Source organism: Pinus tabuliformis, chromosome 7 (genome assembly GCF_031772625.1).
Source record: "Pinus tabuliformis cultivar Carrire ecotype Pingquan chromosome 7, CPIR1, whole genome shotgun sequence".
NCBI lineage: Eukaryota > Viridiplantae > Streptophyta > Pinopsida > Pinales > Pinaceae > Pinus > Pinus tabuliformis.
The window spans coordinates 231928783-232000871 of NC_142293.1; the positions used below are offsets into that span (position 1 = coordinate 231928783).

General features: G+C 34.3%; 2 long non-coding RNA genes across 4 annotated transcripts; both read left to right on the forward strand.

Annotated features, from left to right (window-relative positions):
- Positions 1-8163: 8163 nt before the first annotated feature.
- Positions 8164-22022, forward strand: LOC149246695 (uncharacterized). Of its 2 annotated transcripts, none has more exons than XR_016266544.1 (7): positions 8164-8995; positions 9220-9312; positions 9704-9777; positions 10017-10105; positions 21409-21485; positions 21592-21640; positions 21791-22022. It is a non-coding gene; the product is annotated as an uncharacterized LOC149246695 (long non-coding RNA). The 2 variants fall into 2 exon arrangements; XR_016266545.1 differs by having other exon boundaries at positions 21604-21640.
- Positions 22023-28000: 5978 nt separating this feature from the next.
- Positions 28001-45165, forward strand: LOC149246696 (uncharacterized). 2 transcript variants are annotated; one of them, XR_016265583.1, is made up of 5 exons: positions 28001-28407; positions 28612-28704; positions 29101-29174; positions 29471-29564; positions 45107-45165. It is a non-coding gene; the product is annotated as an uncharacterized LOC149246696 (long non-coding RNA). The 2 variants fall into 2 exon arrangements; XR_016265582.1 differs by having other exon boundaries at positions 29476-29564.
- Positions 45166-72089: the final 26924 nt, after the last annotated feature.

Genomic DNA, 72089 nt, shown 5'->3' on the forward strand with positions numbered 1-72089 from the left:
CTAATGTGCTCTCCAACAAGTTGTTAGCCCAACACTCCCTCTTCCATAATTTTTCGCTATCCAAGTGTCCTCAGGTAAGGCACTCCTTTAACAATGTGCCAAATTTCTTCCCATGCACAATTCTCCTCAACATGTGTGCCAATGTGGCCACTAAGATCCAATGCTCACCCTTGACATATGTGCTTAAGTCCATCACCAACCTCCATTAGTATGATTTTCAACCCAACCATGTTTGAGGTGTACACCAAATGACCCTAAGATCCAAGGGCTAAGTGCCCTCCTCCAAGTACCCAATAGTCCTCCCCCTAGGTGGGTACCTATCTTAATCAATGTATCTACTCCTCCATTGTTTGAATTCAATGAGTTAGTCATCATACCAATTAGAGTAACAACCTCCTAGATAAGGGTGTCATCTCAACACTCTAACCAAGGTCCATCATCCACCCGAACTAAGACATCCATGACTCCATGAAGAATCACCAAGGGACTAGGAGTTATTATATTCAATTATGGCACGATGTTCTCTTGTAATGTTCTTATAAGCCTATTGTGTTTTTCTAATTTGAAACAAGGTTTGCTGAAGTATTCGCCACATATCTTCTATCTCCTAGTGATATAAAAAAGTAACCATAGAAACAACTTGTTATGTCACTCCTTCCACATATGAGCAATTAAATGATAATGATGCAAATTTTTTAAGCAATCCATCTCCTCGAACTACTCTTACATTGTTCAAGGACTATGCTCAAGTGGGCCATTTCCACACTTTTATATGCTACCAATTTTCTTGCAAGCCCCTTAGGTATCTCCTCCACCATAGGCCCTCATTTCCATGGTCCATGACATGCCCACCAACTTTTGTATTCGTTCACCTTTGTCACTATGGAGCACATTATCTACTACCAATGATCATGTTGGGTTACTAAGGTTGAGATATGGTGTTCAACAAGGGATGATATGCAATGCCATATTTATTGCAACCCTTGATCAACATTATGGAGGGGTATGCTCTTAAGATGTATTGTCTTCTCTTCGTGGACCCTAATTCAAATTAAGGGGAGACATTGAAACTAAGGTTGTATGTCACTCTTATGATGTAATCTCTTCTCTCCATGTTCCCCAATTCAAATTAAGAGAAGATGATGAAATTAAGGTAGTAATATTTGTTGAAATGGTAATAATCTTCAATTGTGATTACTTGTTATTATGACTAATTGCCTTCATTATTGTATTACCAAGATAAGGTTTAATAACTGACCTAGTCAACTTTATTTTATATTACTCTAGGTGGCTAAGGCTGGCCTAAGCATTTATGTGGGCCTATAACCCCCTCGTGGGGGAAGGGAACCACCACGTAAGTTATGCATAAATGAACACCTCATGAGTCATTTGCAACACCATATTCATTCATTTAGTGATTGATTATTTATCTTATAGTCACTTACACTTTGTGTTTCATCTTGTTTAAGGGCCACCTTGTCTTCTCTTTTCAAGCTTAACATTTCACTTGTGCTTGTAATATCTCACACTACAACCATAATGCTTTAGTTTAATGTTTTAATCAATGTTTCTCTCTCTATGTATCTCTCTCTCTATATTACTGTAGGTTGCAGGGTTTGTTAGTGGTTCCATTTGTTACAAAACCAGAAAGGCAAAAAGATTCTCTTGTTTTGACAATTACTTGTAATATTCTTATATTCTTTCTTTACTTTCTTCTTTTATCTTATTCTCATCAAGCAATCATCAAAAAAAAAACATGAAGATCAATGACACAAGATATAGGCACTCAAGCAAGGCTAAAACCCCTCTGAAGGGGATAACCCAGTCAAACTCTTCCATTAGTAGATTCAAATTAAACTTGAGACAGTCCAAGACCTTAGACCAGACCAAATGACTCTCCTTCCTCCACCAAGTCATCCTTTCAAGATGATTATACAATATTCAATAGTTGACCTTAGTCAAACAACTTCAACTCAGAATTTCGTCCCTCCAGCTTCCATAATTTCGGCCCTATTGCAGATTTGAAATTTCAGCCATCCCACAACAACCAAAAAACTCACACGTGTGGTAGAAAAGAGAGAAATTCAACTTCTTTTTCTTGACAAGTGTCTCCTTTTCCTTCACTAGGGTTTTCTCCTTCTCCATAAGTATTTCACTCTTATTTTTCTTCTCCAGCAACTACATATCAAACTTGATTTTCTTGTGCTCCAAATGAGGTCGAGTTGCTACCTATATATAGTGGTTTATGGCTCCCAATTAGGCCGACTTGTCTTCTTGGAGGTCGACTTGGTGGAAGAGGCCTAATTGACTCATTTTACATCAAAATATTTTTCTTTCTTGATAGATAAAGCCCACTAAGGGTCTATTACATGATGATAAGAACTATGACTCATGAAATAAGCCCTATAAGCCTACAATGGAGGCTTTGACCTAAAAATAAATAAATAAAGCATGAAACCCATGTTAATAAATGATTTTTATTTTACAAATACATTTCCTTTTTCTTTCTTTTGAAAAATATATTACATCATGACTCAAGTGCAATTATGAAGATTGACACTAGTTACATTCTTCAACACTTCCTCTTAATTAGGGAGGTGTTTATAATTACATATATACAAAGGTATATGGAGGATCTCAAAATTATATGCTCTACGAAGAGTCACAACACACACAGTGCTTTGAATTATATACTTGACAAAGGTATCTAATCATTTGGGACTAAGGTGTGTTACAAGCTTCAACTACTCAAGGTACCATCAAGTTTTAGCTCCAACACAACCCTAACAATACAAGTATCGTATATAAGGTCAGAGCTCCACAATACCAATGATACCCTCCCTACTTCGGGATGTAGACATCATCACATGGTGACCATATGTCCTCCCAAGCATCTTGTTGCCCCAAGATGCTTCATCTCTCCTTATTAACTAAATTAGATATATCCACTAGTCCAAGCATTATTCAAAATGTTCAACCTACTTATGGAGAGATCTTGCACAATCACAACCCCAATTAGTAATAAAATTTCAAATATATACGAGTAAGCACAAACCTTTGAGGTCTTCAATCACTATGATGCTACTTAGATTATTATCAAAGTATCCAAATACATCTCGCCAGAAAATTTATTCTTTAACTTCTTCAACAACGCCAAACACAACCTCAACATTTTTTCAACATGATTTTGTCTTTGTTAGCATCTTTATCCATATGTAGTACTTTCATTCATTCTTTGATCTTATACTTTATTCAAGGTATTCACTATATTTGTCATTATATGCCCTCCCTCTTAACTGGGGAGATATACTCATTCTTTATATCCAAGCTCCCCCTCAACTTAGGGAGATCAATAACTTCATAACATTGGAGAAACTTCAATCTTTCAATTTCTTCACAAACATTATTCTTTCTTATGGTAACAAGGTCATCTATACATCATTCTTTTAGCTTCCGTTATATATCATCATCATCATTATTATCAAGTCATCTTCAATATCTTGAAGATTATGTACTTGCAAATCTTCAGCAACAAGTACAACTAGGTAGAAGTATGAAGTCAACTTTATCAAAATTATTGGAATAATCAATTTTAGACATAAAAAACCTAAACCTAGTTAGGTTCATAGTCAACAAGGGTTACATCTTTTATATAGTCGACTTTAACAACTTTCTAGGGTTTAGTAACAAACCCTAGATTCCATCACCAAGACTAATGTCTTAGATATCATTGACAGAAACAAGCTAATAATCCAACCATATTATACATCTAGGGTTTCAACAATATGCTCTTAGAATTTCATGTCAAACTTTACTAGGGTTCTGTTACAAACCCTAAATTTATTTAAACTAAAACATCAATAATAATCAAGTTATCATTCTATTATTTCGTATCAAACTTCAAAATTAGATATACAACAAATTTGACCACGCTAGGGTTTTGATTATACAAAAGTACATACACCTAAGGATTTTATTCCTAGAATCTCACATTGACTATACCAAGGGTTTTTTCATAAACACTAATTTATCAAAACATAAAGATCTAGGGTTTCATTATATAACCTAGACATCAACAACAAACTTTAAAAAGGGTAGGGTTTTACCAAAAACATGATCAAAATCCTAAACATTAAAAGAATAGGATTTCATCATATGTTATTGATTTTATCAACAAACCCTAAGAAGACTAGGATTTCATTATTAACATTGACATACCATTAACATCAAAAGTTTAACGTTTTACGGTTAACCCTAAAGGTTAGGGGTTCAATAAAATGAACAAATGGTAAAAGATAATATAACAATGGTAGATTCAATCTAGTGATTAATCACCCTAACACGAATCTTTATGATTCAAAACCCTAAACATAAGAGAGTTAGTAATATAAAATAAATTTCAAATGAAAAAATATCATACCTCCTTATGTGAAGAAGATCTGCAACGAGTTAAATCAAATCAAACATACCTTGGGTTGTTCTTTAACAAAACTTGTAAATTTTCTTTAATAACAAGCTTACTTTCATGATACACATCTTTCTTTGAAGTTTCCTTCACAGCCTTTGTGTATTTTGTAAGCTTTCCTACCAAGGAAAAGTGTAAAGAAAAGTTATGAATAAGTAATACACGTCGATCTAGATGTATGGAGGAAAACAAACATGAAAGAGGAAACAAAGAACAAGATACTTATCTTTTGGTAAAATGGTGAAGGCTCCCTCTTAATTCAATCTTTCTGAGGGATACCTACAACTTATAAAATACAATTCAATAATTTATATCATGATATATTAGATCTATGAACTATACAAATCAAAACATAAAGCATTACAAAACCTAAAGTAGAAGGATATTAGTATCCCTAAAAGACTTAAGAAAATAAATCTTTGACTTTAAACTTTTCAAATTTATTATTCTTGGGTAGATCTTCATTGACAACTATTGAATGTTCTTTTTCTCTCTTCTTATTCCTAGGATTTTCTGCACATTGATTCTTGTAGTGTCCCATCTTATGACAATTGTAACATTCAATTTTTGATAGACCAACCTTCTTCTTTGGTCCTTTAAATTTCTTTTATCCTCCCTTGTTCTTGTGTTGAGTAGAATATGCATTTGGATGTGTTGTTCTCTTCATCTTCATTCTTGTCAACTACTAATGAGATGCATGCTTCTTCTTGACTGCATACATTCCACATTTGTTCAAAGGATGGCATGTATTTTCCACTGCTAATACCTGATGCAAAAGAGCTCCATGATTTTGGTAAACCTAATAGTGCAATAATCACAAGTTCTTTCTTTGGTACAACTTCATCAATGGCTTGGAGTTCATCTCTTATTCGAGAGATCCTCAAAAAATAGGAAGATATAGTGTCATCTTTCGTCGTCTTTATTCTTCTTAGTTCATTCTTGAGACTAGTTATTTGACCAATGTTCTTGATGGTAAATAGTTTGGAGAGAGTTCCATACATCCTTTATGCGGTATTTATGTTGTATATGTAGGGGATTATATTGTCCTTCACTCCATTTACAATTTAGGTTCATGGACAAGATGTTAGTTTCCCTGCGCTTTTCCTTTCCTGCATTATCTGCCGGTTTCTCAACTTTTCCATTAACAAAATCCAATACTTTGTGCTAAGTAAGGATGAGATCTAACCTCCTCTTCCATGCTCTATAGTTGGAGTCTCCTTCTAGCTTATTTTCTGTCTTCATTGAGGTTGCCATAAACTTTATAATGTCTTCCTTAATTTGAAATACTTTCTTCCTTGAAAGCCTTTTTCTTAATCCTTCCTTCAATAGATTTTCAAGCTGCCTTTTTCCTTCTCTTATTTCACTGTAGCTCTCATACCATGTTATAAAATCAAAAAGGCAGAAACATTCTCTTGTTTTGACAATTACTTGTGATATTCTTGTATTCTTATTAACTTTCTTTATGCTCTTCTTTTATCCTCTTCTCATCAAGCAATCATTAAATAAAAACATGAAGATCAACGACACAAGATATAAGCACTCAACCAGGGCTAAAACCCCTTATGAAGGGGAAAACCAAGTCAAAATCTTCCACTAGTAGATTTAAATGAAACTTGAGACAATCCATGACCTTAGACCAGACCAAAAGACTCTCCTCACTCCACCAAGTCAGCCTTTAAAGATGATTAGGCAATATTCAATAGTTAACCTTAGTCAAACAACTTCAACTTAGAATTTTGTCCCTCCAACTTCCAGAATTTCGACCCTACTGCAGATTGAAATTTCGTCCCTCTTGCATCAACCTAGAAACTTGCACGTGTGGCAGAAAAGAGAGAAATTTGGCTTCTTCTTGCTTGACAAACGTCTCCTTCTCCTTCTCTAGGGTTTTCTACTTCTCCTTAGGCATTTCACTCTTCTTTTTCTTCTCCAACAACCGTAGATTGAACTTGTTTATTTGTGTGCTCCAAATGAGGTCGAGTTGCTACGTATATATAGTGGTTGTTGGTTCCCAATTAGGCCGACTTTGTGGAGGAGGCCTAATTGACTCATTTTACATCAAAATATTTTTCTTTCTTGATAGATAAAGCCTAAGAAGGGTCTATTACATGATGACAAGAACTACGACCCTTGACATAAACCCTAGAAGCCTACAATTGAGGCTTTGACCTAAAAATAAATAAATAAAGCATGAAACCAATGTTAATAAATGATTTTTATTTTACAAACAAATTTCCTTTTTCTTTCTTTTGACAAATATATTACATCATGACTCAAGTACAATTATGAAGACCAACACTAGTTACATTCTTCAACACCATTCAATCCTCACCTATCTCTCATGATCTCAACATGACATGAGAACCAATGTGATCCTCCTTGACCTTCTTCACTGTTGGTTAGGAATGTTTCTACGAATTTCATGTTGGTTTTGTAGAATTTGCAAACCTCACATGTGAAATGAAACCCCAACTTGAAGAATTTTTAGGCTAATTTCTCTCTCCAATGCACTTATTCTAGCACATTGTTTCCATTTAAGGAGAGCAGTGCCCCAAAGATGTTATCTTTCTCCTTGGTGCAAGTTTTATTATTTCCACTTGGTTGTTCTTTCAGGTATCAAAATTTACAACTGAGGATTGTCCTTAACCTATTGAGTGTTGGGGCATTTTTATCCTATAATGTTTGTTGGACAAGGGCACCGTATTTAGGGCAGTTTTAGCCCCCTTTTATGCATAAAAATGGAGAATTTATACACAATTTCGAATGCCTAGCTTTTAGGATTTTTTGTTGATTTATTTCACACCTATTTTTTGGATCTCGAAGACTTTTTGGCTGGTAGGACACACCTATGCATTGTTTCTACTAGGTGGTTTTTAATAATAAGTATGTGCACAAGGGTCTTGGAAATATTTCATGGAAGAAGATCATGCCTTAGGTACTAAAGAAAGATTTGAGGCATTCAAAACACTCAAACAATCCTACAATACCTTGTGGAATCACTTTAAACAACTTACAAAATGTGTCAAGTGATTAGGTAAAATGGAATTGGCCATGAGCTATTTTCCAAATAAACTACAAATGAGCACACAAACTTACAAGTATGTAGATACTTAAAAATGCACATGTATTTAGGAGCATGCATGTGCATAGAAGTTTTAATCACTAATAATTCTTCATACAAATTTTCTTCCTCAATTCTCTATTTTAAAATAATTCTCTCATCTTAAAATATAATTTATTTATATCTATAATATATTTTCATATCAATCTAATTTATTTATATTTTATTTCGATAATGACAGTGTTTTTTTAATTAATATTATAAAATATAATATTTTAACTATTTTTCTTTTAAAATTGATATCACATTTTTACAATTATAAAAAATATATATTTTAATTAGTGATTCATCGTTACGGTTTCTCGTAATAAAACTGTGTTATCATTTTTTTAAAATACGTAACGGGTTATTTTTTTAATTTTAAATACGGGGCATTTTAATTTTTTTTTAAAGAGGTGACGTCATTTTTAAAGACCCAACTTGAAATCCACGTCTTTCAAATCCACGTCACTTTCAAATCAAAATAAAACTGTCTTTCCAAATCCACGTCACTTGCTGGCATACAATTCGATGCAGGAAGCAACTCGTAACTTACTTGATCACATTGCTTGTATGCCGATTTCAAAATTTATTACTCTACGGCTACATTGGGCTCCGTGCGCAGCGGTTAATAATCTCTACGGCTACATTGGGCTCTGTGCGCAGCTGGCGGATTTGAAAGGGAAAAACAAGAATGCATTTCAAATCCGATATATCATTATTACATTTAGACGGCAAAAGAAAGGGAAATCGCACTAGCAAGCTTGGCCGACAGATACAGGAAGAAGAGCAGATACAGGAAGAAGAGTGCCAGTATCGGCTTTCATGGCTGGCAGTTGGTGGGCAAGCTACGTTTCATGGCTGGGAGATGGTGTGGAGTATCTGCGTTTCGATTGGCTGCTAAGTGGAGAAGGAGATTGGAGAAGGGCTGAGGAAATTAGGTCGTAGATAGAGTAGAACATATTTTGGGTTTGTTGGAGAAGGGTTGAAGAAATTAGCTAGCAGAGTGGAACAGATTTTGGGTTTGTTGGAGAAAGGTTGAAGAAATTAGCTAGCAGAGTGGAACAGATTTTGGGTTTGTTGGAGAAAGGTTGAAGAAATTAGGTAGTAGAGAAGAATTTTGTGTTTTAGAATTTGGATTTTTATACTGTGTTTTCTTTTCTTTTTGAGCATGGCCATGCTTATTTGTTTATACTTTGAATTTTGCCAATGCATTTTAGTTTTTTATTTATTTATTTTGTTTTTGTTTTGAAAATCTTTTGTTCCTCTAGATTGGGTAGTTTGCTGTTTATTTGGTTGTTTGCTGGTTATTTGGTTCTGAGTTCTGGCTTGAGAGGTGAATTGGTTGGTTGGGGATTAAGAGGGTTGATTGGAGAGTGAGGCTGCCAAGAATATAAGAGGGGATGACTGATTTAATGGTGAAGATTGAGAAGGTATATATTATTTTATTTGTTATTTAATATTTTGATGGTAATAGGTTATTATCTGAATTTTTAAATCACTATGTATTGAATTTTTAAATCACTATCTATTGTATGTCATTGTCTACTGAATATATATAGATATTTTGCAGAACATTTTATCCTGTTTGTTTGTTTTTTTTTTAAATAATTTTTGTTTGGTGGATTTAATTGTCCCATTCGCTTTTCAAGTGCAGAGGAAGGAAGAACTATACTACCAGGGAGGAACAATTATACCACTAGTTAATAGTGGTGGAAAATACAGATGCTGTGTATTTTCTAGATTGCAGGTGAGCATTAACTTTTGGTTTCTCTCTTATCTAATTAATTTTTAATTAAATTTTAATGAGGAAAGTTAGGTGTACTTAATACTATTAGGGTTTACTTGCATATGCACCATGCATGCAAGGGTTGAGAAAATTTTCATAATCTTTCATGGGTTATTCAATGTCTCTGAATTTTATTTTTTGTACTGGTTATAGTAGGGTTTCATTATTGAGTATTATTTGTCAAAGTTCAATATATTGATGCTGAGTAGTGCAGCATAAAACCCTCTGATGCTTAAATCTAGAGAAGAATTTGGGGTTTCTAGAATTCTTCTTTTAGAAACTGTTTGTAGAACATTTTATCTTGTTGCTTTTTTTTTTTCATTAACTTGTTCTGTTTCCTCTTCAAGTGCAGAGGAAGGTAGAATTATATGATCAAGAAGGAAGAATTATACCACCACCACATGCTGTGTATTTTTTAGATTGCAGGTAGGCATTAGCTTTTGTTCTCTCATATCTAATTGATTTTTAATGAGGGTAGGGTAGGCTTACTTAGCAAGCTTAGGGTTTAGATACAAACACACTGTGCATGTAAGGGTTCTTCCTTCAGGTAATAGTTCATTATCTGAATTTTTAAATCACAATGTAGCTCATGGATAGATTACTTTGTAGAACATTTTATCCTGTTTTTTTTGGGTTAACTTGTGGAGTTTCCTCTTACTGTGCAGAGTATGGAAAAACTATACCATGAAGGGAGAATTAGAGCAAGAGTTAATAGTGGTGGAAAACACACATGCTGTGCATTTTTAGATTGAAGGTGAGCATTAACTTTTGGTTTCTGTTAATATCTAAACAATTTTTAATGAGGGAAAGATTTAATTATTCAGTTTACTGTTTAGATACATACTAGTGTGGAGAAATTTTGTAGTCTTCGATTTTTTTTTGGGTTATTCAATGTCTTTAGATTTTATTTTCTGTAATGGTTATCATAGGGTTTTATTCTTGAGTATTGTTTATCAAATTTCAATATAAAACCCTCTGGTGCTTAAATCTGAAGAAGAATTTGGGATTTCTAGAATTTTTCTTTTAGGAATTGTTAACATATGTTTAATATGTGAGTAAAATTTAATTTCAATTTTATTATAATTATTTTCCTCCCTGCATGTTGCAAATAAATTTTGGTCAGTGAAAGTTTTTTTATCCACAGATTTTATGTTTTGTACTAGTTGTCATAGGGTTTTATTCTTGAGTATTGTTTGTCAAAGTTCAATATATTGATGTTGAGTAGTGCTATCAGAAGGCCCTCTGATCTAAGTTACCAGGATTCGGATACGGATACGGATCCGCTAGTTTTTTGAAAATCTAAGATCCGGATACGGCAAGGATACGTCACGTACAATCAATATATATATATATATATATATTTAAACTTTTAAAAAACACCTTAAAGCTAAAAAATCAAATACTCCATGAAAAAATCAAAGAGGAGATTTTGGATCTGTTTTGATGATTTCCCCTTCACCATGCTCATGTTGTGAATCTTGTGATGGTTCCATTATGATAATGGTATAGAGTTACTTGCAACTGCATTTAAAAATCAAATTATAATATATTAATATTATCTATAAACAATTAAAAATTAAATTATAAATACATTAAAAAAAATTAAATAACATATATTAAATATTAATATAACTGTTATTATTATCATTTATGTTATATTAATATAACATATAAATATAAATATTAAATAAATTAACAAATCAAATAACTGTTATATTAATATATATTATAACTGTTATTAAAGTTTAATTATTTAATATATTAAACATTAAAGTTTAAACAGCATTGAACAATAAACATACGGTAAATTAAATATAACATATATATATATATATATATATAAATATTAAATAATAAACATAACAACTATTCGAACGTATAAACATAAATAAATATAACATATATATAACATATATATATATAAATATTAAATAACATAAAACATTAATATAAAACATATATTAAATAACATAAAACATTAATATAATAACATAAAACATTAATATTAAATAACATAAAACATTAATATAATACATATATTACGGTTTTAGTTCTGAAATATAACATATATATAACATATATATATATAAATATTAAATAACATAAAACATTAATATAAAACATATATTAAATAACATAAAACATTAATATAATAACATAAAACATTAATATTAAATAACATAAAACATTAATATAATACATATATTACGGTTTTAGTTCTGAAATAAATATATATTATTTGTTTTGAAATAAATAATACAGCACACGCTTAATACCTGTTCACGCACAGTCATAAATAATACAGCATAAATAATACAGCACTGATACATATATTATTAACGCTTAATAGTAAATACCTGTTAACGCTTAAACTTTTGCCGTGAACAGTCTGCCCGACAGTGCGTGCAGGGGAACCGGCGCCTGACCAGGTGCTGCGTGCAGTGGGGCCGGAGTTAAGCCCGCAAACAAATGGCAAATGGCAAATATTACTGTGCCGGCGGTCGGAACGAATGAATGGCGACAGAAGAAAACAGTAGAGCGGACAAAAGAAATGATATAATATATGCCCGTGCGGGACCACAAAAACGTAAAACCTAAAAAAATATCTGTTTTTTTAACTTTTTCGGCCCGCTTCCGGCGGCCACCGGCGGGATCCGTATCCGGTAAAGGTGAGCCGTTTCAAAAATCTGCGATTTCAAAAATACGTATTTTTTGCCGTTTTTTGGAGTATCCGGATCCGGATCCGGTTCAGATCCGTGGATCCGGCAATACTCCACCTGCCGTGGCCGGATCCGGTAACTTAGCCTCTGATGCATAAATTTGTAGAAGAATTTGGGGTTTCTAGAAATTTTCTTTTAGGAACTGTTTGCAATGTTTAATATGTGGGTAAAATTTTATTTCAATTTTATTATAATTTTCCTCACTGCATGTTGCAAACAGATTTTGGTTATTGGATGTTTTTTATTTAAGCTAGTGAACCACAGTCCAAGCCATGTTTGTCTTATAAACTAACATGGTTTGGGGTGAGATCATTGACCATTCAGTGACCTATAACAGTCAATTCGTGCTAGGATAAACCTTCTAATGCTGAAACCTAAAGAAAATTTTGGGTTTCCAGAATTTTCTTTTTAGTTACTATTTTCAGATCCGTGGATCCGGCAATACTCCACCTGCCGTGGCCGGATCCGGTAACTTAGCCTCTGATGCATAAATTTGTAGAAGAATTTGGGGTTTCTAGAAATTTTCTTTTAGGAACTGTTTGCAATGTTTAATATGTGGGTAAAATTTTATTTCAATTTTATTATAATTTTCCTCACTGCATGTTGCAAACAGATTTTGGTTATTGGATGTTTTTTATTTAAGCTAGTGAACCACAGTCCAAACCATGTTTGTCTTATAAACTAACATGGTTTGGGGTGAGATCATTGACCATTCAGTGACCTATAACAGTCAATTCGTGCTAGGATAAACCTTCTAATGCTGAAACCTAAAGAAAATTTTGGGTTTCCAGAATTTTCTTTTTAGTTACTATTTGTAGAAGTTCAATACTTGAGTTAAATTTTATTCGGGTTCTATTATAATTCTTTTATCTCCGACATTTTGCATATAGAATTTGGTCATTGGAGGTTCCCTATTTAGCCGAGGAACCCACAATCCATGCCATCTTGAAATTATAAAGTAACACACATTTGGGGCGAGATTATTAACCAATCAATGACCCACAACAATCATATTCATCAATCTCCATTTGTTATTTTTCTTAACCAGCTTGAACAAAGTGGCTTTAGGGATCATGGATAGACTTACTAGGGAGAAAAAGTGCTGGTATGCCATCTAAGATGGATGGAATGAGACCTGCCAGGTCACACTTGCATTAGATGGAAACACACCACCTATGCAAAAGCACATTGAAGCAAGACTTGTAGGAAGACATTTGGATTCAGCGAGACCCCATTATGTAAGCAAACACTTTGAATCAAGACCTATTTAGAAAATTATGGTTTCTCAAATGTGTCCTTACCTATCTAAGTGTAAGCAAGTAGCATGGGATGAACTAACAATAGGTGTGCTAGGGGGTGACCTAACCTAGATAAGGAAAGAAGGTTCAAATACTTGGCAGGGGTTAGCACCTCTGTTTAGTCTTACTCTTACTCGAAGCAAATCCTAAGTAAATCTTAAGTATGAGATTTTTTCTAATGAGGAGTTCAGGGTAAACTCATTCCTTTTATTTTACAGAACATTAACGAAGCAGATTCAGCTATCTTTGTCCAAAATCAATACCTACAGTTATGGTTTGGAAAAAGAAATATAGTTCCTACATTTTCCTTCATATTAAGTATGCTGTGAACATTTTTGTAGCCAAGGCCCATAAAAATGCCTTTTATATTTTTCAATTTAAGAGAGTACTACCCTAGTCTTTAAGCATTGCATTCCTTTGCATATTGATCTTATATGGACGGAACCCAATTCCTTGTGTTTCTAGTGTGTTTATTTATGTCAGTGATTGCTAAAATTGGAGAGTAAGAATGGAGTATCTTTTATCTATTGATAATCTTCCTTTAGGGACAGACAGTCGAGCCAAAGCAATTACTTATCTCCCAAACATAAGAAAATATTTGTAAAATTAAACAACTCCCAAACAACAATCCATTTCTCTCCATTCAACAATATTATAAGATTTACCAGTTTATTTTTAATTATCCAATTCCATTCATATATCTTATACCCATAACAAATTCCATCAATCTATTTTTGCTTAGAGCAATGTGAGGGTTTACCCATAAGGAAGTGTGTGGTTATCCATTAATGAGTTTGCTGAGAATGGGTAACTTAAGGACTTAACACTCCTAAAAGGTAAAAGGCTAGTGCATGAAAGAGTTTACCAAAAAGAATCCCCCTACATAGTCTTTTTACCTCCTCCTATAATATCCAACCATGGTAGATACCTCTCAGTCCATCTCTTGCTAAAGTGGAGAGAATGTAAAAAGGTTTGCACTCTTTGAACATTTTAATTCCACTATTTAAAATTTTGTGACCATAAAGTGACATAGGAGTCTTTAACATATAACATATGTATATAGGTAAGACAAAGAGTCCCTTCAATCTGTTCACAGTTATAATATAGGAGCCTAATGTATATAGGGTGCATTCAGTTAGATACCGTTAGTCTTTTAACTTTTTTTAATTGTTTTAAAATGTATCCTTAAACTTGCTTCAGGAATGAGCCAGTAAGGGACCTTAAAGGTGTCAGAAATCAATGGGTAAGGTAGAAATTTAATTCATCTAAAATGTATCTTTAAGGCTACTTCATGAATGAACCAGTAAGGGATCTTAAAGGTGTCAAAAGTCAACCAGAGCCAGAAATGAGCATGGATTTAGGTGGATGATGCAACCAAGTAATTAGTTGTAACTCACCATTTTGAACCTTTTTTTCCTTTAGCCTATCTTATGAGGTATCGTGAGTTAGTATTATGAGCCATCAAACCAAGCTGTTGGGGTTAGTTTTCTACTTTTTGTCCCTTCTGTTGGAGTTCTCCCTTCAACTAAGAGAAATAAGTGTAGAAAGTAGAATGGCAATGAAAATCATCAACCCATGAAGCTATGATCAAGAGGGGTATTCTGGATTGGGGAGGAAAGGGTGCAAGAGCATCAGGCACATTCAGATGAACCTGGCATTCTTGTTAGTTGGATGCCAATGGTGAGAAGATTTTTATTGAGATGATCACCTACCATGCACCCAATAATTAGGAATGGTGGGTTGACACATAGCTGTTAACCCATAACAGACCCAATTCACTGCCTTCTTAAAAATATAGATTTCGGTATTAGATATGTGCAATTCTTATTAAAAAATCAGATTGCCTGAAAATGTTTACCCATCCCCTAGTCTTGGTTCCTTTTCTAGTTTTGTAGCAAATACACAGCCCTCTCATCTTTTGCATATTCAGCTAATAATTTTTTTTGCGGCCCAGTTCTACCTTAGATATGGCACATAGCTCAGATAACATAGCTAAGAAATCAGCTGAAGCATTATTTATGCACTTATATTGAATTTCAAAGTAAAAACCTTGTAGTTGACTTTCCAACTTCACCAAAATTCCACTAGGAAAATGAATACTCCAAAGTTTCATGCTCCATTTGGATTTTGAGGCGTTGTCGCAATAAATATGGCTTGAATTTTACTATAACATTCATAAGGGTCAACATTTCCTTATCATAGATGCATAACAATGGCTCCTTGTCAGTCAATTTCTACTTTGAAAATCTATAGGCTGCTGATTTGCATGACCATAGTGTTCATGTCAGCGCTCAAAGCATCATATTTCACTTAAAAAGTCTGAGAAATTTGGAAGTGCAAATACAGGGCTGGGCCTTTTTCATGCGTCAGTAGCCCCCTCTACAGTCCCCATCCATTTAAATTGATTCTTATTGGTAAGATCACTTATTGGTAAGATCAGTGAGGTTTGTCATGATGCTTCCAAAGCCCTTGACAGAACTTCCTATATAAATTGCATATTCTATCAAGTTCTCTCAACTGAGCCACATTCTTGGGAGTTGGCCACTCAAGAAACAAAGAGTGAAATTCAAAAAATAAAGAGTGAAACAGAGCCAGCCCTGGATGATTGAGAAAATTGTCAGGCCTCAGCTTCTTTGATCACCATTTGATACGAAGCAAAACTAAATGATTTTCATTCTAAATATTTTGTGTTCTTTGCCACAATGATGCTGGGATAAATGGAAATACACTGAGAATTAATTTAGAAAAAAATAAGTTAGCAATGAAGCTATATAGTTTCACCTTGTGTACAAGTATTTAACAGATGCCAGCTTGAGTGTTACAGTTTGCATAGATAAGAAGGGACCCCTTCTGCAGCCTCCATCCATTTGAATCCATCCTTATTGGTAAGATTGGTTAGGTGTGCCATGATGCTTCCAAAACCCTTGACAAGACTCCCTACATAAATCACATATTCCGTTAATTTCTCTCAACTGAGTCACATTCCTGGGAGTTGGCTAGTCAAGGATTAAGGAGTGAAATTTAAGAAATAAAGAGTGAAACAAAAAATTGTTAGGCTTCAGGTTCATTGGTCACAATTTTATAGGAAGCAAAACTAACTGTTTTTCATTTTAAGTATCTTGTGTCCTTCGCCACAATAATGTTGTGTTAAGTGGAAATATACTGAGAAAATCAATTGTAGACAAACTTAAGTTACTAATGAAGTCATTCAGTTTTGTTTTCTGTTACACGTATTAGATAGATGCCTGAATGAGTGTTATAGTTTGCATAGATAAGAAGGGAGACCTTCTGCAGCCTCCATCTATTTGAATCGATCCTTCTTGGTAAGATTGGTTAGGTGTGCCCATGATGCTTCCAAAACCCTTGACAGACTCCCTATATAAATTGCATATTCTGTTAAGTTCTCTCAACCTAGTCACATTCCTGGGAGTTGGCTAGTCAAGGATTAAGGAGTGAAATTAAGAAATAAAGAGTGAAACAAAGCCAGCCCTGGATGATTGAAAAACTTGTAAGGCTTCAGATTCATAGGTCACAATTTTATAGGAAGCAAAACCAACAGGTTTTTCATTTTAAGTATCTTGTGTCCTTTGCCACAATAATGTTGTGTTAAGTGGAAACACACTGAGAAAATCAATTGTAGAAAAACCTAAGTTACTAATGAAGTCATTCAGTTTCATTTCCTGTTACAAGTATTTGGTAGATGACTGCTTGAGTGTTATAGTTTGCGTAGACAAGAAGGTAGCCCCTTTGCAGCCTGCATACATTTAAATCTATTCTTATTGGTAAGATCAGTGAGGTGGGCCATGATGCTTCTAAAACCCTTGACAAACTTCCTATATAGATTGCATATTCTATTAAGTTCTCTCAACTGAGTCACATTCTTTGAAATAAAGAGTGAATCAGAGCAAGCCTTGGATAATTGAGAAAATTGTCAGGCTTCAGATTCCTTGATCACAATTTGATAGGAAGCATAACTAGCTATTTTCACAAGTATCGTGTGTCCATTGCCACAATAATGTTGGGATAAATGGAAAGATACTGAGAGAATCAATTGTAGACGAACTTAAGTTACTAATGAAGTCATTCAGTTTCACTTTCTGTTACAAGTATTTGGTAGATGCCTGCTTGAGTGTTGCATTTTGCATAGATAAGAAGGTAGCCCCTTTGAAGGGTCCACCCATTTAAGTTGATCCTTGTTGGTAAAATCAGTGAGGTGTGCCATGATGCTTCCAAAACCCTCGACAAAATCAGTGACCATTTTGGCATCCACAAAAATGAAATTTTAAAGGCAGGACAATTATTCCAATTAAATGGACATTGGTTAAAACTTAAACCACATTAACACAAGATGTCAAGTAAATTCAGAACTTTGAAGCCAAAACACAATCACTGAGAATGAAGACCTAACTTGCCACTTTCTATTACTTCAATAATTTCGCCTTACATAAACTAGATCTAGAGAAGAAATCTGTAACTGTGAACCTCGATGAACTGTAATTCAAATTTGAGTACTAAAACCTAGATGAAAAAACTGAGAGCTGTGAACTAGACAGAGATAGAATTAAGTAACATAACATCATATGTACTATGTCTTCTATATATATAGCCCCTCTTTCTTCTTGGACACATACTAGCCTTAACAAAATAAACCAGATTTGGAGAAGAAATCTGTAACTGTGAACCTCACTAAACTGTAATTCAAATTTGAGTGCTAAAACCTAGATGAAACTGAGAGCTATGAACTAGACAGAGATAGAATTAAGTAACACACATGATATGTACTAGGGCAGGGGTACTCCACCGACCGGATTGGAGTTCTTATACATGTGAACAGGTTTGTCTCCATCTGGATTAAAGACCCGCGTCAAATCAACAGTCTCATCTCCGTGGGTGTAGCCAAAAAGCTCAATGCTATATAAATTGCATATTTTGTAAAGTTCTCTCAACTGAGTCACATTCTTGGAAGTTGGCCAGTCAAGGAAGGAGTGAAATTCAAGAAATAAGGAGTGAAACAGAGCCAGCTCTGGATGGTTGAGAAAATTGTCAGGCTTCAGGTTCCTTAATCATAATTTGATAGGAAGCAAAGCTAATGGTTTTCTTTTCTAAGTATCTTGCGTCTCTTGCCACAATAATGTTGGGATAAATGGAAATATTTTGGGAGAATCAATTTTAGACGAACTTAAGTTACTGATGAAGTCATTCGTTTTCACCTTTTGTTACAAGTATTTGAAAGATGCTTGCTTGAGTGTTACAGTTGAGTGTTACAGTTTGCATTGATAAAACGGTAGTCCCTTTGCAGCGGCCATCCATTAATTGAGATCCTTATTGGTCAGTGAGGTGTGCTATGATGCTTCCAAAACCCTTGACAAACTTCCTATATAAATTGCATATTCTATTAAGTTCTCTCAAGTGAGTCACATTCTTGGGAGTTGGCCAGTCAAGTAAGGAGTAAAATTCAGGAAATAAAGAGTGAAACCGAACCAGCCCTGGATGACAGAAAATTATCAGGCTTCAGGGACCTTCATCACAATTTAATAGGAAGCAAAACTAACAGTTTTTCATTCTAAATATCTTGTGTCCTTTGTCACAATGATGTTGGGATAAGTGGAAATCCACACAGAGAATCAATTGTAGATAAACTTGAGTTACTAATGAAGTCATTTAGCTTCACCTTCTGTTAATGCCTGCTTGAGTGTTAGAGTTTGCCGTGTAGAATGGGCCTTTTTTTTGGTCATAGTAATTCCTTTGATTATTCAGATCTTCAGTCTGATGCTCTCCAAACTGAGCTATCACACTAAGGGGGGATTTTACTAGGCACTATATGGTGCATGTCCAATAATTCTTTTACTGCTCTTTCTCTGTCATCTTTAACTTAAGATACATGTAGGGTGAACATTCTACTGTTCCAGGAACCCAAAAATATATTTCTACTGTTCTTCATGGTAAATAGCACATCTCCTCTGATGCATATTCACTTTAGTCATCCTGTATAGTTCAACAATGAGTATATCTTTGAATGTGGTTGGTAATACCAATTGCACGTCTTCTGATGCATATTCATCGTATTCATCCTTTATAAATGAACAATGAGTATATATTTGAATGTGTTTGCTTTTCATATAAGCAAATTCATCAACTCCTTTGGACTTTGATAGCTTGTGGGATGGTCACGGAGGAAAGAAATTGAGACCCATCATCACAGTTGTTGAAACCCGTCATGGCCAGTATCGGTTAGTTTAGAAAAAGTATTGGATCCTGATCAAATAAAAATAGGTCAATTGTTGCACCATATGTAAAGAGTTACTTCACTGAGTGAGTTCTGTGAGTGATGAAACGGAACCAGCCCTGGATGACAGAAAATTGTCAGGCTTCAGGTTCTTTTATCACAATTGGATAGGAAGCAAAACTAACAGTTTTTCATTCTAAATATCTTGTGTCCTTTGCCACAACGATGATGGGATAAATGGAAATACACAGAATCAATTGTAAAGAAACGTTAGTTACTAATGAAGTCTTTCCACTTCACCTTCTGTTAAAAGTATTTGACAGATGCCTGCTTGAGTGTTAAAGTTTGCCGTGTAAAATGAACTCTTTTTTTTGTCATAGTAATTCCTTGGATTCTTCAGATCTTCAGTCTGATGCTCTCCAAACTGAGCTGTCACACTACTGGATAGGCAAATGGGCTTTTTACTAGGCACTATATGATATATGTCCATGTCAAGTAATTTTTTTACTGCCCTTTCTCTGTCATCTATAACTTAAAGATACATGTAAGGCGAACATTCTACTGTTCCAGGGACCCAAAAATATACTTCACCTGTTCTTCATGGTAAAAATTGCACATGTCTTCTGACGCATATTCACTATATTCATCCTATATAAATCAACAATCAGTATTCATCCTATATAAATCAACAATCAGTATATCTGCATATTTACTCTATTCATCCTGTATAAATCAACAATGAGTATATCTTTGAATGTGGTTGGTAAATTGCACATATCTTCTGATGCATATTCACTATATTCATCCTTTATAAATCAAACGAGTATATATTTGAATGCGGTTGCTTTTCATGTAAGCAAATTCAGCATGCATAAAGCAACTCCTCTGGACATTGATAGCTTGTGGGATGGTCATGGAGGAAAGCGATTGAAACCCTTCATGACCTGTATCAGTTGGTTTAGAAACAGTATTGGACCCTGATGTACCAGATGTACATCGCTATTCAATTGTTGTCAATTGAATGGATGTACATCGCTATTAATTAAAAAGAGACTGATTTCAGCATGTCTTGCGATGTGGGGCCTCGATCACTGTCCCATCAGTTTATGTGTTACTACCCTAATGATTCGAAGAGTTACTTCCCTGAGTGACTTCTGTGAGAGCGATGACCTCTCATCGGAGAGTCTGGAATACCTTTTTGATAGTTTATGTTTTTAAAACCAATTCATTATGCCTATCCAGATCGATATATATACCCAGTCGGAAAGTCTGGAATACCTTTTTGATAGTTTATGTTTTTAAAACCAATTCATTGTGCGTATCTAGATCGTTTTATATATATTAGTGAATCTTTATCCAGATACAGAGGTGTGTAAACCGCTTAAATGGCCACATTAACCCCCGAATAGGGATTCGTTTCGGTCTTCATTAAGAACTCTCAGCCAATTGGATTTTCCCGTAGACAGGAATTCTGGTCATGATTTCTTAAGATAGTAATATTATTAGGCAAGGATTTTCATTTGATAGCACTTTCAATACCTCGATACAAAATAACATTTACAACATTTACATTTACAGGTCTTTCTTGAAACTTGAAATGCTTTAAGAAGAAGAGATGGGATGGGTTGCTTAGGTTTTCTATTTAGTTTACCTTAGGGTAGCCTACTTACTTGAAATTTACAATGAATTAATTTTTATTATATATAATAGTTATTTGACTGGGAATGATAGTTAATTATTGTTTTTTGTTTTTATTATTATTTTTAGTAAATTTGTAATCAAAAATTTGTTTTACCATCTTCTTATGAAACAGGTGTTAAACAATTGGATGGGGTGAGGGCTTTTGACCAAAAGTCATAGAAGATGATGGAATTGTCTTCCCAATTTCATGTGAGATTATTATAATATTTATAATAGATTAATTTTTATTATTTATAATATTTATTTATTTTGAAATAGATGTTGAAAAATATTTAACTAATTGTTTTTCTTCAAGTTTGTTAAACAGATGCAGACTGTTGTGACAGAAAGCAATACATGGGAAGGTAGATTAAATTTTCTCCCAATTTTGTGAGATTTTTTTTCCTTGCAATTTTAGGAGAGTGGAAAACTATTTTTTTTTTATTGTTTTTGTTATTTATTATTTTAAAATAGAAATATTATTAAAACTTTAATTTTCTGATGGTATGAAACAGAGATCAATACAAGAAGAGCGGGCACAGCAGCAAGATAGGAAGTGCTTCACAAAGGCTTAAACTCTGTCAAATAATCACATATTAGCTGTAATTGTAAATTGTATTATGATTTTTGATGTACTCTCACAAACTATACTTTAATATATAATCAGATTTTTTTTTGAGAGGGGCTAGACCCTTCTCACAACCTCCAAGATAGCTTTGGCCAAAGCTATCTTGGAGGAGTCTCTTTCTGGAGTTTTGTTTTGTTTATTTTATTTTTTCCAATTTTTATTTATTTATTTATAATTATAACTATTTTTTTCTTTGTAATAAAATATGTGTTTGATTTTATAATTTATTCCAGTGATATAATGATGTTTTGTTTATAATTGTTTAATTAATTAATATTTTTAAAATGAAAAAAAAATAGAACTTCATATTTTAAATTTTATTGAGCATATTCACATTTTTTTTCACATTCACATTGCTTTCGCATGACACTTACATATAATAACCTCAAATGATTTAATAAAAACTGAACTCATAAAATTATATTATTTCTAATTTTGTTTCACATTTACAATTCTTTCACTTTCACTTGATACCTCTATATAAGAAAACATATAATTTAGTAGAAATGAACTCAAAATTATATTGCACAATTCTTTCACTTGATATCCTTATATGACAACCATAAATGATTTAGTAAAATTGAACTCGTAAAATTACATTCTCACATTCACAATTCTTTCAGAAAAATAAACTACATTTAAAAATGTTGATTCAAGATAAACTGTTATATTTAAAATTTTGTTATCTAATAAAAAATAATATTTAAAATTTATACTAAATAAGAGACTAAATTTTTATATTTATTTATTTGTGTTGTGTTGTGTTGTGTTGTATAACACTAAACTATATTTAAAAATGTTGATTCAAGATAAACTGTTATATTTAAAATTTTATTATCTAATAAAAAATAATATTTAAAATTTATACTAAATAAGAGACTAAATTTTTATATTTATTTATTTGTGTTGTGTTGTGTTGTGTTGTGTTGTATTGTGTTATGTGTTGTGTTGTGTTGTGTTGTGTTGTGTTGTGTTGTATTGTATTGTGTTATGTGTTGTGTTGTGTTTTGTGTATATATGATTATACACACATGACATTACTTAATATGATGTATTTTGTATTTTAAAGATTTGAAGATTTAATAAATATTAGTTTCAAAAGTATTTGTACAATTGTATTATCTTGTGTTATCTCATATGCATAAATTTGTATTTTTTTATAAGCACATATATGGTTTTCAACTTTACATTTTAAAATTGTACATTGAAATTGTGTGATCTCATATAATTACAAATAATTAATTCTTCATAAATTTGTATTTTTATAAACACATATAGTTTTCAACTTTACATTTTAAAATTGTACATTTAAATTTGTGTGATCCTTGATTAGTTACAAATACTTATTTCTTCATAAATGTGTATGATTTAGTAAAATTGAACTCATAAAATTACTCTCACATTTTTCACATTCACAATTCTTTCATAAAAATAAACTATACATTTAAAAATTGGGATTCAAAATCAACTTCCATATTTAAATTTTGTTATCAAATAAAAAATAATATTTAAAATTTATACAAATAAGATACTAAATTTTTATATTTGTTTATGTTGTGTTGTATTGTATTGTAATGTGATGTGTTGTGTTATGTATTGTTTGTCTATATTTGATTATACACACTACATTGTGTTTAATATGATGTATTTTGTATTTTAAAGTTATGAATATTTAATAACATTAGTTCCAAAAATATTTGTACAATTGTATTATCTTGTGTTAACTCATATGCATAAATTTGTATTTTTTATGAACACATTTATGGTTTTCAACTTTACATTTTAAAATTGTACATTGAAATTTGTGTGATCTCATATAGTTACAAATAATTAATTCTTCATAAATTTGTATTTTTATAAACACATATATAGTTTTCAACTTTACATTTTAAAATGTACATTTAAATTTGTTTAAAAATTCTGATTCAAGATCAACTTCCATATTAAAATTTTGTTATCTAATAAAAAATAATATTTAAAATTTATACAAATAAGAGACTAAATTTTTATATTATTTATGTTGTGTTATATGATGTGATGTGTTGTGTTGTGTTGTGTTGTGTTGTGTTATGTGTTGTTTGTGTATATATGATTATACACACATGACATTATGCTTAATATGTGTATTTTGTATTTTAAAGTTATGAATATTTAATAAATTTAGTTCCAAAAATATTTGTACAATTGTATTATCTTGTGTTATCTCATATGCATAAATTTGTATTTTTTATAAACACATGTATGGGTTTCAATTTTACATTTTAAAATTGTACATTGAAATTTGAGTGATCTCATATACTTACAAATAATTAATTCTTTATAAATTTGTATTTTTATAAACACATATATAGTTTTCAACTTTACATTTTCAAATTGTACATTTAAATTTGTGTGATTTAGTTAAATTGAACTCATAAAATTACATTCTCACATTTTTTTCATATTCACAATTCTTTCAAATACTTAATTCTTCATAAATTTGTATGATTTAGTAAAATTGAACTCATAAAATTACATTCTCACATTTTTTCACATTCACAATTTTTTCATAAAAATAAACCACATTTAAAAGTTTTGGTTTAAGAGAAACTTACATACTTAGAATCTTGTTGTCTAATAAAAAATAATATTTAAAATTTATACAAATAAAAGAATAAATTTGTATATTTATTTATATTATATTGTATTGTAATTGTGTTGTGTTTTGTATGTGTTGTTTGTGTATTAATATGATGTATTTTGTATTTTAAAGTTATGAAGATTTAATAAATATTAGTTTCAAAAATATTTGTACAATTGTATTATCTTGTCCATAAATTTGTGTGATCTCATATAGTTACAAATGATTAATTCTTCATATATTTGTATTTTTATAAACTCATATGAAGTTTCAACTTTACATTTTAAAATTGTACATTTGAATTTGTGTGATCTCATAGTTCATAAATTTGTATTTTTATAAACACATAGTTTTTAACTTTATATTTTAAAATTTAAAGTTATGAAGATTTAATAAATATTAGTTTCAAAAATATTTGTACAATTGTATTATCTTGTCCATAAATTTGTGTGATCTCATATAGTTACAAATGATTAATTCTTCATATATTTGTATTTTTATAAACTCATATGAAGTTTCAACTTTACATTTTAAAATTGTACATTTGAATTTGTGTGATCTCATAGTTCATAAATTTGTATTTTTATAAACACATAGTTTTTAACTTTATATTTTAAAATTGTACGTTTAAGTCTCCTAGTATTTTTTATAGCAATAATTGAAATATAAAAAATTTTAATATGTATATCATCACACTATTGCCAAAATGTGGGAGGTGGGAAGTGAGCGTCTTTAAGCATTTTTTTTAGTGTTTTAATTTTATTTATTTTAATTTTCTAAATAATATTTTAATAATAGAAGTTGGATGTAAGTGACATAGTAATGATATTTGATTTTCTATTTGTTTAAAATATAAAACTAGTTTTATTTTAAATTTGTGATTTAGAAACTAAAGATTTCAACTCACATTTTGTATTCAAAACTTTGATTCATTACATCTCATTGCAAAACTTTGATTCATAACATCTCATTGTTTTTATATTCATATGATATTATATATATCCACAAACCACACTTTACAAAATAATGTTGATTTATAAAAAATATAATTAAAAATTTAAAAATTAAAGAAACTTAATACTGCTTTATATTTACAGAGTTATTTAAAAATTAACAAGGCTTCAAAATTTATATATTTATTTATGTTGTGTTGTGATCTATTATATGTTTGTGTGTATATGACAAAAAGCATACAAGGTTAGGTTTTGTTTTGTTTTTTCTTTTTCCTCCCTCCAATAAACTACATTTAAAATTCAAGATTAACTTACATATTTAAAATTTTGTTATCTAACAAAAAAATAATATTTAAAATTTATACAAATAAGAGACCAAATTTTTATATTTATTTATGTTGTGTTGTATTATGTGATGTGATGTGATATGTTTTATTGTATTGTAATGTGTCATGTTATGTGCTGTGTTGTGTTATGTGTTGTTTGTGTATATATGATTATACACACATGACATTTTGCTTAATATGATGTATTTTGTATTTTAAAGTTATGAAGATTTAATAAATCTTAGTTTCTAAATTATTTGTACAATTGTATTATCTTGTGTTATCTCATATGCATAAATTTGTATGTTTTATAAACACATATATGGTTTTCAACTTTACATTTTAAAATTGTACATTGAAATTTGTGTGATCTCATATAGTTACAAATAATTAATTCTTCATAAATTTGTATTTTATAAACATAGTTTTCAATTTTACATTTTAAAATTGTACATTTAAATTTGTGTGATTTCATATAGTTACAAATACTTAATTCTTCATAAATTTGTATGATTTAGTAAAATTGAACTCATAAAATTACATTTTCACATTTTTTCACATTCACAATTCTTTCATAAAAATAAACTACATTTAAAAATTATGATTCAAGATTAACTTACATATTTAAAATCATGTTATCTAATAAAAAATAATATTTAAAATTTATACAAATAAGTGACTAGATTTTTATATTTATTTATTTATGTTGTGTTGTATTGTATTGTAATCTGTTATGCTATGTGTTGTTTGTGTATATATGATTATACACACATGACATTGTGCTTAATATGATGTATTTTGTATTTTAAAGTAATGAGGATTTAATAAATATTAGTTTCAAAAATATTTGTACAATTGTATTATCTTGTGTTATCTCATGTGCATAAATTTGTATTTTTTTATAAACACATATATGGTTTTCAACTTTACATTTTAAAATTGTACATTGAAATTTGTGTGATCTCATGTAGTTACAAATAATTAATTCTTCATAAATTTGTATTTTTATAAACACACATATAATTCTCAACTTTACATTTTAAAATTGTACATTTAAATTTGTGTGATCTCATATATAGTTGCAAATACTTAATTCTTCATAAATTTGTATTTTTATAAACACATAGTTTTTAACTTTATACTTTAAAATTGTACATATAAATCTCCTAATATTTTTTATAGCAATAATTGAAATATTAAAAATTTTAATATGTATATCATCACACCATTGCCAAAATGTGGGAGGTGGGAAGTGAGTGTCTTTGAGCATTTTTCTTTTTAGTGTTTTAATTTTATTTATTTTAATTTTCCAAATAATATTTTAATAATAAAGTTGGATTTATGTAAGTGACATGGTAATGATATTTGATTTTCTATTTGTTTAAAATATAAAACTAGTTTTATTTTAAATTTGTGATTTAAAAACTAAAGATTTCAACTCACATTTTGTATTCAAAACTTTGATTCATCACATCTCATTGTTTTTATATTCATATGATATTGTATATATCCACAAACCACACTTTACAAAATAATGTTATTTTATAAAAAATATTGAAAATTTGAAAATTAAAGAGACTTAATACAGCGTTAAATTTATAGATTATTTAAAAATTAACAAGGCTTCAAAATTTATACATTTATTTATGTTGTGTTGTGATGTATTATATGTTTGTGTGTATATAACAAAAAGCATACAAGGTTATTTTTTTCCTTTGAAAAAACGTAATTTTCATTGATATATAAAAATTACATGCTCCCTGTATATGCATAAGCATATGCTGTTAAAGGCAGTCAGTGGTGTCAAAAAGAAATCCAAAAATTTGATGCCTTTTATCCACACATGGAGGCATCCCTTTCTGATATGATAATCATATTGTTTTTACCAAAAAAAGAGTAGCATAAAAAGGCTCATGGTTATATAACTTGTCCATAGTTCTTGGTGGAAATTTCCCTCTTTATGTTCTTGGATCATCCAAGTGCAAGATGGCCTATGCGTAGCTTCTTTGGATAATCTGTCAACATCTGTATTTCACTCCATGAAAATGTGATGACATGTAAATGAGTCAAAAGCAATAATAAGACGGTGGGCCTCTTCGAGAATGTGTAACAAAGTGTATGCTCATGGTGTAGAGTATCTGCGTTTCGATTGGCTGCTAAGTGGAGAAGGAGATTGGAGAAGGGCTGAGTAGAACATATTTTGGGTTTGTTGGAGAAGGGTTGAAGAAATTAGCTAGCAGAGTGGAACAGATTTTGGGTTTGTTCGAGAAAGGTTGAAGAAATTAGGTAGTAGAGTAGAATTTTATGTTTTAGAATTTGGATTTTAATACTGTGTTTTCTTTTCTTTTCTTTTTGAGCATGGCCATGCTTATTTGTTTATACTTTGAATTTTGCCTGTGAATTTTAGTTATTTATTTATTTATTTTGTTTTTGTTTTGAAAATGGTTTGTTCCTCTAGATTGGGTTGTTTGCTGCTTATTTGGTTCTGGGTTCTGGTTTGAGAGGTGAACACTGGTTGGTTGGGGGGTTAAGAGGGTTGATTGGGAGAGTGAGGCTGCCAAGAATATAAGATGGGATGACTGATTTAATGGTGAAAATTGAGAAGGTATATATTATTTTATTTGTTATTTAAAATTTTTGATGGTAATAGGTTATTATCTGAATTTTTAAATCACTATGTATTGAATTTTTAAATCACTATCTATTGTATTGCATTGTCTACAGAATATATATGAGTATTTTGTAGAACATTTTATCTTGTTTTTTTAATCTTTGTGGGTTAATTGTCCTGTTCCCTTTTCAAGTGCAGAGGAAGGAAGAACTATACTACCAGGAAGGAAGAATTATACCACCAGTTAATAGTGGTGGAAAACACAGATGCTGTGTATTTTCTAGATTGCAGGTGAGCATTAACTTTTGGTTTCTGTCTTATCTAATTAATTTCTAATTAAATTTTAATGAGGAAAGTTAGGTGTACTTAATATGATTAGGGTTTAGATGCATACACACCATGCATGCAAGGGTGGGGAAAATTTTCATAATCTTTCATGGGTTATTCAATGTCTTTGAATTTTATTTTTTGTACTGGTTATAATAGGGTTTCATTATTGAGTATTGTTTGTCAAAGTTCAATATATTGATGCTGAGTAGTGCAGCATAAAACCCTCTGATGCTTAAATCTAAAGAAGAATTTCGGGTTCTAGAATTCTTCTTTTAGAAACTGTTTGTAGAACATTTTATCTTGTTGTTTTTTTCTTTGGATTAACTTGTCCTGTTTCCTCTTCCTCTTCAAGTGCAGAGGGAGGAAGAATTATATGATCAAGAAGGAAGAATTATACCACCACCACATGCTGTGTATTTTTTAGATTGCAGGTGGGCATTAACTTTTGTTCTCTCATATCTAATTAATTTTTAATGAGGGTAGGGTAGGCTTACTTAGCAAGGTAGGCATTAACTTTTGTTCTCTCATATCTAATTAATTTTTAATGAGGGTAGGGTAGGCTTACTTAGCAAGCTTAGGGTTTAGATACAAACACACTATGCATGTAAGGGTTAATAGTTCATTATCTGAATTTTTAAATCACAATGTAGCTCATGGATAGATTACTTTGTAGAGCATTTTATCCTGTTTTTTTTTTTGGGTTAACTTGTGGAGTTTCCTCTTCAAGTGCAGAGTATGGAAATACTATACCATGAAGGGAGAATTAGAGCACGAGTTAATAGTGGTGGAAAACACACATGCTGTGTATTTTTAGATTGAAGGTGAGCATTAACTTTTGGTTTCTGTCAATATCTAAATAATTTTTAATGAGGGAAAGATGTAATTATTCAGTTTACTGTTTAGATACATATTGGTGTGGAAAAATTTCGTAGTCTTTGATCTTTTTTGGGTTATTCAATGTCTTTAGATTTTATTTTTTATAATGGTTATCATAGGGTTTTATTCTGGAGTATTGTTTATCAAATTTCAATATATTGATACTCAGTAGTGCCTGCATAAAACCCTCTGGTGCTTAAATCTGAAGAAGAATTTGGGATTTCTAGATTTTTTCTTTTAGGAATTATTAACATATGTTTAATATGTGAGTAAAATTTAATTTCAATTTTATTATAATTATTTTCCTCCCTGCATGTTGCAAATAAATTTTGGTCATTGAATGTTATTTTATCCACAGATTTTATTTTTTGTACTGGCTGTCATAGGGTTTTATTCTTGGGTATTGTTTGTCAAAGTTCAATATATTGATGTTGAGTAGTGCCATCAGAAGGCCCTCTGATGCATAAATTTGAAGAAGAATTTGGGGTTTCTAGAAATTTTCTTTTAGGAACTGTTTGCAAATGTTTAATATGTGGGTAAAATTTTATTTCAATTTTATTATAATTTTCTTCACTGCATGTTGCAAACAGATTTTGGTTATTGGAGGTTTTTTATTTAGGCTAGTGACCCACAGTCCAAGCCATGTTTGGCTTATAAACTAACATATTATGGGGTGAGATCATTAACCATTCAGTGACCTGTAACAGTCAATTTGTGCTAGGATAAACCTTCTAATGCTGAAACCTAAAGAAAATTTTGGGTTTCCAGAATTTTCTTTTTAGTTACTATTTGTAGAAGTTCAATACTCGAGTTAAATTTTATTCCAGTTCTATTATAATTCTTTTATCTCCTCAATACTCGAGTTAAATTTTATTCCAGTTCTATTATAATTCTTTTATCTCCAACATTTTGCATATAGAATTTGGTCATTGGAGGGTTCCCTATTTAGCTGAGCAACCCACAATCCATGCCATCTTGAACTTATAAAGTAACACACATTTGGGGTGAGATTATTAACCAATCAATGACCCGCAACAATCATATTCATCAATCTCCATTTGTTATTTTTCTTAACCAGCTTGAACAAAGTGGCTTTAGGGATCATGGATAGACTTACTAGTCCGGGAGAAAAAGTGCTAGTATGCCATCTAAGATGGATGGAATGAGACCTGCCAGGTCACACTTGCATTAGATGGAAACACACCACCTATGCAAAAGCACATTGAAGCAAGACTTGTAGGAAGACATTTAGATTCAGCAAGACCCCATCATGTAAGCAAACACTTTGAATCAAGAGTCCTTATCTATCTAAGTGTAAGCAAGTAGCATGGGATGAACTAACAATAGGTGTGCTAGGGGGTGATCTAACCTATATAAGGAAAGAAGGTTCAAATACTTGGCAGGGGTTAGCACCTCTGTTTATTCTTACTCGAAGTAAATCCTAAGTATGTGATTTTTTCTAATGAGGAGTTCAGGGTAGGCTCATTCCTTTTATTTTACAAAACATTTGTCAGGCCAGGGTAACTCCAGACTTGGCAGAAAAGACTGATTCGATATTTCATTATGTAACTATTGTTTATATACAGATTTTTGAATGATGAGTTCATCTTCTTGATGACTGTTCACATTCCAGTTTACCCAACCGCCGAGGATTAGGTGTCAACATTCCCCCCCTTAATCTGAAGGGATGTTGGTGAGTCCAAGCATCGTTCTGAATCTTTCAAGCTTTTCTCTTCCAAGCGCTTTGGTGAAGATGTCTGCAATTTGTTCATTTGTGGATCAATGACGGAGATGGATTGTTTTGGCCTCAACATGATGTTGGATCAGATGATATTACTATTGATGTGCTTAGTACGATCATGGAACTTTGGGTTCTTGGCCAACTTTATTGCAAAGGTGTTATCAATCATGAGTGGAGTTGATTGTACTTGTTTTACCTGCAAATCTTCAAGAATTTTCCTGAGCCACACAATTTCTTTCGTTGCTTCAGCTGCTGCCACGTATTCTGCTTCTGTTGTGGAATCTGTTGGAACTGATTGTTTGCGTGATCTCCAGGAGACAGCTCCTGATCCAAGACTCATAGCATATCCTGAAGTAGATACCCCAGTTTCTTTGTCTCCATCGAAGTCTGAATGAGAGTATCCAATCAAGCTGAAGTCGTCCACCTGTGTACACTTGATTCCAAGGTCTTGAGTTCCCTTCAAGTACCTTAGAACTCTTTTTGCAGCAGACCAATGTCCCTCACAAGGCTTTTGCATAAACTTGGAGAGGATTCCAACAGCAAATGAAATGTCTGGTCTGGTAGTAGTGAGGTAGATGAGACTTCCTACAAGCTGTCTATACTTTGTTGCATCCTCAAATTCCTTTCCTTTAGTTGATGTGAGCTTCAAGTTTTGTTCCATTGGAGTAGAAATAGGATTGCACTCTGTCATGCCAAATCTGTTTAACAAATCTCCAATGTATTTCTTTTGAGAAAGAAATATGGATTTTGGATGTTGGGTTACTTCAATGCCAAGATAGTAATGAACATAGCCCAAATGAGTCATTTCAAAACTTTTTCCTAATTCTTTCTTTATGGATGCAATATAGCTTTCATTGTTCCCTGTCATTAAAAGATCATCTACATATACCACAAGATATACAACTGTTTTGCCAACTCTCTTGACAAATAAAGTTGCATCATCAAGATCAAAATGATTGAAGTTGAGTTTGAGAAGATGCTCATTTAGTTTTTCATACCAGGCTCGTGGTGCTTGTTTGAGGCCATACAAGGACTTCACAAGTTTGCATACTTTATGTTCATGTCCTTTCACAGCAAATCCTTCAGGCTCGGACATAAAAACATTCTCTTTTAGATCTCCATTCAAGAATGCAGTTTTTACATCCATTTGATGGACTTTCCAGCCGTTCTGAGCAGCTAGTGCAAAGAGTGTCCGGATGGTGGCCCATTTTGCTGTGGGGGCAAAAGTTTCCTCATAATTGACCCCTTCCTTCTGTGCAAAACCTTTTGCCACAAGCATAGCTTTGTGCTTGTCAAGTGAGCCATCAGCTTTGTACTTGTTCTTGTAGACCCACTTGCAGCCAATTGGTTTGGTTCCAAATGGAGGATCAACCAGCTTCCAAGTGCCATTCTTTATGAGAGCATGATACTCCTTTTGCATCGCTTCTTTCCATTCATCATGAGAAGCAGCTTCTTTGAAGGAAGTTGGTTCAAAATCTGTAGACAAGTTCAATTCACAATCATAAGTAACATCCATATCAACAGGTGAATTAGAGTCATCTACATCACCTCCATTTTGTCGGTTTGAATTTTTGGTTCCTGTTTTTCCAATTTCATCAGGATGAACACTTTCAAGTGTCTTTGTCAGCCACTTTGGGGGACCTTTCTGAGATGGTCCAGGCTGATCTGTTGATTGAGTTGGGATTGAATCAAGATTGAGTCTCCCAATTCTATCAATTACATCACTTAAAGCATCATCCGTTGTTGGAGTGTCATGCAGGGGAGATTGTTCTTCAGAAGAAGATTCCACATGTTGATCTAGTATAGGAATCCCCCCTTCAAGATGTGGAATCTGATTATCAAACTCTTGAAATGATTTCGTTTTTGTGAATCTATCCAAGCGATCAAGTTGCTGCTCAACAACACTGTCAGATTTGGATGATTCAAGAAAAATGACATCTCTAGATACAACAAACTTTTTATTTACTTCATCATAGAGACGGTATGCTTTAGAGGTGTTTGAATACCCTAGGAAGATACACTTACGACTTCTAGCACCAAGTTTGTTTCTATGTACCTTTGGTATTAAAGCATAACAGGTGGAACCAAAAATCCTGAGATGTTTTACCGAAGGAACATGTCCATACCACAATTCATAAGGAGTCTTGTTTCTTATAGCACTAGATGGACATCTATTCTTTATATATGCAGCACATAGAACATCATCAGTGCAAAACATTATCTTTACATTTTTGAAGAAAAGCATGGATCATACCATATTCAAGATTGTTCTATTCATTCTTTCAGCTACACCATTCTGTTGGGGATTATAAGGCACAGTTGTTTGATGTTTGATCCCATGTTGGTGAAGATAGTTTTCAAATTCATTTGATGTATATTCTTTTCCATTATCAGTGCGAATAGACCCAATATGAGATTGTGCATCATTTTCAATCCACTTATGAAAATTCTTGAATGTTTGAAAAGCATCAGATTTGTTCTTCAATAAATAAACCCAACACATTCTGGTGTAATCATCAATAAATGTCATGATATATTTATTTCCATTTGCAGAAGGAACAGGCATTGGACCACATAAATCTCAATGAATGAGTTCAAGCTTCCTATGTGCTCTTGAATGTGAATCATGAAAAGACTGTTTGTTATGCTTTCCTAGAATGCAAGCATCACATTGCTTATGTTTTCTAGGAATTGTAGGCAAACCAGCAACACCATTTTTCTTCAATAAGCGAAGACTGTCATAGTTTAAATGTCCAAATCTAGCATGCCATAAAAAACTTGATGGAAGTGTACCTTCTTCATGATGAGAAATATATGAGAAATGTTGTGCATGAGCAGAGCTTCCTTGCAGTTTAAGAAGTCTTTCTTCTTCTATTCCCCTCATGACAAGTGAGTGGTCAGATGCCTTTCTTACCTCAAGTTTTCCATCAAACATATGAATGGAGTGACCTTGCTGGCGGATGTGGACCAAGGACAGCAAGTTTCTCTTGAGCTGTGGGAGATATAGAACATGATCCAGAAGAAAGTCTGGAAGACCAGGCAGTTTAAGCCTGATTGTGCCAAGCCCTGATGGCTTGATTTTTGACTGATCTGCAAAGTATACTGCTCCATCAACATTGTCAGTGAAATCTTCAAAAAAATCTTTCCTATGAGTCATATGAAAGGTTGCTCCTGAATCAAGCAGCCAATCATTTTTCGAAGAAGCAAGTGAAGCATTAAACAAATCTTCATTTACTCCAATGTTACATTGTGCCTCAATATAGTGAGCGGATTCAGGTGCTTTACCTTTGTCTGTATCATCAGTTTTACCTTTCTGCTGGTTTCTTCTCTGCTCAATTTTGTCCCATGGTAGCTTGCATGTAGAAGCATCATGTGATCCATTTCGTTTGCAGCGAATGCAATGCAGATCTGCCTTTTCTCCTTGAGAATGTCTGCCCCCCCTGCCTCTGAAGTATCTTCCTCTTCGTCCACCTCTTCCTCTTGTAGAATCTTGAGCAGGATGCTTTTCTTTATGAGCAAGGCAAAATAGTCTCTTCAGAGGATTCAGGGACTGTCTTCTTTCCAAAGGCTTTCTCTCTTTCAACAAAATTTTTCACAAGAGAGTCAAAGGTTATATCTTTAAGATTTCCATTTGCTTGTAATGACTCAAGATAATTGGAGTAGGTAGGATAGAGTGCCTTGAGAAAAGCAATAAGAGGGATATCCAGCTCAACCTTAGTGGATTTAATATCATGCATTATAGACTTTACTTCAGATGCAAGAGCAAGAGGATCATTATTTTTCAGTTCAAGAGTGAAGAGTTTAATCATGATCTGAACAACTTCAAGTGCAAAATGTGAGTCATAGAGTTCTTTTAGCTTTTGTAAAGCTTCAAAGGCAGTGGAATAAGATGAAATATGACGACTTACTTCTTCATTTACAGATGCTGCGATCAATGCATAGGCTTTGCTGTTCTTGTTTTCCCAAATGACAAGTTCTTTATCTGATGTAGGCTGCACAGGGTCTTTGTCTTCTTCTCCGACACACACTCCTTTCCACAACTCATTGTAGATGAGGGTGTGTTTTACCATCCGAGACCATTAAGGATAGTTCTCCTTGCCAGTGAGAACTATTCCTACCATAGAGACGATTGAATGCATTCTGTAAAAAATTACTTTTGCTGATAAAAAAAAATCCTTACGTTATAGGCTTCAAATCCCTCTAATATTTGCTAAAAGCATCAGCATTTCATTGTACATATCACTGCAATACTACTATTTTTTGAAAAAATGCGCAAGGGATCACTTCAATATATCAATATATCATGCAATACTACAAATGCTTTGGTATATAAAACACTCTGAAAACACCACAATACTTTGAATGATATATAAACGCTTTGAATCATATAAACTGCGGAATACCATGAATTCAACAAACGTTTATACTTTGACTCAACTGCTCAACACTATACCAAAACCGCCATCATAAATATACACAGGAGTTAAAATCAACTGCGCAACACATTACCAGAACCGCCATCATAAATACACACAGGAGTTAAAATCAACTGCGCAACACATTACCAGAACCGCCATCATAAATACACACAGGAGTTAAAATCAACTGCGCAACACGTTACCTCCCTTGCTTAAATCACCGAAGGATTCTGGCAGGCCCCTCAAACCGTGGCAATCTGATAGATTGATGCATTTGAGTTTCTTTAGTTTACCAAAGGAATCAGATCATAGCAATTTGAGAGATCGATCTGTTGGACGTTCATTAAACTACCAAAAGAATCTGGTAGCCTCTCCAAATTGCGGCAGAAGGAAAGATCAATATGTTCGAGCCTTGTTAACTTACCAAAAGAATCTGGCAGTGACTTCAACCTTGAGCACTCTTTTAACACCAAGGCCCTTAAAGATTTCAGCTCACAAAATTTGTCAGTATTCACGGCAGTCCCTGCTACTGCAGCCGCGGACGGGTACACCACACAACCGTCTCACAAGCCAACGCTCAGCGTAGCAAGCACCGAGCCGAAGGGAGGAGTCCACCATACTTCGATATTGTCAAAGACTTGAAAATGATGAGAACCCATACCTGAATTGAGAGGACAACGCAGTAATGGAAGGCTGATCTTCACGCCTATTCACTAAAGAGGGCACGCTTTTCATTAAAGAGAGGGCACTGCACCATGCAATGCAAGGGACACTTCTTCAGAAAACACTGGCAATGGCAGGTTCATTGGACAGTCATACAAGTTGCGTTTCCACAAATGGAAATGAAAATGCGGCTCAAAAAAATGTAATTACAGTTCAAGCAACACGGCAGTGAGCGGCATTGTTCAAGGATAGATTCAGCTTGGTGCATCGACGGTGGGAGGACGTTACATTGTGCCTCAATGAGCGTTGGGTCCAACGCATCTCTGGGCAGCGACAGAGGTAGTGCAGTGCACCATCATTTCTGGGCAGCGAGCATGGAGTCTAACGTTCAGGCCAGACAAACGTTCAGGCCAGACAGACACGTTCAGGCCAGACAGAGTTTCAGGCAGATGCGTTATGGCCAGACAAACGCTCAGGCAGATGCATTATGGACAGAGGAGTTACAAGGAATCTGGGACCTTCGCTCTGATACCATGTCAGGCCAGGGTAACTCCAGACTTGGCAGAAATGACTGATTCGATATTTCATTATGTAACTATTGTTTATATATAGATTTTTGACTGATCAGTTCATCTTCTTGATGAATGTTCACATTCCAGTTTACCCAACCACTGAGGATTAGGTGTCAACAACATTAACTAGAATCCCATTCAGCTATCTTTGTCCAAAATCAATACCTACTTTGTGGTTTGGAAGAAGAAATATAGTTCCTACATTTTCCTTCATATTAAGTATGTTGCCACCATTTTTGTAGCCAAGGCCCATAAAAATGCCTTTTATATTTTTCAATTTAAGAGAGTACTACCCTAGTCTTTAAGCATTGCATTCCTTTGCATATTGATCTTATATGGAAGGAACCCAACTCCTTGTGTTTCTAGTGTGTTTATTTATGTCAGTGACTGCTAAAATTGGAGAGTAAGAATGGAGTATCTTTTATCGATTGATAATCTTCCTTTAGGGACAGAAACAGTCTAGCCAAAGCAATTAACTTATCTCCCAAACATAAGAAAATATTTGGTAAAATTAAACAACTCCTAAATAACAATCCATTTCTCTCCATTCAACAATATTATAAGATTTACGAGTTCATTTTTAATTATCCAATTCCATTCATATATCTTATACCCATAACAAATTCCATCTATCTATTTTTGCTTAAAGCAATGTGAGGGTTTACCCATAAGGAAGTGTCTGGTTATCCATTAATGAGTTTGCTGAGAATGGGTAACTTAAGGACTTAACCCTCCTAAAAGGTAAAAGGTTAGTGCATGAAAGAGTTTACCAAAAAGAATCCACCTACATAGTCTTTTTACCTCCTCCTATAATATCCAACCATGGTAGATACCTCTTAGTCCATCTCTTGCTAAAGTGGACAAAGAGAATGTAAAAAGGTTTGCACTCTTTGAACATTTTAATTCCACTATTTAAAATTTTGTGACCATAAAGTAACATAGGAGTCTTTAACATATAACATACGTATATAGGTAAGACAAAGGGTCCCTTCAATGTGTTCACAGTTATAATATAGGAGCCTAATGTATATAGGGTGCATTCAGTTAGATTCCGTTAGTCTTTTAACTTTTTTTAATTGTTTTAAAATGTATCCTTAAACTTGCTTCAGGAATGAGCCAGTAAGGGACCTTAAAGGTGTCAGAAATCAATGAGTAAGGTAGAAATATAATTGATCTAAAATGTATCTTTAAGGCTACTTCATGAATGAACCAGTAAGGGATCTTAAAGGTGTCAAAAGTCGACCAGTAAGGTAGAGCCAGAAATGAGCATGGATTTAGGTGGATGATGCGACCCAGTAATTCGTTGTAACTCACCATTTTGAACCTTTTTTCCTTTAGCCTATCTTATGAGGTATGGTGAGTTAGTTTTATGAGCCATCAAACCAAGCTGTTGGGGTTAGTTTTCTACTTTTTGTCCCTTCTGTTGGGGTTCTCCCTTCAACTAAGAGAAATAAGTGTAGAAAGTAGAATGTCAATGAAAATGATCAACCCATGAAGCTATGATCAAGAGGGGTATTCTGGATGGGGAGGAAAGGGCGCAAGAGCATCAGGCACATTTAGATGAACCTGGCATTCTTGTTAGTTGGATGCCAATGGTGAGAAGATTTTTATTGAGATGATCACCTACCATGCACCCAATAATTAGGAATGGTGGGTTGACACATCGCTATTAACCCATAACATGCCAAATTACCTTCTTACAAATATAGATTTCGGTACTAGATATGTGCAATTCTTATTAAAAAATCAGATTCCCTGAAAATGTTTACCCATCACCCTAGTCTTGGTTCCTTTTCTAGTTTTGTAGCAAATAAACAACCCTCTCATCTTTTTCATATTCAGCTAATAATTTTTTCTGCGTCCCAGTTCTACCTTAGATATGGCACATAGCTCAGATAGCATAGCTAAGAAATCAGCTGAAGCATTATTTATGCACTTATATTGAATTTCAAAGTAAAAACCTTGTAGTTGACTTTCCAACTTCACCAAAATTCCACTAGGAAAATGAATACTCCAAAGTTTCATGCTCCATTTGGATTTTGAGGTGTTGTCCCAATAAATATGGCTTGAATTTTACTATAACATTCATAAGGGTCAACATTTCCTTATCATAGGATGTTACTGCACGTCAATTTCTACTTTGAAAAGCTATAGGCTGCTGATTTGCATGACCATAGTGTTCATGTCAGTGCTCAAAGCATCATATTTCACTTAAAAAGTCTGAGAAATTTGGAAGTGCAAATACAGGGCTGGGCCTTTTTCATGCGTCAGTAGTCCCCCTCTACAGTCCCCATCCATTTAAATTGATTCTTATTGGTAAGATCAGTGAGGTTTGTCATGATGCTTCCAAAGCCCTTGACAGAACTTCCTATATAAATTGCATATTCTATCAAGTTCTCTCAACTGAGCCACATTCTTGGGAGTTGGCCACTCAAGAAACAAAGAGTGAAATCCAAAAAATAAAGAGTGAAACAGAGCCAGCACTGGATGATTGAGAAAATTGTCAGGTCTCAGCTTCTTTGATCACCATTTGATAGGAAGCAAAACTAAACGATTTTCATTCTAAATATTTTGTGTTCTTTGCCACAATAATGCTGGGATAAATGGAAATACACTGAGAATTAATTTAGAAAAAAATAAGTTAGCAATGAAGTTATATAGTTTCACCTTGTGTACAAGTATTTAACAGATGCCCGCTTGAGTGTTACAGTTTGCATAGATAAGAAGGGACCCCTTCTGCAGCCTCCATCCATTTGAATCCATCCTTTATTGGTAAGGTTGGTTAGGTGTGCCATGATGCTTCCAAACTTGACAAGACTCCCTACATAAATCACATATTCTGTTAATTTCTCTCAACCGAGTCACATTCCTGGGAGTTGGCTAGTCAAGGATTAAGGAGTGAAATTTAAGAAATAAAGAGTGAAACAAAGCCAGCTGGATGATTGAAAAAATTGTTAGGCTTCAGGTTCATTGGTCACAATTTTATAGGAAGCAAAACTAACTGTTTTTCATTTTAAGTATCTTGTGTCCTTTGCCACAATAATGTTGTGTTAAGTGGAAATATACTGAGAAAATCAATTGTAGACAAACTTAAGTTACTAATGAAGTCATTCAGTTTTGTCTTCTGTTACATGTATTTGATAGATACCTGAATGAGTGTTATAGTTTGCATAGATAAGAAGGGAGACCTTCTGCAGCCTCCATCTATTTGAATTGATCCTTATTGGTAAGATTGGTTAGGTGTGCCCATGATGCTTCCAAAACCTACAGACTCCCTATATAAATTGCATATTCTGTTAAGTTCTCTCAACCTAGTCACATTCCTGGGAGTTGGCTAGTCAAGGATTAAGGAGTGAAATTTAAGAAATAAAGAGTGAAACAAAGCCAGCCCTGGATGATTGAAAAACTTGTTAGGCTTCAGATTCATTGGTCACAATTTTATAGGAAGCAAAACTAACAGGTTTTTCATTTTAAGTATCTTGTGTCCTTTGCCACAATAATGTTGTGTTAAGTGGAAACATACTGAGAAAATCAATTGTAGACAAACCTAAGTTACTAATGAAGTCATTCAGTTTCATTTTCTGTTACAAGTATTTGATAGATGACTGCTTGAGTGTTATAGTTTGCATAGACAAGAAGGTAGCCCCTTTGCAGCCTGCATACATTTAAATCTATCCTTATTGGTAAGATCAGTGAGGTGGGCCATGATGCTTCTAAAACCCTTGACAAACTTCTATATAGATTGCATATTCTATTAAGTTCTCTCAACTGAGTCACATTCTTTGAAATAAAGAGTGAATCAGAGCAAGCCCTGGATGATTGAGAAAATTGTCAGGCTTCAGATTCCTTGATCACAATTTGATAGGAAGCATAACTAGCTATTTTTCACAAGTATCGTGTGTCCGCTGCCACAATAATGTTGGGATAAATGGAAAGATACTGAGAGAATCAATTGTAGACGAACTTAAGTTACTAATGAAGTCATTCAGTTTCACTTTCTGTTACAAGTATTTGATAGATGCCTGCTTGAGTGTTGCAGTTTGCATAGATAAGAAGGTAGCCCCTTTGAAGGGTCCACCTATTTAAGTTGATCCTTGTTGGTAAAATCAGTGAGGTGTGCCATGATGCTTCCAAAACCCTTGACAAAATCAGTGACCATTTTGGCATCCACAAAAATGAAATTTTAAAGGCAGGACAATTATTCCAATTAAATGGACATTGGTTAAAACTTAAACCACATTAACACAAGATGTCAAGTAAATTCAGAACTTTGAAGCCAAAACACAATCACTGAAAATGAAGACCTAACTTGCCACTTTCTATTACTTAAATAATTTCGCCTTACATAAACTAGATCTGGAGAAGAAATCTGTAACTGTGAACCTTGATGAACTGTAATTCAAATTTGAGTACTAAAACCTTGATGAAAAAACTGAGAGCTGTGAACTAGACAGAGATAGAATTAAGTAACATAACATCATAGCCCCTCTTTCTTCTTGGACACATACTAGCCTTAACGAAATAAACCAGATTTGGAGAAGAAATCTATAACTGTGAACCTCAATGAACTGTAATTCAAATTTGAGTGCTAAAACCTAGTAGATGAAACTGAGAGCTGTGAACTAGATCTGGAGAAGAAATCTGTAACTGTGAACCTCACTAAACTGTAATTCAAATTTGAGTGCTAAAACCTAGATGAAACTGAGAGCTATGAACTAGACAGAGATAGAATTAAGTAACACACATGATATGTACTATGTCTTCGACATATATAGTCCCTCTTTCTTCTTGGCCACATACTAACCTTAACGGTAAAGAAAGGTCATCAACTCCTGCATTCATAAAAAGTAGCAAGGGCAGGGGTACTCCACCGACCGGATTGGAGTTCTTATACATGTGAACAGGTTTGTCTCCATCTGGATTAAAGACCCGCGTCAAATCAACAGTCTCATCTGCGTGGGTGTAGCCAAAAAGCTCAATGCTATATAAATTGCATACTCTGTAAAGTTCTCTCAACTGAGTCACATTCTTGGAAGTTGGCCAGTCAAGGAAGGAGTGAAATTCAAGAAATAAGGAGTGAAACAGAGCCCGCTCTGGATGGTTGAGAAAATTGTCAGGCTTCAGGTTCCTTAATCATAATTTGATAGGAAGCAAAGCTAATGGTTCTCTTTTCTAAGTATTTTGCGTCTCTTGCCACAATAATGTTGGGATAAATGGAAATATTTTGGGAGAATCAATTTTAGACGAACTTAAGTTACTAATGAAGTCATTCTTTTCCACCTTTTGTTACAAGTATTTGAAAGATGCTTGCTTGAGTGTTACAGTTTGCATTGATAAAACGGTAGTCCCTTTGCAGCTGCCATCCATTAATTGAGATCCTTATTGGTCAGTGAGGTGTGCTATGATGCTTCCAAAACCCTTGACAGTATAAATTGCATATTCTATTAAGTTCTCTCAAGTGAGTCACATTCTTGGGAGTTGGCCAGTCAAGTAAGGAGTAAAATTCAGGAAATAAGGAGTGAAACCGAACCAGCCCTGGATGACAGAAAATTGTCAGGCTTCAGGGACCTTCATCACAATTTAATAGGAAGCAAAACTAACAGTTTTTCATTCTAAATATCTTGTGTCCTTTGTCACAATGATGTTGGGATAAGTGGAAATCCACACAGAGAATCAATTGTAGATAAACTTGAGTTACTAATGAAGTCATTTAGCTTCACCTTCTGTTAATGCCTGCTTGAGTGTTAGAGTTTGCCGTGTAGAATGGGCCTTTTTTTGGTCATAGTAATTCCTTTGATTATTCAGATCTTCAGTCTGATGCTCTCCAAACTGAGCTATCACACTAAGGGGGGATTTTACTAGGCACTATATGGTGCATGTCCAATAATTCTTTTACTGCTCTTTCTCTGTCATCTTTAACTTAAGATACATGTAGGGTGAACATTCTACTGTTCCAGGGACCCAAAAATATATTTCTACTGTTCTTCATGGTAAATAGCACATCTCCTCTGATGCATATTCACTTTATTCATCCTGTATAGTTCAACAATGAGTATATCTTTGAATGTGGTTGGTAATACCAATTGCACATGTCTTCTGCTGCATATTCACCGTATTCATCCTTTATAATCTGCTGCATATTCACCGTATTCATCCTTTATAAATGAACAATGAGTATATATTTGAATGTGTTTGCTTTTCATATAAGCAAATTCATCATGCATAATCAACTCCTTTGGACTTTGATAGCTTGTGGGATGGTCACGGAGGAAAGCAATTGAGACCCATCATCACAGTTGTTGAAACCCGTCATGGCCAGTATCGGTTAGTTTAGAAAAAGTATTGGATCCTGATCAAATAAAAATAGGTCAATTGTTGCACCATATGTAAAGAGTTACTTCACTGAGTGAGTTCTGTGAGAGTGATGAAACGGAACCAGCCCTGGATGACAGAAAATTGTCAGGCTTCAGGTTCTTTTATCACAATTGGATAGGAAGCAAAACTAACAGTTTTTCATTCTAAATATCTTGTGTCCTTTGCCACAACGATGATGGGATAAATGGAAATACACAGAATCAATTGTAAAGAAACGTTAGTTACTAATGAAGTCATTCCACTTCACCTTCTGTTAAAAGTATTTGACAGATGCCTGCTTGAGTGTTACAGTTTGCCATGTAAAATGAACTTTTTTTGTTTGTCATAGTAATTCCTTGGATTCTTCAGATCTTCAGTCTGATGCTCTCCAAACTGAGCTGTCACACTACTGGATAGGCAAATGGGCTTTTTACTAGGCACTATATGATATATGTCCATGTCAAGTAATTTTTTTACTGCCCTTTCTCTGTCATCTATAACTTAAAGATACATGTAAGGCGAACATTCTACTGTTCCAGGGACCCAAAAATATACTTCACCTGTTCTTCATGGTAAAAATTGCACATGTCTTCTGACGCATATTCACTATATTCATCCTATATAAATCAACAATCAGTATATCTGCATATTCACTCTATTCATCCTGTATAAATCAACAATGAGTATATCTTTGAATGTGGTTGGTAAATTGCACATATCTTCTGATGCATATTCACTATATTCATCCTGTATAAATCAAACGAGTATATATTTGAATGTGGTTGCTTTTCATGTAAGCAAATTCATCATGCATAAAGCAACTCCTCTGGACATTGATAGCTTGTGGGATGGTCATGGAGGAAAGCGATTGAAACACATCACAGATGTTGAAACAGTATCAGTTGGTTTAGAAACAGTATTGGACCCTGATGTACCAGATGTACATCGCTATTCAATTGTTGTCAATTGAATGGATGTACATCGCTATTAATTAAAAAGAGACTGATTTCAGCATGTCTTGCGATGTGGGGCCTCGATCACTGTCCCATCAGTTTATGTGTTACTACCCTAATGATTCGAAGAGTTACTTCCCTGCGTGACTTCTGTGAGAGCGATGACCTCTCATCGGAGAGTCTGGAATACTTTTTGATAGTTTATGTTTTTAAAACCAATTCATTGTGCGTATCTAGATCGTTTTATATATACCCAGATGCTCTTCGCGTGGATTCTGTTGTTTACCTTGGTTGTGTAAACCGCTTAAATGGCCACATTAACCCCCGAATAGGGTTTTAGGCGGTGGCTTCCTCCATTGATGTCGACGGGATTCGTTTCGGTCTTCATTAAGAACTCTCAGCCAATTGGATTTTCCCGTAGACAGGAATTCTGGTCATGATTTCTTAAGATAGTAATATCATTAGGCAAGGATTTTCATTTGATAGCACTTTCAATACCTCGATACAAAATAAAATGATAATAACATTTACAACATTTACATTTACAGGTCTTTCTTTAACATTTACATTTACATTTTCTATTTAGTTTACTTTAGGGTAGTCTAGATATCGTTTCTGTAATTTATGACTATTTACTTCATATCTGAAATTTACAATGAATTAATTTTTATTATATATAATAGTTATTTGACTGGGAATGATAGTTAATTATTGTTTTTTGTTATTATTATTATTTTTAGTAAATTTGTAATCAAAAATTTGTTTTACCATCTTCTTATGAAACAGGTGTTAAACAATTGGATGGGGTGAGGGCTTTTGACCAAAAGTCATAGAAGATGATGGAATTGTCTTCCCAATTTCATGTGAGATTATTATAATATTTATAATAGATTAATTTTTATTATTTATAATATTTATTTATTTTGAAATAGATGTTGAAAAATATTTAACTAATTGTTTTTTTCAAATTTGTTAAACAGATGCAGATTGTTGTGACAGAAAGTAATATATGAGAAGGTAGATTAAATTTTCTCCCAATTTTGTGAGATTTTTTTTCCTGCAATTTTAAAGGGGAGTGGAAAACTATTTTTTTATTGTTTTTGTTATTTATTATTTTAAAATAGAAATATTATTAAAACTTTAATTTTCTGATGGTATGAAACAGAGATCAATACAAGAAGAGGGGGCACAGCAGCAAGATGGGAAGTGCTTCACAAAGGCTCAAACTCTGTCAAATAATCACATATTAGGTGTAATTGTAAATTGTATTATGATTTTTGATGTACTCTCACAAACTATACTTTAATATATAATCAGATTTTTTTTTGAGAGGGGCTAGACCCTTCTCACAACCTCCAAGATAGCTTTGGCCAAAGCTATCTTGGAGGAGTCTCTTTCTGGAGTTTTGTTTTGTTTTTTTTTTCCAATTTTCTTTTTTTTGTTCAATTTTTTTTTTTGTTTTATTTATAATTATAACTTTTTTTTTTCTTTGTAATAAAATATGTGTTTGATTTTATAATTTATTCCAGTGATATAATGATGTTTTGTTTATAATTGTTTAATTAATTAATATTTTTAGAATGAAAAAAAAATAGAACTTCATATTTTAAATTTTATTGAGCATATTCACATTTTTTTTCACATTCACATTCACATTGCTTTCGCATGACACTTACATATAATAACCTCAAATGATTTAATAAAAAATGAACTCATAAAATTATATTATTTCTAATTTTGTTTCAAGTTTACAATTCTTTCACTTTCACTTGATATCTCTATATAAGAAAACATATAATTTAGTAGAAATGAACTCAAAACTATATTGCACAATTTTTTCACTTGATATCCTTATATGACAACCATAAATGATTTAGTAAAATTGAATTCGTAAAATTACATTCTCACATTCACAATTCTTTCAGAAAAATAAACTACATTTAAAAATGTTGATTCAAGATAAACTGCTATATTTAAAATTTTGTTATCTAATAAAAAATAATATTTAAAATTTATATTAAATAAGAGACTAAATTTTTATATTTATTTGTGTTGTGTTGTGTTATGTGTTGTGTTGTATTGTATTGTGTTATGTGTTGTGTTGTGTTTGTGTATATATGATTATACACACATGACATTGCTTAATATGATGTATTTTGTATTTTAAAGTTATGAAGATTTAATAAATATTAGTTTCAAAAGTATTTGTACAGCTGTATTATCTTGTGTTATTTCATATCAATAATTTGTATTTTTTATAAGCACATATATGGTTTTCAACTTTACATTTTAAAATTGTACATTGAAATTTGTGTGATCTCATATAGTTACAAATAATTAATTCTTCATAAATTTGTATTTTTATAAACACATATAAAGTTTTCAACTTCACATTTTAAAATTGTACATTTAAATTTGTGTGATCCTCGTATAGTTACAAATACTTAATTCTTCATAAATTTGTATGATTTAGTAAAATTGAACTCATAAAATTACGTTCTCACATTTTTCACATTCACAATTCTTTCATAAAAATAAACTACATTTAAAAATTCTGATTCAAGATCAACTTCCATATTTAAATTTTGTTATCTAATAAAAAATAATATTTAAAATTTATACAAATAAGAGACTAAATTTTTATATTTATTTATTTATGTTGTGTTGTATTGTATTGTAATGTGATGTGTTGTGTTGTGTTATGTATTGTTTGTCTATATTTGATTATACACACTACATTGTGCTTAATATGATGTATTTTGTATTTTAAATTTATGAAGATTTAATAAATATTAGTTTCAAAATACAATTGAAATTTGTGTGATCTCATATAGTTACAAATAATTAATTCTTCATAAATTTGTATTTTTATATCCACATATATAGTTTTCAACTTTTCATTTTAAAATGTACATTTAAATTTGTTTAAAAATTCTGATTCAAGATCAACTTCCATATTAAAATTTTGCTAAAATAATATTTAAAATTTATACAAATAAGAGACTAAATTTTTATATTATTTATGTTGTGTTGTGTGATGTGATGTGATGTGATGTGATGTGTTGTGTTGTGTTGTGTTGTGTTGTGTTCTGTTATGTGTTGTTTGTGTATATATGATTATACACACATGACATTATGCTTAATATGTTGTATTTTGTATTTTAAAGTTATGAATATTTAATAAATATTATGTCCAAAAATATTTGTACAATTGTATTATCTTAGTGTTATCCCATATGCATAAATTTATATTTTATAAACACATGTATGGGTTTCAACTTTACATTTTAAAATTGTACATTGAAATTTGTGTGATCTCATATAATTACAAATAATTAATTCTTTATAAATTTGTATTTTTATAAACACATATAGTTTTTAACTTTACATTTTCAAATTGTACATTTAAATTTGTGTGATTTAGTTAAATTGAACTCATAAAATTACATTCTCACATTTTTTCATATTCACAATTCTTTTAAATACTTAATTCTTCATAAATTTCTATGATTTAGTAAAATTGAACTCATAAAATTACATTCTCACATTTTTTCACATTCACAATTTTTTCATAAAAAAAATTGTACATTTAAATTTGTGTGATTTAGTTAAATTGAACTCATAAAATTACATTCTCACATTTTTTTCATATTCACAATTCTTTCAAATACTTAATTCTTCATAAATTTCTATGATTTAGTAAAATTGAACTCATAAAATTACATTCTCACATTTTTTCACATTCACAATTTTTTCATAAAAATAAACTACATTTAAATATTTTGGTAAATAAACTACATTTAAATATTTTGGTTTGAGAGAAACTTACATATTTAAAATCTTGTTATCTAATAAAAAATAATATTTAAAATTTATACAAATAAAAGACTAAATTTGTATAATTATTTATATTATATTGTATTGTAATTGTGTTGTGTTGTGTTATGTGTTGTTTGTGTATTAATATGATGTATATTGTATTTTAAAGTTATGAAGATTTAATAAATATTAGTTTCAAAAATATTTGTACAATTGTATTATCTTGTGTTATCTCATGTGCATAAATTTGTGTGATCTCTTATAGTTACAAATGATTAATTCTTCATAAATTTGTATTTTTATAAACTCATATATAATTTTCAACTTTACATTTTAAAATTGTATATTTGAATTTGTGTGATCTCATATAGTTCATAAATTTGTATTTTTATAAACATGTAGCTTTTAACTCTATATTTTAAAATTGTACTTTTCAGTCTCCTAGTATTTTTTATAGCAATAATTGAAATATAAAAATTTTTAATATGTATATCATCAAACACTATTGCCAAAATGTGGAAGGTAGGAAGTGAGGCTCTTTAAGCATTTTTTTTAGTGTTTTAATTTTATTTATTTTAATTTTCCAAATAATATTTTAATAATAAAAGTTGGATGTAAGTGACATAGTAATGATATTTGATTTTCTATTTGTTTAAAATATAATGATTTAAAAACTAAAGATTTCAACTCACATTTTGTATTCAAAACTTTGATTCATTACATCTCATTGCAAAACTTTGATTCATCATATCTCATTGTTTTTATATCCAGAAACCACACTTTACAAAATAATGTTGATTTATAAAAAATATAATTAAAAATTTAAAAATTAAAAAAACTTAATACCACTTTAAATTTACAGATTTATTTAAAAATTAACAAGGCTTCAAAATTTATATATTTATTTATGTTGTGTTGTGATGTATTATATGTTTGTGTGTATATGACAAAAAGCATACAAGGTTTTTTTTTTTTGCCAATAAACTACATTTAAAATTCAAGATTAACTTCCATATTTAAAATTTTGTTATCTAATAAAAAAATAATATTTAAAATTTATACAAATAAGAGACTAAATTTTTATATTTATTTATGTTGTGTTGTATTATGTGATGTGATGTGATATGTTTTATTGTATTGTAATGTGTCATGTGATGTGCTGTGTTGTGTTATGTGTTGTTTGTGTATATATGATTATACACACATGACATTGTGCTTAATATGATGCATTTTGTATTTTAAAGTTATGAAGATTTAATAAATATTAGTTTCAAAAATATTTGTAAAATTGTATTATCTTGTGTTATCTCATATGCATAAATTTGTATGTTTTATAAACACATATATGGTTTTCAACTTTACATTTTAAAATTGTACATTGAAATTTGTGTGATCTCATATAGTTACAAATAATTAATTCTTCATAAATTTGTATTTTATAAACACATACATAGTTTTCAATTTTACATTTTAAAATTGTACATTTAAATTTGTGTGATTTCATATAGTTACAAATACTTAATTCTTCATAAATTTGTATGATTTAGTAAAATTGAACTCATAAAATTACATTTTCACATTCACAATTCTTTCATAAAAATAAACTACATTTAAAAATTATGATTCAAGATTAACTTACATATTTAAAATTTTGTTATCTAATAAAAAATAATATTTAAAATTTATACAAATAAGTGACTAAATTTTTATATTTATTTATGTTGTGTTGTATTGTATTGTAATGTATTATGTGATGTGTTGTTTGTGTATATATGATTATACACACATGACATTGTGCTTAATATGATGTATTTTGTATTTTAAAGTAATGAAGATTTAATAAATATTAGTTTCAAAAATATTTGTACAATTGTATTATCTTGTGTTATCTCATGTGCATAAATTTGTATTTTTTTATAAACACATATATGGTTTTCAACTTTACATTTTAAAATTGTACATTGAAATTTGTGTGATCTCATGTAGTTACAAATAATTAATTCTTCATAAATTTGTATTTTTATAAACACACATGTAATTCTCAACTTTACATTTTAAAATTGTACATTTAAATTTGTGTGATCTCATATATAGTTGCAAATACTTAATTCTTCATAAATTTGTATTTTTATAAACACATAGTTTTTAACTTTATACTTTAAAACTGTACATATAAATCTCCTAGTATTTTTTACAGCAATAATTGAGAAGTGAGTGTCTTTGAGCATTTTTCTTTTTAGTGTTTTAATTTTATTTATTTTAATTTTTTAATTTTCCAAATAATATTTTAATAATAAAGTTGGATTTATGTAAGTGACATGGTAATGATATTTGATTTTCTATTTGTTTAAAATATAAAACTAGTTTTATTTTAAATTTGTGATTTAAAAACTAAAGATTTCAACTCACATTTTGTATTCAAAACTTTGATTCATCACATCTCATTGTTTTTATATTCATATGATATTGTATATATCCACAAACCACGCTTTACAAAATAATGTTATTTTATAAAAATATTGAAAATTTAAAAATTAAAGAGACTTAATACCGCTTTAAATTTATAGATTTATTTAAAAATTAACAAGGCTTCAAAATTTATACATTTATTTATGTTGTGTTGTGATGTATTATATGTTTGTGTGTATATAACAAAAAGCATACAAGGTTATTTTTTCCCTTTGGAAAAAACGTAATTTTCATTGATATATAAAAATTACATGCTTGCTGTATATGCATAAGCATATGCTGTAAAAGGCAGTGCCTCTGAGTGTCAAAAGAAATCCAAAAATTTGATGCCTTTTATCCACACATGGAGGCATCCTTTTCTGATATGATAATCATATTGTTTTTACCAAAAAAAGAGTAACATAAAAAGGCTCATGGTTATATAACCTGTCCATAGTTCTTGCTGGAAACTGAAAAATAAATAAAACATATAAATATTTACACGTGGTAAGAAAAAAAATCTATGATCTAAGCTCCCTGTGCTGTAGCATCTATGTCCATGAAGGGCTGGTGGTAGTACTGGTAGAAATTTCCCTCTTTATGTTCTTGGATCATCCAAGTGCAAGATGGCCTATGCTTAGCTTCTTTGGATAATCTGTCAACATCTGTATTTCACTCCATGAAAATGTGATGACATGTAAATGAGTCAAAAGCAATAATAAGATGGTGGGCCTCTTCGAGAATGTGTAACAAAGTGTATGCTGAGTATCTCGATTTTTTGTTTATCCAATCACAAACAATTTTTGAGTCACCAAAGAGTTGAACGTCTCGACATTGGATTTGCAGAGCATGTTGGATGAGAAATTTTGAGGATAGCGTTGCGAAATTATTAGTCCCTCCCCCTAAATGAGAATCAGAGAGGTTAAGTATGGCCGTTCCCCCACATCTGTTCTCCTCGGCAGACCTGTGAAAGTAAGCCCATGGCTTTGAATGATTTATGCATTCAGGAATGATGGTTCTGGTTTGGGTTTTCTCCTCGTCATCGGCTATGATGGAATAGTCAGAGATGATACAAGAAGTAATGGAGGGCTAGTGCGGCAGGGAGTTTTGGAAGATGAGGTTGTTGCGGGCTATCCACAGTCCCCAACATATAAGTAATGACAGATTTCTCAGTTTTTGTGGGCAGGCGCTTGTCCACCAATTCGACCAAGCTTCCTTTACAGAAGTGCCGTGCCACCTTGTCGGGAAAGAAATCATTGTTGAGATCGATTGCCATAGCTCTCGGGCAGCGAGACATTCAATAAAAAGATGAGTGGCAGATTCGTTGTTGCATTTACATAGGTGACACCAGAAGGGGCCATAATGAGCTGGCTTGAGTAGATTGTCTCCGGTGGGGATTTTGTTCTTTAGAATAGTCCACATGAGAAGTTTTCTCTTGGGTGGGGGGATTTTAGCTTCCATAGATGCTTCCACCATGACTCTAGGACTTGTGGGCGACGATCATCAGCTAGTACTAGATATCCCTCCTTTGGTGTGTATTTCCCTGTTTTCGAAAGTTCCTAGATGACTTCATCTTCATCCTCACCAACCCTGATATGTGCCTCAGTGAGGACCCTGATGAATGTATTCCATTTTTGAGTCCATTGATGGGGAATGTTTAATCTATTAGTCGATTTCCAGGCTTGCTGAAAAGGGGTGGAGCGCTCCACGTTTGCTATATGGCCAATATGGGTAATGTTGTAATCCCTAAAGAAAGATTTGAGGTCATCTGGTAGCCTATGGAAATTCCCGCATCCAATCCAAGGATCCTGGCCTATCCTTACTTTCATTCCGGACTGAATTTTCCATGTAATTCTGTTCGCGATGATGTTAAGTGATTTTGTTACCGCCTTCCATATAATTGAGACCCCTGATTGTAATCTCTGCGGTTGACTTATCCAATCCATCAGGTTTGAGGGGGAAATATATTTTGAATAGGCTACCCTAGTCCATAGGCTGTTTTTTGTAAGAAGATGCCATCCTAGTTTTGCCGTCGGAGTTGAGGAGAAGTCTTCTAATTTCTTTATGCCCCATCCGCCCCATTTCTTGGGCAAGTTTACCGATGTGAAGATTCTTCCTGTTTGTTGTCCCTTCCAAAGGAATTTGCAGCATAAGGCCTGTATTATGGATAGAATACCCCGGGGGATCCAAGCCAATGACATCTAGTAAACTGGGGTGGCCTTTAGGACAACTTTAATGAACGTAAGTCTGCCTGCCCTAGAAAGGTATTTGTGGTACCAAATGTTTAGTCTTTTCTCCATTTTTGAGATTAGCCAGGTCCAATTTGCAATCTTGTACCCTAGAGGTTTCAGCTTGTAGCCCAGATATCTGAGACCATCCTCTAGCCTAAGAAGAGTGTACTGGAATCTTTGCAGCGCATAATGGATTTCATGGGGGGAACATCCAGCCTCTGTGAGGGTCGACTTGTTGCAGTTTACAATCATACCCGTGGTTGTTTGGAATAAAGCAATTGCGTTCTTCATGATTGTTAAGTCTCTAATGCTTCCATTGAGGAATAGAAGAACATCGTCCACAAATAGCAGATGAGTCAAAGTGCAATCATCTGTGATTTTTATTCCCTTTAGTTTGCCTCTTCTTAATTCTTCTTTGACCAACATGCTGAGACCTTCCATTATCAGTAGGAACAACAAAGGGGATAGGGGAAAACCCTAACGGAGACCTCTTTCAGAATAAAAAAAGGGGGAAGCTGCCTCGTTGATCAGCACACTGAAAGGTATGTTAGTGATGCAGCTCATGATCCATTTTATGAAATCAAAAGGGAATCCCAGGTGGGTTAAGAGCATTCTAATATATAACCAGTTTGCTCTATCAAAGGCTTTTGAGAGGTCTACATTTAGGATCATACCTTTGACTTTCTTGGAGTGTAGAGAGTGTAGCACTTCCTGGGCAGTTCCCACTGCTTCATGTATTTGTCGATCTTGTAGGAAGGCAAATTGCTCCAGCGAAATATACTTGGATAGTATGGGCCGCATCCAATTTGCAACAATATTTTCCATGATCTTATAGATGCAGTTACATAAAGATATGGGTCTGTAGTCATCGAAGGTAGAAGGGTTGTCAAATTTTGGAATGAGGGCGATGAAAGTGGAGGTGAAGGATTCAAGAATCTTTCCACTAGTTCTGGAGTGTTCAATGACTTTTAGAAGATCCTCCCTTAGAGTATCAAAGAACGCTGAGTAGAAATCGATCGTCCAACTGTCCGGCCCTGGGATCTTGTCCCTCTTAAACCATTTGATCGTGGCTTCTAATTCCCCGATAGTAATCTCCTTTTTTAGTTCCTTGCCTGCCCCTTGATCCACAAATTGAGGGAATAATTGAGCTACTTGAATAATTTCAGCTAGATTAGCATCAGGGGGGCCCTGTAGGTCTGTTTAAAGTGTGAGTTTGCTAAGGAAGCTAGTTGAGGGAAGTATTGACAATGTGGCCTTGCTTGTTCGAGAGTTTCCAGATGGTATTGATGACTTTCCTGCCATCTGCAAACTTGTGATAGAAATTTGTATTGTCATCTCCCTCGAGTAGCCAGATCTCCCTACTTCTTAGTCGCCAAACTTCCTCACGATCCTTAAGAATTTTCCTTCTGGTGGTATATAGCTCAGTGAGTCTATTTCTTTGATCGCTCACTCTGTATGCCCCTGCCTGGTCTTTTTCAGTCTCAGCGATTTCCTCCTCGGCTTTCAATAGAGATTGATCGTCTTTTATTCTTTTGTTGTGGGCCCAGGTTTTTGATAGTCTCTTCAACGCCATGAGGTTGTGAGCGAAACCCTCTGTTATGTTCCCACTAGCACCCGGGGGATGCGCCTTCCAGTATTCAATGATCATTTGATTATAGGTGGGGTCCTTTAGCCAAGAGGAGCTGAAATTGAAAGGTCCCTTCAGTTTTCGAGGTCCCCCACTGAATTCCATGAAGATAGGTAGGTGATCAGAGACTCCTCCCGATCCCACCCATTGTCTGTGGAGAAGACCCAAGGTCAAAAGTCCTTCCTTAATAAGGAAATGATCGAGTCTTCAAGCAAGACAGTCCTCGCCAGCCCTATTGTTCCTCAAGGTAGGTGAGAGCTTGGCAAAGGGATGTCGAGCAAATTGTGGGAGTCCAGCAGATTCTCGAAATAGGCAGATAAGGGGTCCTCTTGTGCATGATGCCCCCATGACTCAGAGTGTCCAATGGAGAATTTTAAGTCCCCTCCCATGATTAAATAATCATTCTGAAAAACTTCTGAGCGCGAGGAGACGGTCCCAGAAGGCAGGCCTGTGTTGGTAGGGCCCATAAACATTAATGACTCGTACCTCCAAGCCCAAATCAGATGAGAAGAGGTCTTCCGCTATGTACCCGAGACCTCCCCAACAATGATAGAGATTTGAGGTGTGGGTGTTGTATCCCAGGGCAAGTCCTCCGGATCTTCCATTAGCATCTATTCCTATGAAACTCCAACTAGGGAGCATAGCCTCGAGGAGGTGAGTAATGGTGTCAGTAGGTCCCAAAGTTTCTTGGAGGAGGATGATATCAACGGGAGAGATAAGAAACAGTGTGTGGAGGGCTAGTTTTTTTCGGGTCTAGCCAACCCTCTGCAATTGAAGGAGGCAATCTTCATGAGGGGGGTCATATGAGGGGTTCAAAGCTCTAAGTGCCCCGCGAATGGTTGATTGCCTACCCAAGGCAATTTCGCCTCCGACCCGTATTTGAGCCTTTGAGAGGGAGGAGGGTCGACCTTGCGGAAGTTTGGGAGGAAAAGGGTGTTGAAAATGCAACAAGATGATGGAGCTTAGTGAAAAGAAGTCGCCTTCACTAAGTGGGCCCGCAGGCTATTTTTGGCGCAAAGTCTATTTTTAGACATATGGATCATGGTCTATGAGTTGCAGGATGCTATTTGTGGATGATTGGTCATATTGATAAAAATAGATGGACTTCTATTTTTAGACATATGGGCGGAGTCTATTTTTAGACTGCCAGGCTAAAAATAGAACAATCGAATATTGTTAGCTCTTAATAATATTTGGACTATAAACATTATCTTATCCTCTTGGAGCACTTCAGTTCGAGCTACGGATGTGGCACATGTAGCTGTCAGAAGGAAATACGCTTTTCTTGTGGGTCAGTTGAGCTATTGCATGCAGGACTTCAGTTAGAACTCATGTGGTTGAGTTTGGTGGAGTTGATTGTGGAGTTGATGGAGTTGTGTTCAGTTTGACTTGGTTAAACTAGTTATATTTAGTCTAACTGCAGAATACACTAGTGATGAGTGATGTGAATTAATTGTTAAATTAATTCACTAATTATTAACTCATAAAGCAACTATAGAATACATCAGTTAACTCAGTGCATGGACAGTTCAGTGGAGACAGGTGTTAGAGGTTGAGATTGCTGTCAGTTGTGACTATAGTTGTGCATGAGATTTGCACAATCAATGGATTGAGTAATGCCAATGAGGATTGCGTGGTTTAGCCAAGGGAAATACGAGTTTGGATCAGCCATTCTCATCCATTCTCATGTAGGATTGCTCAGTGGAGGCAGGCAAGCAGCGGAGGAGATTTGAACCTGTGATTGATTCAGATCTGAGCTAGTTTGTGTGTAACAGGTGGAGATAGTACTGAGTACTTGTGAGTAGTATTGTACTATGTATTGTTACATGTTCTCAATCAATATAATATACATATAGTTGGGGGTTTTCAGCTGTATGCTTTCCCCGTGATATACTGTGTTGATATGTGTGATTGATGCTTCAATGTGCGCATGTGATTGTTTCTGAATTCTGCAAATTGATGATCAATGTTAGAGGAGGTTATGTATTATGCATGCATTCCGCAAATAGTGTATAATCAGGATAATCTCTGTGAATAAGTGTTATATTATTCAAAATTTCTACATGGTATCAGAGCTAGATGATTTGTAGAAAAAGTTTCTACATGGTATCGGAGCAGTTGATCATCAGATCTATTATTCAGAAAGTGTTTACATTTTATTTCTTCAGGCAGAGTCTGTAATCGGGCCAGGTAGCCTCTGGATTCATCCTTCCTTTGGAAGGTGAGATATCCGGTAAAAGCCCATACAGTGAATCTCTGTACGAGAAATAATTTGTTCTCACGAGAAATAATTTGAGTTTTGAGCTGGTGGAATTTGAATTTGCAGTAGTGTTTTCTTGGTGTCAAAGTTGAAATGTCTTTCAACGGATTGCGATTGGAGTATGTTCTTGAGGGTAGCTCGAATTATATTGCATGGAAAGACAGGATGGAGGCGGTGTTAGATGATAATGGGCTGAAGGAGTTCATAGAGGCTGAGGTCCCAAAGCCTACTGATACTGCGCAAGTTGAGGCTTGGCAAAAGAAGACAGCGAAGTGTCGAAGGATTCTGTTGGAGGGCGTGAAGGATCACATTTTGTCCAGCCTGGATAGAAAGGCTTCTCCATACTTGATGTGGAAAGCGTTGATTGATCTATTCCAAAGCAAGAGCGATCAGAGGAAGTTGGCGCTCAAGGATAAACTCAGAAACATTAAGTGTGAAAATGGAGACAGTATGCCCAAGTATCTCACGAAGTTCACCCAATGTCGAGATGAGCTGGGAAGTGTGGGGGTGACTGTCGATGATGAGGACTTGGTGAGCTTGGCTCTCCTTGGTCTTCCGAAGAGTTGGCATTCCTATCAGGACTCTATCAATGGTCGGGAGAAATTGCCAGGATGGGAGAGACTTTGGTCGGATCTTGTGCAAGAGGAGATCAGACGGAGCACCAGAGACAGTTCTTCATCCATACATGATGAGGAGAACTGTGCCTTAGCGAGTAAGGTGAAGAAGGGGAAGGAGAAGGGTTCTCTTTCTGAATCCAGTTCTTCCAATGATGGGAAGAAGGTTGACAAATCGAAAGTGCGATGCTTTTCATTGATATATAAAAATTATATGCTTGCTGTATATGCATAAGCATATGCTGTAAGAGGTAGTGCTTATTAGTTTCAAAAGAAATAAAAAAATTTGATGCCTTTTATCCACATAGGGAGGCATCCTTTTTTGATATGATCATCACATTGTTTTTACCAAAACAAGAGTAGCATAGACAGGCTCATAGTTATATAACCTGTCCATAGTTCTTGCTGGAAACTAAAAAATAAATAAAACATATAAATATTTACACGTGGTAAGCAAAAAAATCCATGATCTAAGCTCCCTGTGAGCTTGCTGTAGCATCTATGTCCATGAGGGGCTGGTGGTAGTACTGGTAGAAATTTCCCTCTTTATGTTCTTGGATCATCCAAGTGCAGGATGGCCTGTGCGTAGCTTCTTTGGATAATCTGTCAACCTCTGTATTTCGCTCCATGAAAATGTGATGACATGTAAATGAGTCAAAAGTAGTAATAAGACGGTGGGCCTCTTCGAGAATGTGTAACAAAGTGTATGCTGAGCATCTAGGTTTTTTGTTTATCCAATCACAAACAATTTTTGAGACACCAAAGAGTTGAAGGTCTCAACATTGGATTTGCAGAGCATGTTGGATGAGAAATTTGCAGAGGATAGCTTTGCGAAATTATTACTCCCTCCCCCTAAACCCATCTGTATATGGAGGGAATGAGAATCAGAGAGGTTAAGTATGGCCCCTCCCCCACATCCGTCCTCCTCGGCAGACCAGTCGAAGTAAGCCCATGGCTTTGAATGATTTATGGATTTGGGAATGATGGTTTTGGTTTGGTTTTCTCCTCGTCATCGGGTATGATGGAATAGTCAGAGATGATATGAGAAGTAATGGAGGGCTAGTGTAGCAGGGAGTTTTGGAAGATGAGGTTGTTGCGGGCTATCCACAGTCCCCAACATATAAGTAAAGGCAGATTTCTCAGTTTTTGTGGGCAGGCGCTTGTCCACCAATTCGACCAAGCTTCCTTTACAGAAGCGTCGTGCCACCTTGTCGGGAAAGAAATCATTGTTGAGATCGATTGCCATAGCTCTCGGGCAGCCAGACATTCAATAAAAAAGATGAGTGGCAGATTCATTGTTGCATTTACATAGGTGACACTATAAGGGGCCATGATGAGCTGGCTTAGAGTAGATTATCTACAGTGGGGATTTTGTTTTTTAGAATAGTCCACATGAGAAGTTTGCTTTAGTGGGGGGGGGGAATTTTAGCTTCCATAGATGCTTCCACCATGACTCTAGGACTTGTGGGCGACGATCATCAGCTAGTACTAGATGACTTCATCTTCATCCTCACCGACCCTGATATGTGCCTCAGTGAGGGCCCTAATGAATGTATTCCATTTTTGAGTCCATTGATGGGGAATGTTTAATCTCTGAGTTGATTTCCAGGCTTGCTGAAAAGGGGTGGAGTGCTCCACATCTGCTATATGGCTAATATGGGTAATGTTGCAATCCCTAAAGAAAGATCTGAGGTCATCTGGTAGCCTATGTGAACCCGCATCCAATCCAAGGATCCCGACCTATCCTTACTTTCATTCCAGACTGAATTTTCCATGTAATTCCGTTCGCGATGATGTTAAGTGATTTTGTTACCGCCTTCCATATAATTGAGACCCCTGATTGTAATCTCTGTCGTTGACTTATCCAATCCATCAGGTTTGAGGGGGCAATATATTTTGAACAGGCCACCCTAGTCCATAGGCTGTTTGTTGTAAGAAGATGCCATCCTAGTTTTGCCGCCAGAGTTGAGGAGAAGTCTTCTAATTTATTTATGCCCCATCTGCCCCATTTCTTGGGCAAGTTTACCCATGCGAAGATTCTTCCTGTTTGTTGTCCCTTCCAAAGGAATCTGCAGCATAAGGCCTATATTCTGGGTAGAATACCCCGAGGGATCCAAGCCAGTGACATCTAGTAAACTGGGGTGGCCTCCAAGACAACTTTAATGAGCGTAAGTCTGCCTGCCTTGGAAAGGTATTTGTGGTACCAAATGTTTAGTCTTTTCTCCATTTTGGAGATTAGCCAGGTCCAATCTGCAATCTTGTATCCCAGAGGTTTTAGCTTGTAGCCCAGATATCTGAGACCATCCTCCAGCCTAAGAAGAGTATACTGGAACCTTTGTAGTGCATAATGGATTTCATGGGAGGAACATCCAACCTCTGTGAGGGTCGAATTGTTGCAGTTTACAATCATACCTGTGGTTGTTTGGAATAAAGAAATTGCGTTCTTCATGATTGTTAAGTCTCCAATGCTTACATTGAGGAATAGAAGAACATCGTCCACAAATAACAAATGAGTCAAAGTGCAATCATCTGTGATTTTTATTCCCTTCAGTCTGCCTCTTCTGAATTCTTCTTTGACCAACAAGGTGAGACCTTCCCTTATCAGTAGGAACAACAAAGGGGATAGGGGACAACCCTGACGGAGACCTCTTTCAGAGTAAAAAAAAGGGGGAAGTTGCCCCGTTGATCAACACACTGAAAGGTATGTTAGTGATGCAGCTCATGATCCATTTTATGAAATCAAAAGGGAATCCCAGGTGGGTTAAGAGCATTCTAATATATAACCAGTTTTCTCTATCAAAGACTTTTGAGAGGTCTACCTTTAGGATCATACCTTTGATTTTCTTGGAGTGCAGAGAGTGTAGCACTTCTTGGGCAGTTCCCACTGCTTCATGAATTTGTCCATCTTTTAGGAAGGCAAATTGCTCTAGCGAAATATACTTGGATAGTATGGGCCACATCCGATTTGCAACAATATTTTCCATGATCTTATGGATGCAGTTACATAAAGATATAGGTTTGTAGTCATTGAAGGTAGAAGGGTTGTCAGATTTTGGAATGAGGGCGATGAAAGTGGAGGTGAAGGATTCAAGAATCTTTCCACTAGTTCTGGAGTGTTCAATGACTTTTAGAAGATCCTCCCCCAGAGTATCAAAGAACGCTGAGTAGAACTCGATCGTCCAGTTGTCCGGCCTTGGGCTCTTGTCCCTCTTAAACCATTTGATCGTGGCTTCTAATTCCCCAATATAAATCTCCTTTGTCAGTTCCTTGCCTGCCCCCTGACCCACAAATCGAGGGAATAATTGAGCTACTTGAATAATTTCGGCTAGATTAGCATCAGGGGGGCCTTGTAGGTCTGTTTAAAGTGTGAGTTTGCTAAGGAAGCTAGCTGAGGGAAAGTATTGACAATGTGGCCTTGCTCGTTCGAGAGTTTCCAAATGGTATTGATGACTTTCCTGCCATTTGCAAACTTGTGATAGAAATTTGTATTGTCATCTCCTTGAGCAGCTAGATCAGCCTACTTCTCAGTCACCAAACTTCCTCATGATCCTTAACAGTTTTCCTTCTGGTGGTATATAGCTTAGTGAGTCTATTTCTTTGATTGCTCACTATGTATGCCCCTGCTTGGTCTTTTTTAGTCTCAGCGATTTCCTCCTCGGCTTTCAATAGAGATTGATAGTCTTTTATTCTCTTGTTGTGGGCCCAAGTTTTTGATAGTATCTTTAGCGCCATGAGTTTGTGAGCGAAACCCTCTGTTATGTTCCCACCAGCACCTGGGGGATGCGCCTTCCAGTATTCCTTGATCATTTGATTATAAGTGGGGTCCTTTAGCCAAGAGGAGCTGAACTTGAAAGGTCCCTTCGGTTTTCGAGGTCCCCCACTGAATTCCATGAAGATGGGTAGGTGATCAGAGACTCCTCCCGATCCCACCCATTGTCTGTGGAGAAGACCCAAGGTCAAAAGTCCTTCCTTAATAAGGAAACGATCGAGTCTTCATAAAGATAGTCCTCACCAGCCCTATTGTTCCTCTAGGTAGGTGAGAGCTTGGCAGAGGGATGTCGAGCAAATTGTGGGAGTCCAGCAGATTTTCGAAATAGGTAGATAAGGGGTCCTCTTGTGCGTGATGCCCCCATGACTCAGAGTGTCCAATGGAGAAGTTTAAGTCCCCTCCCATGATTAAAAATCATTCTGAAAAAATTCTGAGCAGAGGATATGGTCCCAGAAGGCAGGGCTGTGTTGGCAGGGCCCATAAACATTAATGACTCATATCTCCAAGCCCAAATCAGATGAGAAGAGGTTTGCTGCTATGTACCCAAGACCTCTCTAATAGTTACAGAGATTTGAGGTGTGGGTGTTGTATCCCAGGGCAAGTCCTCCGGAGCTTCCATTAGCATCTATTCCTATGAAACTCTAACTAGGGAGCATAGCCTCTAGGAGGTGAGTAATGGTGTCAGTAGGTCCTAGAGTTTCTTGGAGGAGGATGATATCAACGAGAGAGGTAAGAAACAGTGTGCGGAGGGCTATTTTTTTTCGAGTCTAGCCAACCCTCTGCAATTGAAAGAGGCAATCTTCATGAGGGGGGTCAGATGAGGGGTTCAAAGCTCTAAGTGCCCCGCGAATGGTTGATTGCCTACCCAAGGCAATTTCGCCTCCGACCCGTATTTGAGCCTTTGAGAGGGAGGAGGGTCGACCTCGAGGAAGTTTGGGAGGAAAAGGGGTTAAAGAGAGATCAAGCCCAATACAATCCTGGGACATTATCTTCTACTTGGCCTTGGATCGGGTCTGGTACCAAGGGGAAGGAGGACCAACTACAGGAATAGGAGTGATGTCGGGAGGGGGTGTTGGAATGGCTCCAGAGGAGGTGTCATTAGATGTGGGAGAGGGGACAATCAGAGGGGATTGTGAGGGAGGGTTTACGATTCCACTTAAAGAACAATAAACCGAAAATTCATTTAATCCATCAAAATCATGAATACTAGAGGGAGTAGGAGAGTTTGGTCACTTACCTGAAGAAACCATCGAACCAACAGTTGCTCTTGCCTTGGTGAGAGGAGGAGAGGGAGGTTGAAGCGGAGGCCTACCGCATTTCTTCGGGGTCCCTTGCGAGAGAGACATGTCTGATTGAGGTGGATCACCTTGGATCCCGCCTTCCTTGTTGTGGGGCTGCTCCCCCTGTTCCTGATCTGTGTTTGGGGGAATTGTCCTCCCAACTTCTCCCCTATCCTTGTTTTTGTTGAGAGGGTAGTCTTTGAAGAGATGCCCAACCTTATGGCATCTCCTGCATCTGAATGGAACCCCTTCATAGTCCAGATTCTGCCTTTGAGAGAAATTCCTCCATTGGATTGTGATATATTCCTGAAGCCCATCATTGGTGTTAATGTGTACCAATATTCTTGCATACTCCATTCTTCATGTCGAGAGGTAGGATTTGTCATACTCCAGATAGGTGTCCAGAGAGTTCCCAATACGCCTAAAGATGTTTTCTGACCAGAACTGAAGAGGCAGGCCGGGTAGTCTAACCCAGAGAGGGCTAGTGTCAAACTGTTCTCTTTCTGGGTTGAAGAGTGGTGTCCATCTCTGAAGGAGCACAGGGGCTTGTTCAATATGCCAAACCGCTAAAAGTACCCAGTTGGTGTGCTTCGCCCTGGCAAAACGAAGCACGAACCATCCTTTAACAAATTTCTGAACCACCGGTGGTTCGGCTAAATGATGCCCCCGAACCTCTGTGGCCCACTGCTTCAATCTGCTAGCGCTGTAGAAACGGCCCCTAACTCTTCCAACTAGCACTCACTCGGCCGTTTCCATCTCCTCACTCCACTGGAAATCCTCGCCCAAACTCAGGAATACCTCTAAAGCTTTTGGTCTCAGTGCCCTTTGCTTATTCACTTTCTGGGTTCCTTCATCAGGTATGGAGTTTGATGGGTTTCTTGGGAAGGGTTAGTCTTAGGTGCAGGGACGCCCAAGGGGGGGTCAGAGGGAAAAACCGCCGAGATGGGAGGGATTTTTGTGATATTGCCAGAAGGGGGGGCCGATGAGGCCAACACAGGCAACCTTAATTCAGAGGCGGTAGGATCGCTGATGGTTGTTGCAGAGAGGACGCGGGAGCCGACGAAGGAAGGGAAAGATGAGATACCCTCAAAGGAGATGCCCACATTGGGTTCTAGGGTTTGATCCATGAAATTTAGGGTAGAAGGGGATAATGGTTGGGCTGTGAGGTCAAGGATGGAGGGGGAGTCCTATGAGAGTGTAGCCAGCGAGCACGAGGGCCCTGAGATCGAGGGAAGAAAGGCAACGGTGTCGGTGAATTTGCAGCCGTAATGGAAGCTGCTTGTCAGGTTAACCTGGGGAGAAGTCTAGATGGAGGTACCCGCTAGTGGATCTTTTGAGTAGTCTACTAGGTCCTCCATAACCGTCACTATATTTTCGCGCCAGTTGCGTTTAGAATCCAAGGTCTCCTATCGTTGTAGTGACCGGGTAACAAGCAGGGGCTTGTCGAGGAGGAGGGTAAGGGTAAAAAACAAAGCGGTAAGAATGGAGGAGTAACCGTAACGACGTCAAACGGGAGCGGTGTGAGGGTAATAGGACTGGAGTACGGGAGGGCGAAGAGTGCAACAACATAGTCAGGCGGTCGTTGGTGTGGAGGAGTCTGCAGGTTTCGGTCGAAACGCTAACCCTATCCTGTTTATCGTTTCTCCTTCACCCATACAAGGTTATGTATAATATGTTGCATTTTAAATAAATTGAAAATTATTAAAATTTGATGTTTAATAAAATTTTATTTTTAAAATATTTGTGTAAGTGCATCTTTTTTATATTTATATGGTTTTCACATGATATCCTATACATTAACTATCAGTGACATTTAAAATGTTATTTGATAAAAATTAATAATTGAAAATTTAAAAATTTACAAGACAATAAATTGATATATTTATTTATTTATTGTTGTAATGTGTTATATGATATTTTGATGTATTGTAATGTGCATTGTTATATGGTTATGTGTATATATGATTGTACACATATAATATAGTACATAATATAGTGTATTTGAAATAAATTCAAAGTTATTAAAATATTATATTTAATAAAATATATGTTTTTAAAATACTTGTAGAATTGCGATATCATACATTTTTATTTTTATTATCTTTTAATGTAATTTATTTGTACATATTAAAATATAGAGTTATATATAACATGGTACATTTTAAATAAATTGAAAATTATTAAAATATAATGTTTAATAAAATCTTATTTTTAAAATATTTGTGCAAGTGCATCTTTTTCATATTCATATAGTTGTATATTCATTTTGATGTATTATAACATGCATAGTTATATGTTTGTGTATATATATGATTGTACACATACATAATAATACATAATATGGTGTATTTGAAATAAATTGAAATTTATTAAAATAATATTTAATAAAATATAAAATTTTAAATATTTGTAGAATTGAGATATCATAAATTTGTATTTTTATTATTTTTCTAATTTAATTTATTTGTATATATTAAACTAATGAGTTTTATTTTTTTATTTAAATAAAAATGAATAATATATTTGTAAATAGATTTATTTTATTTATTTGTATGAATTACTTATATTTTAAAAATATAAGCCGATGCTTTGATTCTAGCACAGGAAGAGCATTAAAGGGCATTAAAGTCGGTGAATTTTACGCATTTTTTCAGGAAATTCAAAATTTTGGGAGTTGGATCTTGAAAAGTCTTTGAAACAAAAATATTAATCACCGCTACAGGTATCAAACTCCTGTCAATTTTGTGAGGGGAAAAAGTACTCAACATTATATATTCCTCTGTTGGTTTCTGGCATGGGAAAGGCATCAAATAATGCATTGGATTTTCATATTCTGTAGTTGAAAAGGAAGAAGCGAATTCCCATCTTGGGCACTTTTAAAGGAGGATTGTAAATGAGTTCAGGTTTCTAGCACGGAAAAGGTATCAAGGAGAGTAGCGGATTTTTGGAAGTACTCTCAAAAGGGTGACGAGATTCTTATCTCGGATTTTTGTGCACTATGAGAGTATTTTTTCAGTAGCGGGCACATCTTCTGAGTGATAAAGAGGGAAATGAAGAGGACACTTTCACGCGGCAGATCCTCTTCTGCATCTTTTCACGGTGTACATTCTCAGATGGCTCCCATCTTCGCGAAGATCGCTGCTGGCTTAGTTCCATCTGCCTCTGGGGGGCAAGCTCTTGCCCATATCGTCGCTGAAGCCCTAGCTCCCACTGTCCAGGTGGTCTAGGCCTCACTCGATGAGGCTTTGAAGTTTTCCGAAAGTGCCCTAATCTGTTGGTTCAATGGTTTTTGGCCGCGGCAGGCAGCTCTCCACAGTTGGATCTCAGAGGTATGGAAGCCTGTCATTTCTGATGAAATTAATATCTACCCCTGTGCTAGGGGTTTTTTTATAGTAGATTTTGAAAACCCTGAAAGCAAAAAATGTATTATAGATTTCGGCCCTTAGTTTTGGGAAAACTAAGGCCTATTCATGAAGCCATGGAACCCATCATTCGATCCCTCAACAACAGTGATAACCTCAGCACCAGTTTGGGTGAGATTACCAAACCTACCCTTGCATCTTTGGAATTTCTCCTCACTAAAAGCCATTGGAAATGCAATTGGGAAATTTTACTGTAGGTACCCAGAAACAGAGGAATATGCCAGAACCACCTATGCATGCGTCTGTGTGGAAATGGACTTTAGCGTCGGATTCCCAACTGAAATAAACCTAATGAGTAAAGACTATGTGTGGAACCAGAAACTCGATTATGAAAGTGTCATCTTCAGATGTCGATCTTGCTTTGAGACAGGCCATCTAGCCAAAAATTGCCCAAAAGCCTCCTAGAAAATTTTTGCTAGAAAGAATTACCACATATCTACATGGTGGGAAGGAGCAGAAAAAGAACATTACACTGTCAGCAAGGAAGAATACTCTCCAGAAAACTCTGAATCACAAGAAATCGGGAAAGAAAGAAACAACTCTCAAGACAAGCAGGGGGAAAGCCCCGCCCAACAACAAAAAAGTGAACTCGACAACGCCTCAAGCATCAACAGTTATGATGATTCGAATACCGCACAAAATAAATCTTCATTTAATAGCAAAGAAGATCTCCCAGACCAAACTTCTTCTTCGACTATCTTCAAAAGGACAAACACAACAGATCGCGAAGCTAAGACACCAATGTCCCAAGAACCAGAAGAGATGAAGGAGATGCAAGAAAGTTGGAAGACCGTAGAGAAAAAAAAAGCTACAACACCAATCTCTCCAAGAAGACGAGAAGCCAGACAATTAAGAACTAAGAAAATTATAGGTCTGATAGACCAATTTGGTCTCGATGGACGTTAACCATCACCATCATCATCATCATCAATGTATATAGTTTTTAACTTTGCATTCTAAGATTTGATTTTGAACACATTCACGCTCTTTTATACATATCACCCTTAATGTTATAAAGAGTCATGTAATGTAATGTATTGTGTTATATCTTTGTGTATATATATGTTTGTGCATAATATGGTGTATTTTATAAAAATTGAAATTTGAAGTTTAATAAAATATTATTTATAAAAATTGAAATATGATGTTTAATAAAATACTATTCTTTTATACATATCACCCTTAATGTTATAAAGCGTCATGTATTATTATGTGTTGTGTACATATATGTTTGTGCATGATATGGTGTATTTTATAAAAATTGAAATTTGAAGTTTAATAAAATATTATTTATAAAAATTGAAATATGATGTTTAATAAAATATTATTCGTTAAAATATTTGTACAATTCCAATACATAAATTTGCATTTTTACTATTTTATTATTTTCATGTTATAAAGTTGGATTCATTAAAATATTTGTACATAAATTTGTATTTTTACTATTTTTATTATTTTTAAAATTAAATTGCTTTATATATATTAAAATAATGAGTTTTTTTTTTGTATATTTAAATAGAAATAAATACTATATTCAATATATAATTTTATTTTATTTTATTTATTTGTATGAATTACTTGAATAGTGAAATATATAAATGCATATGGTTTTTAACTTGAACATTTTAAAATTTATTTTTTAACACATTCATTTTTGGTTCACATGATGTTCTTCGTACCAATCACTCTTCATATTATAAAATTTATTTTTTAGCATCATATTGCATCTCTTGTCCTTTTATTCAAACCATAAGTGAGTTTAAAAAAATGAACTTGTAAAAGTTCAAAAACTATATTATGATATGAGGATTTCAAAAGGGTTCTTTCTCATAACATTTAAGTATGGCCAAAGCTTTCTTGGAAGTTTATTGTTTTAAATTTTTTTTAATAATTTTAATTCGAGTCTTGCAAATAATAAATTTATATAAAAGTGATAATTAAGTGATTTATAGTAAAAATGAACTTATGGAGGCTTCATCAAAATCTATGGAGGCTTGGGCTAGAAAAACTGGAAAAATAAGATGAAAGGAAACTTGGGAGAACCTGAGTTAGAAAATTCACTAGGATGTGGCCTTCACCAAAATCCATGGAGGCTTGGGCTAATAAAAATTGGAACAATGAAATGAAACGAAACATGTGAGTCTACGTAGTTGGAAATGGCTTCTTTGCACTGCCCTTCTCTTTGAGCTCAAGGAAGACAAAAATGTTATTTTTATAAATTACCCGTCTTTGGGAATAAGATGTATTTGAACAGGAGGTCCTGATTTAGACATGGTGGAAGACATCCCAAACATAGTTCCATTGTGGGTAAAGCTTCCTTAGCTCCCTCTCTTGTTGGAACGATGATTGTCTCACAGCCATCGACAATGGAGTAGGCAAATACATAGATAGAGAAAATACAAAGGGAAGCCAATTTGCATGTCCACAAAATTGTTTCAAGCTAGATTTGGAGAAGGGGATTCCTGTAGAGATTTTTATCATGATGAGAGGATGGAAACATTGTCAAACTTTGGATTATGAGCATCTTCTTCAAGTGTTGGGTTTGCCATGAATATGGATATTTCACCCGTGACTCCAAGAATGCCCAAGCAAATAGAAGTGAGACCCTTGTAGGTACCCAAGCAGAGCAATGAGAGACTTTGAGAAGGAAAATAAATAAGATGTCCTTGTTGAGGAAGGGGAAATCCTTGAACCCTTGAAGGAGGTCACTCTAGGAGAAGTTGCCTTCTCATTTACCATAAAATCATCCGTAGAAAATGATGGTCCTATCATTTGTCAATTGGCACAACTAGAGTCCCCTTCGAAAGGAGCAGGACCCATGAAAATAGTGACTATAAATATGGATTTGACAATTAGAGGACTTGATGAAGCGAGTAGTCAAGAGACTGAAAGCACTGTTAAGAAAAAGGGGGAGACATTCTAAAAAGGAGAATAGGGAAAACTAAGTTGAGCACAATAAAAAAATTGGGAAATAAACTACAAATCTTTGATCTGTTAAAGTTCTTCAAAAATAAAGGCACAATAGAGATAATGAAAGGGGGTACCAAACATTACTTGCCTCCTATGAAATGATGAAATTTCTCTCATGGAACATAGGGGGTTTGGGAGGACCCTTTAAAGGCCTCTCTGTCAAAGATTTAATTAAGGTGGAGAAGCCTTCGATTCTTTTTCTCCAAAGGTCTGGGCTTTTTTGGAATAAAATTGGATTGCTATTATTTTTGAAAGGAATGATACCAAAAAAACGACCCAGTGAATGATTATGCTCCTAAATATGCAGAAAAGTTAAAATTTTGTGATAAGCTTAATATGTTAAAGAATGATCAATGGAATTAGAGCTCCATCATCAGAGGTGACTTCAATACTACTTTAGTTGCATTAGGAAAAAAGGGGTAGAAACATAGTGTGAGACCCGTTTAGAGACCTCAAAGCAGAATGGGATATGATAAACACCAAGACAAGGAAAGGGAATTTTACATGGTTGAACATAAGTGATTTTGGTCATATAGCAGCTCGTCTTGACCAGGATTCTCAAAAGTTTGGACCATTGACCAATCTCATTGGTAATGGAGGACCTGGGACCCATCCCTTTCTAGTTTAACCTTGGTTGGTCGAAGATAAAGTTCGTTAAAGAAGTGCTTAGATCTTGAGCAAAAGAAGTGTATGTTTGTGTATTTTATGCCATGCAAAAGAAAGAATGACTTGGTTAATGAACTAAAATAACGTATATCTGGCATGGAAAATAGTGAAGTGGAAGACTGGCATCTAGAGAGGGAGAAGCGTTTAAATAAGAAAATCTAATAGGAAAAACTAGAGGAGGAAGCTTTTTGGAGGCTCAAAGTCTAGAAGTATATAGCTAAAGGAAGGTGATCAAAACACATCTTTCTTCCACAAGTAGACAAAAGCAAGGGAAATATGAAATAGGGTGACGAAGATCACTCCATACGGTAAGACAATAATCACAACATTTCCAAAAATAAAAGTTGAAGCCGAGGGATGCTTCTAGTCTTTGTATTCAACAATTGGATATCTAAATCTTAGTAAGATTGAAGAATTTTTGTCCTCATTTCTTCTAGAGATTTCAAAAGAAGAAAACCAATACCTCATGCAGGAAGTTGCAAAAGAGGAGGTGATTGAAGCAATTTGGTCTATGGACCTTGATAAGGCTCCAGGGCTTGACGAATTCCCCATCATCTTCTGTCGATCCTTTTTGCTATTGATTAAAAAATATTTGATTAAAATGCTCAGTTGGACCAAGACAAAGGGTAAGGTTGGAGGGGGAATTAATTCAATATTTTTAGCCCTAATTCCCAGAGTCTAATGCTACAAACTTCAATAGATTTCGCCCCATCTCAATATGCAATGCCTCCTATAAGATATTAACAAAAATAATTGCAGGCTAGTTAAAGAAATTGATGCCTAGGTTGATGTATAAAAATGAGGGCGACTTTCTTTAGCATAGACACATTTTGGATAATATTATTCTAGGACAGGAGGCAATCCACTCTAGCGAAGAAAGGGTAAACCATAATTTGTAATTAAACTGGACATGACAAATGCTTTTGATTGGGTAAGTCATTCTTTCCTCTTTCTTATTATGGAGAAACTCAGTTTTTGTAAAGAATTTATTCTTTGGATAAATGTTTATATTGGATCCCCTTAGATCACTTCCTTGATAAATGGTAGGCCAACCCCCTTATTTAAAGCTTCTAGAGGTCTATACCAACATTGCCGACTCTCTCCTCTATTGTACATATCAGTGACATATAGATTAAGCATAAATCTAGAAAAAGCCGGAGTAAGTGGATCACTGTAGGGCCTCTCCATTGCTAGAAATGTAAAAGATTTCAATCACTCCCAATTTTCAAATGATATTATTATTTTGGGTGGCGCTTCAAAAATCATGGCAAGAAGATTCAAAGGGATCCTAAATGTTTATCTAGAGTGTTCAGGGGGATTAGTGAATAGGAAGGGCCATCTTTATGGTTGGAATTGTTAAGGCAATGTTGCAGGAGATTGCATCCACTTTGAATTTTTTCAGTTCAGATTGGGTGGAAATCTTTTAAATATCCAGGAGTTCAAATCTCTTTAATCCTTTTAAAGAATGTTGAGGTTGGTAGCTTGGGAAGTACTCCAAGCCCTAGGGTTCAAGTTTTGGAGAAATGGGCACCACAAAAGTGGTTTCTAGGCTTAGAACCCAAGGTGTAGGTTTTGTACCCAAAGGAGTTGGCCCAAAACCTTGTTTAATTTTGTTGGTTTGACTTTTAGAGATTGTAGAGAACCCTAAAAGGATCTATGGGTTACAAAGAACACTAAAAAAAAAGGTATACAAAGCAAGATATGAATTTATATGTGTTAAGGGTGGGTTCGCTACCAAAATTACAAGTCGACCTTGTGATTAGAAGTGCCATTTCAAGGGTTGTTAGATGCACTCAAAAGAACATATAAATAGAAGGTTTATAGGACTCAAAGGAGCACATCCAAGTGTTACAGATCCATTTGGGCACATCACTGCCATCATCCAGATCAGTGTTTTAGGGCTCATTAAGCCCTAATTTCAGTTGCTACATGCCCTAAACAAGTCAACCTTTTGAATGCCTCCTTCCCAGACAGTTTCATGGCCTGAAGGCATCCTGAAATGACCTCTAGAGGGACCAACACAGGTAGGCCCATGCAAGGGTGCACTGCAGAGCAGTTAAGTCCATGCCAGGGTGCTCTGCAGAGCACTTAGGCCCTCTTTAACCTATGCTGGGCGAGTTTGAGAGAAATTCACATAGGGTTTGGGGAATATTCTTATCTTCTAGAGCCTTCTAGAAGATTCCCACACTTATCATCTCCTATGAGATAAAAAATGGATAAGGAATGAGTTAATATACCTCCTATCCTCTCATCCATTCCTCCATGGAACTAATTCTAAGTATGGAAGGCCATTCAATACCCTCATTGATGACAAAAAATCCTCCATCTTCTTATAAATTGAGCACTCATCTAAGTGATCAAGGGCTAGACTTTGATGAATTGTAAGGAGATTATGTTAGTTTGAGAATTGAGACTATTGTAAGTGTCGTTATGCTGCCGGAATGTCATGCTTATGATGTGATGTGGATGGAACCAAAGCTGGAGGAGTGACTTCGAATCAGGCTTCATGGTTGTAATTCTTCCATCTATTCAATAAATTATTTACAACTTTTTCCATATGCTTATCTTGATATGTGATGCTTATATGTGTGAATGTATCTGATTCCATTTACTTATAATCAATAGATCTTTTACTTTGATTGGTTCTTTGTCTTCTGTTGATG